The 72,089-nt window shown below is 36.7% G+C and overlaps 2 long non-coding RNA genes across 2 annotated transcripts; both read right to left on the bottom strand.

Annotated features, from left to right (window-relative positions):
- Positions 1-28,157: 28,157 nt before the first annotated feature.
- Positions 28,158-39,003, bottom strand: LOC308194410. The gene is made up of 3 exons (XR_013950514.1): positions 37,068-39,003; positions 35,060-35,109; positions 28,158-30,477 (listed from the first exon to the last, which is right to left on the bottom strand). It is a non-coding gene; the product is annotated as an uncharacterized lncRNA (long non-coding RNA).
- Positions 39,004-43,140: 4,137 nt separating this feature from the next.
- On the bottom strand, positions 43,141-65,756 carry LOC308194411. Its single transcript, XR_013950515.1, has 3 exons — positions 65,119-65,756; positions 44,079-44,149; positions 43,141-43,617 (listed from the first exon to the last, which is right to left on the bottom strand). It is a non-coding gene; the product is annotated as an uncharacterized lncRNA (long non-coding RNA).
- Positions 65,757-72,089: the final 6,333 nt, after the last annotated feature.

The following is a 72,089-nucleotide window of genomic DNA, read 5'->3' as shown; positions in this document are numbered from 1 at the left end:
ATCAGCATAATTTAACTTCTCATTTTTATGTAAAATAATCCTTTTTGGTAGTATTACAGTGCCAGCACATTGCATGCTGAAGTTAAAAATGTCTGTCACCTAAGAACTCACTGTACACAAAGGAAGCCTTAAACTTGTTTTAGACATTTAGAAACATGTTGTGTTTAGCTGTGAGTGTCTAACAAAATATTTGCATTTTAGTAAGAAAGTAGAAAATGTGTTAAGGCAGTTACATCCTTAAAAGTCTAAATGTCTAGATAAATAAATAAACAAAAACTTTCTGGATCTAGCTTTCAAATACATAGAAAAATAATGCTGAATGTTTATAATGATGCTACAATATTTACTGAGTTAGAAAACCCTCATTTTACTAAGTGACCATGAGTGTAGCATTAAGTTTGGCATTTAAGAAGTTTCAGTGTTTACTCTGAGCAGTTAGACATCACTAAAATGCAGAGTAAGGATATCAGGTAGACTGGACTATCCCAATTCCTTCTTGGGATCATTAATAGAAATATGTGATATTACTTGCTACAAAATGAAGATTGTATGCAGTTTATCATGCTAGCACAATATATAAATGTCAGTTGGATGCAGATTATTGTCAGTCATGTACACTATTTAGGATCATCCCAGTGCAATGACAGGAGGTCAAAGGAGGTTCCTTGTCAGGATATGGCAAAGATGACCCCATTTCAAGAAGCTTGGCTGGGCAACAATTAGCAGTTATACTGTGCATTAGCCAGCATGCCTATAGGCTTCAGCGCATCCTGATAGAGCAGAACAAGGTCAGAGCAAAGACTATAAAGCTAGAGAACCGAAATACTAAGGGAAACATCAATGTGAGGACCCAAACAGGAAGATTCGTATGCAAAAGCATGGAGTCAGGGGCAACTGGAGTGAAATGGCCATGGATCAATTGAAGGTCACTGCTGGAATTACTGCAGTAGAATACTGAAACAGATTTCCAGTCATCAGTTTCATGGGTACTTAAGGTTTGTTTCCAGAAATATGTAAATCATACATAACTCTTACTTTCAAACAAAAAATACTATTTAATATTGCCATTAACCATTCTGCATTTTCCAAAAGGATTGTTGTTCTCAGAGAACTTTTCTATATGATTGCTTTGTAAATTTAAATGAATTGTATATATTCAATCATCTGGCCAATTTTCATTAAAGTAGCATATGGGAATTAAAAATGTCCAGGTTTAATTCCATATTTTGAATCTGAAAATGACAAGATCAGAAGAATAAATGTATCTAGTTGAGGGTGGATTGATAAAAGATGTGGAAACATCTGACCTGCAGATACCCAGTGTTTGTCCTTTCTAGTCCTTAAGAGCAAACGGTTAGTGCATTCACATGATCCATCTTCATATTATATGCAAATACATTTTTTCCATGACATCAAGGGCTACATACCAAACAGAGACCAGGGTAAAATTATTTTTGTTTATTTATTTGTTTGTTTGTTTGTTTGTTTATTTATAAGAAAGTAATTGACTGAGGTTCCTAAGCATAAAATTGTTCATAAACTTGGCATTTAGGTAAAATCCACCTACACGTCCCTTGGGTGGAGGGCAGAGAATCACTGGTCAGACAAGCAGTTATTAATGCCAGAGATCCATGGAAGTTAAGACTTTTTGATCCATAGACCCCAGTGAAATACAGCACAATTTAGGTGATATTATTTTCAGTGAAAAAGTGTTAAATTGTCTCACACTGACATTCTTATACTTGCCTTTCATTAAGGAAGACCCCTAGAGCAATTTTATTCCTGATGTAAATATATGTGTTTATATGTTGAGCTTTCTTCTCTAAAGTTAACAAATAACAAAGCCAAGAGGCTACGTGACATAAGATGTTTTGATTCCAAGGCTATAAATGTGAATAAAAGTTTTGTTTTAGTTTTTGGATGGTTTTGGACTTGTATTATTATTGTTGTTGTTATTATTATTATTATTACTTTATTATAATTTTTTAACAGAGAATAATTCTGCTGGAAGAATGAGACATAAAATCAAAATGTTGGTCACTTTTAGTCTTTAAAAGTCTTATGTCAGTCTCAAAGAAGAATGATTTCTGCTTTTTGTCTATTAAAAAAATTCAGCATGATTAATTATACCCTAACCACATTGTCAGCTAAGTATAGCATTTCTGCTTGATGCCTGTTCCTAACAATTATTCAGCCTCAATGTATATTTTTAAAGAGCAGCTGAATCGTACTTCAGGGTGGCCTCTAAGAAAAACAAGAAATAATAATAAAAAGTGAACTTTAATGGTGTTGATATGCAACTTACCTAATCAATGAACATTTTCTGTAGATTAATGAATTCATGTTTGCAATGTCCCATCAGATATCTAACTATTGATCAATTTAGTATGAGAAGTGAAGAGGAAAAATGTATTTAGTAATGTTAAAAGAATTCAAAATATCTCTAGACAGAAACATAAATGTCTTATCCAGAGCTATCACAAGGAACTCAATAACAATAAATAGGGTCTTGTGTAGGAAAAAAAATTGCTAAATTTGAAACTTATTCCTTCCACTTTCTTCATTTTAGATTTTGTCCTGTAGTTTAATTTCTTAAAAATAAAAATGAAAATGTGTGAATGCTCTGCTGAAAAACAAACAAATAAACAAACAAAAAACAACCACAAAACAAAACAAAATTAGGATTCAGGTAGACACACATTCACCGCATTAAGAAGCTTCTAGCCTTCCCATGAAAGAAACATGTAAGTATAGTCAATCCTGTCTACAAGATAAGGGCCAAAGGAATCCAGAGGTCATTCATCCATCTGATTTACATTTTTGGAAGAGAGAACAGTTTAACAGCTCTGGTTGTTCAATGCATGTTCTCTTCTTTTGTAGTAAATAGGAAAAATAAAATAAAGCTGTGATTTGGTTGAATGCAAGCCTCTTTAGGAAATCAAAATGTCTCCTCCTTGTAATAGAATAGTTTTGCATTTATATCATTTCCTTGTCTACACCAGCAACTCTGAGGATGTCCTTTTCCTGGCATGTCTCATCCTCCATCTACTTTTTATTTTCAGATTAGCTTCACCAGCCATATTTCAAATTTAGGGGTGTATGTTCTGGAAAAATAGTAGGCAAATTGCAGGAGCAACTTACAGAAGTATTCAGAAATTACATTATTTATTTATTTATTTATTTATTTCCTCTCAAAGACTCATAAGATCATAGATTAATTACATGAGGTCTCTAGTTCAACTTTCTGCTCCAAGTGGGGTCAACTCTAAGATCAGACCAGATAGCTCAAGGCTTTGTCCAGTTCGAAAACCTCCAAGGGTGGAGATTGCATAACTTCCCAGGGCAACGTGACCTTCCCTGGACCACCTGCCCTTCTATGTGATGCAGTGAATTTTTTTCTTTCTTATACCCATCCCAAGACTCTCTTGTTTCAGCTTATGCCTTTGTCTCTCATGCTCCCGCGAAGCACCCCTCTGAAGGGCCTGCCTCTGTCTTCTTGTTGACTCATCTGCTGGCAGATCCAACCAAACCCATCTTTCTTCCAGGCTGAACAAACACAGTTTCCTCAGTTTCCTTTCACAGAACTTGTGCTTCACGCCCCAGTAATCCTCATGGCCTTCTGGTGAGGTCTAATAAGGACTTAAAACATCCTTTTTAATTCAACACTTCTGAAGCAGAAATGTCTTTAGGGATCACTCTTACTGTTAAATTTTCAGAGTAAAAGGATATATAGTTCTACCCATAGATGATATTGCTGTGAATAATTCAAAGATGATAACCACCTGTTATGGCCACAACCTATCAGAGTTACCCGACCCACAGATATGTACAAATTGCCAATAGGCTTTTGTGGCATTCCATACTACACAAGGACATAGAAACTTTGTTTTCATGAATTTCTTTATTAATACAATTTACTGTGAGATGCTACTAGTAAAACAAAACTACTACAGAATTACCATTAACAAAGCAAATATATATTACAAGAATTAAGCAAGTATATGCTACAAGTTACTATAGAATTCCCACTGGAATTCCTACTTATCGTTTACTTATGTGCACATCTATATATATGTATCATATCATAAATAAGTGGGTGTTGGACATCAGTTCCCAGAGAAGTAGTTGCTGACTCCTATTTTCCTGGAAGGTCAGTTTGTTATCATGGTTTCTTTGTTCTGTGCCCATCAAGGTTTCTTTGTCCTGCCAAGTACACCTCATTAATGAGGTTTTGTCTCAGCTTAGCAGGGAGGTCTTGGAGCTCCCAGCTAAGCAGATACCTTTCTTTGCCAGTAAATTTAGCAGGTCACCTTTGGCTCCATCACTATCTCCTCTTGTATATGTCAGAATGTCCTCTTTCATGGACTCCAAGCTGGGTGAATCAAGTCTTACAACACATCCCTCTCTAATATACCTGGAGATTCATTCTTTGAGATTATAAATTCAGTGCACAAGCAGTAAATTTACTAATATTGCTTTTATTGGGAAAAATGTTCTCATATTCACAGCAAGGATAGTAATTATGCTCACATTAGCCTCAGTTATGTTAAAAAACCCTCAATTATATTCCTTGACCTTGCTGTCCTCTATACTGATTAGCCCCTCCCAAATCAATATGTCTACATTCTGAAGGGAACCACAAACAAGTAATAGGTTCCTTAAGCAGATCCCCACACCCTTCACTGAGCTGAGCATTCTGACATCCACGGCAAAGAAATGCTAGGGATAGCTCTGATTGTTCATCTGCTCAGTTTTGTGTTGTTGTTGTGTTCTTTTTGTTTGTTTTTGTAAAATATTAGCTGTAAACATTGCTGTCTGTGTGCACCCTGAACACACAAGAAATACATGGAAAAACACACCCACCGATGCAATGAATTGAATCTCTCATCCTGAGAGTCAATATAATTGCATCGACTGCTACGGTTAGCTGTTTTCAATTATTGCCTCAGAATTTATTGGCTTGTCTTCCTGCTAGGGAACTTTGAGATTTAGACAGGAATTCTCTCATTCTATCCCTTCAAGGAAACTGTTGCAGCATGTAACCTTAGTTATGTTTCAGTAGTTAACATAATTATAGTTAAGAGAATACCTTAGTCTATTGCCATTCCTGAGAAACAGATGAAGCAACAGTTGGGTGGGATACTCCACAAAACCTAAAATTACTACGTTTAAGCTACTTGTTTTCTTTACTGAATAATAAAGTCCATTAGGTCTAGAAAGCTATCCTGCCAGCCTTGAGATTAAATACCTCATGCTTCTTGCTTCTAGAGGTAATAAAGTATTACCACTGGATAGTGGGAGTGCAAGGGAGGAAAAAAAGAGAGAGAGAGAAAGAGAGAAAAGATGTGGCAGGGCAATTTCAGGGAATCTGTGGCAAGTATACATAATACAGAGCCAGGTTTTGCATGCTGAATGGGTCTGATTTTGGTACATCCATGGGAATCCAGCTATATACCCCAACTAGCCTATGAGGACAAATTTTGGTACTGACAGCTGTGGAAATAACTGGAGCTCAGCACAAGTCATCCTTGAATGCTAATTAAGGGTTGAAAGAGGGTTTTATAACTTCAGTTTTACAGTCCACAATGTACAATATCTGGGGGATTTAAGCCAGCTAATTTAAAGCTAGCCTGGGCATTCTGCAAACCCTAGTCCCCTACATGAGTACTGGACAGACAGGCTTTGCACTGAAACCACCTGTTCTGAATTTCTTTTGTTGTTGATTGTGAGATTAGAGGAGAAATCCATTCTGCACATCCAGAGTAGGCTGTGACCTTCACTGAGAAGAGAAGTTGTGAGGGAAGCAGGGTGTGAAATTGGAGTTACCTGCTGTAATTTTGCAAAATTAAAATGAGATGAGCAGACAGTATTCCTAGCCAGCTCCTTGCAGATCAAAGATGGGCTTCTCTGTTCCAGCAGCTAACAGGCGTGTTGGTAATGAAACAAATTCACAAGCTGACATTGCTTTACCTGTGAAAAGCCATCCTCTTGCAAAGATGTTGCCCTTGATAAAAAGGGATCAGAGGGTCATACTCTTCTCCCTGCTGAAAGTTTATTACACAGGCAGATGCTCAAGCAAAACTTATTAGGGGGATTGCTTCCTCTAACTTCTATCTCCTGCCAAATGTCTGTTTTGGTGTACCACCTGAGTTGGCACATATTGAAGCCAAGACTTTTTTTTTTTTTTTTTTTTTGGGCTCTTGACTACTTAGTGACCTCTCTTTTAACTACTGATTTTTAATCTCCATGACTCTTTTGACTTCTACTAGACCACTTGTCACTAACACCCTGACATTCAGAGCTTGTGTGGTGTGCAGTGACCTGAAAGCAAAGCCCTGTGCTTGTCACATCACTACTTGGAGTACTTGAAATGTGCATAAAGTACTATGTTCCCACTTAAACCCTAGGTGGACTAAAAGATGCAAGAGAAGCTACAGCACTGACCACCACATTTTCAATGAAATTGTCCCTGGGAGTATGATTACATTTTGCCATAATGCTTAAGTAGGTGACAGGCAGGTCCAGGGTGGTTTATATTGAATTTACTAAGTCATTCTTTTCACTCTTCAATGACCTGCTGTAATCTGATTTTGGCCCTGTGTGCTGCCATGGGGAAAGTGAATAATATTTGGAAGTACTCAACAGTATTGATGAATTATAAACAATGATTTTGTAACATGTGATGGTACTAATCCTTGTGGTATTAAATATTTGTGTAGCTAATGGCGTAAATTTATCTGAGATAGCTGTCTGAGAATCCCATTGTTCTGGTAGCAGTATGCAGTTAATTATGTACTAACAGGTTATCTGACTTAATACATTAAGATATATTCCTAATTGAGATATTATATAGATTTTAATTCTCTGTTTTAGACAAACACACAAGTTTTTATCATTGTAGCTAAAAATGCTATTTCAATGTATCATATGAATGTGATCTATAATTTATATGAAAATGTTAGCAAAATTCACATTAGTTTTTTTGTTGTTGCTGCTGTTGTTGTTTGCTTTGTTGTGTATAGTTTTATTATTATTATTATTTTCTGAGAGCAAGTAATAACTTCTCATTTCCAGTTTGCTTCTGGTGCAAAACCAGTCCAAATCAGTGACGACCAAGAATCATTAGCAGTCTATGTATAATTAGAAATTAGTATCTGTATAGTTATTATTTGATTGCCAGAACAGTCCAGTGGGAGCCTGTCTTGGAGAAACATATGTGGTCTTACAGCTGGTGGAGCCTTCTGTAGCCCAATTAATTAGGAATGTGCATTCACAAAAGAGTAAAGGCATTTAACTTGGTTGAATTCCAGCTACAGATAGGCACTGCAGACAAAGTCATCAAAGCTGTTTTTCCATGACTGTGATTCAATATTTTTTTTTTTTCTGTGCAGACTGTTTATTTCTTTCTGGGAAAGCTTGAAAATGCCTCACCTTCACAGTGGTGGTGACTCCTGCTTAAGCCCTGCTTACACTCCCAGCTGGCCACCCCTCCTCTTACTTCACCTACAGAACCTGATCTAAGGGGCAGCCTTGGAGGATGCCCAACACACAGGAGCTTGGCCAAAACTAATCTGCTTCAGCAGCAGCAGTTACATGAGCAAAACATTGCTGAACACTCAAGAAATTCAGATCCATTTTCCTCCTCACCTGTAGGGACAAACTACACATCACAGATGAATACTGCAACCAATCAGATATGAAAAAGTATATGGTGAGAGCAATTCTCATCACGTATGTTCTGAGCACTGATGCTTCTCATGTAATTGTAATTCATCCTTCCTCAACCAGGCATGTACCCTAATCACTAGTCAGTCATGACTCTTTTTGCTCTTACTTTGTGGCCTGATGAATCTTTAATTCTTTCATTAAAACCAGATCAGCTTCAGCAAGAAGTCTTGTCACAGCTTCCCATTTTAGTGTCTAAATTTATTGCCATTAATTTATTGCTAGTAGTTTTTTACTGTTTTTAGGTTGCTTCCTTAAGGAAGTTTTTCTGACATGATTGTGTTGGCCGTTCATTTGCAAGTTATTAGCTTAGCTAATAACTTCTGGATCTGTTGACCAGCTTCACCAAGCTTGAAAGAAGGATAGAAATTTTGAAGATAATTGAGTACTGACAAGCATTATGAAGATGAGCAAGTGGATAGAAGGAATCAAATTAATTAATTTGTTCAAAGGCAGAGCAGGCAGAACTCAAGTGTCAGCCTTCCTGCTCAGCAGTAGTGGGATTGCCTCATGTTTCAGCCTGGCTTCAGCTATCTCTGTGCTTCCTTTTCTGCAGGGATACAAGACTTAGTGGTGAGGAGGGTGACACTGAATTTCAAGTTCCAATGGTTCAGGAAAAGAGTCTCTGTTTCTTTTGATGAAAAAAAAAATGCATACCAGAGGAACATAAAAGAGATGTCCTTGTGTGTCAGCTGCCTGGGTCCTGATCTTACATTGTTTATAATGTCATGCCAATTTACCTTTTTAACATAATCGATAACAACTGTAATTCAGTAAATGTTGTTGCCATTGTGACCTGTTAATGGAAAGAAAAAACAAAATGGAGAAAAAACAAAGAAACGAATAAAAAACAAACAAACAAACAAACACCAACAGCTGGATTCTCAGTTCTTGTTCAAATATTCAAAGTTCACACTTGATCCCCTGGAGTAGAATGTGCGAGGAAAGCAGGAAGGCAAGAAGGAACAAAGGTAAACATTGATGTTATAGAAATATAAAATGCTATATTGGGGGCAACATAAAACTTCCTTCACTTGAACTGAGGTACCGCACTGAGATTTTTTTCTCTTGTCAGCATTGTCATTTATTATCAGCATGAGAACCTTAGGACATCTTTCCAAGATGGGAAAAAGGTGCTCCTTGTTCTTGGGAGGGAAGGTTGGTTATAGCCATTCGAATTGTGGTCATGTTTTCCCAAATTTATTGAAATGTACAATGATTTCATTTTCTCTTCATTTTCTTTGCATCTTACCTAAGGAGCTGGGATTTGACATCTAATTTTCTTCCTTACAGATGATCAACCCATTAGGCCCTTCATTTCAGTTATTTTAATTTCCCTTTACTCTTCCAGTACGCTATATGGTGGATTTTACTCTGTCTCATTTATCACATGCCATAGCTATCTTGCCTTTCTGAGGCTTGAATTATCCTAAATACATCTAGACCCTGCTCCAAAAATAGTTTATTTTATCTGTTAATCAAATTTGGAGAGAATCAATCAGTCATTTCAAATGTGAGTTTATTTATAACTCATTGGAAGGTGGATAAAGCCTGGTCTGGATATCTCCTGGTATTCATATTAGGTGATGTTGTGCTGGTTGTTAATGCACAGACTATAATAGGTATGTAATATAATTGATCTGGTTTAAAATGTGATAACATAATTCATGAAAGCAAATTACTCCATTGTTTCAAATCAAAAATTCACTTTTAATGAATGCAAAAGGCTGTTTGAGATGCTTGTTAGTTGAAACAAAGAATAAATACTACTGAGGACAATCAAAATTCTCCTCTCAGAGTACATTTCTACAACTGTGACAAGGTTATGAAAAGGTTACCCACCTAGTCGACCAAGGGAAGACAGCCGATGTAATCTTTTTGGATTTCAGCAAAGCTTTTGATATTGTTTCTCACAGTATCCTTCTGGACAAAATGTCCAGCATACAGCTAGACAAATACATAATACTATGTGTGTACAACTGGCTGAAGGGCCAGGCTAAAAGGGTTGTAGTCAATGGGGTTACATCAGGCTGTCAGTCAGTCACTACTGGGGTTCCCCTGGACTTGATTTTAAGGCCAGTTCATTTAATGTTTTCATAAATGACTTGGATGCAGGACTAGAATGTATACTAAGTACATTTGCAGGTGACACTAAATTGGGAGGAGAGGCCTTGCAGAGAGATCTTGACAAATTAGAGAGCTGGGCAATCACCAACTGCATGAATTTTAATAAGAGCAAGTGCTAGATTCTGCACCTGGAGCAGGGCAACCCTGGCTGTACATCCAGACTGGGAGAAAAGAGGCTAGAGAGCAGCCCCACAGAAAGGGGTCTGGGGGTTCTGGTTGATGGTAGGCTGAATATGAGTCAGCAGTGTGCCCTGGCAGACAAAAGGGCCAAATGTATCCTGGGATTCATCAAGCGTGGCATTGCTAAAAGGTCAAGGGAGGTGATTGTCCTGCCCTCCTCTGTGCTGGTGCAGCCTCACCTCAAGCACTGCATCCAAGATCCCTGGGTTTGTTCAGCCCCGAGCAGAGCAGGCCGAGGGGAGGCCTCATGGCGGCCTGCAGCTCCCTCACGAGGGGAGCGGAGGGGCAGGCGCTGAGCTCTGCTCTCTGGGGACAGCGACAGGACCCGAGGGAACGGCATGGAGCTGGGACAGGGGAGGGTCAGGTTGGGTGTGAGGGAAAGGTTCTGCACCCAGAGGGTGATCGGGCACTGGGACAGGCTGCCAAGGCAGCAGTCATGGCACCAAGCCTGCTGGAATTCAAAAAGTGTTTGGGCAATGCTCTCAGACATATGGGCTGATTTTGAGGTGGTCCTGTGTGGAGCCAGGAAGTAGACTTGATAATCCTTCTGGGTCCCTTCCAACTCGGGATATTCTATGATTCTATGAACTCTCCGTTTTATTCATTGATTTTTATCAAATACAGGATCCACACTTCCTATAACCCTCTTATTTAGTAACATGAAAATGACTCTTGCCTCTTCTGGGGAAAGCAAACACCCCTTTATAAATATTTCATCCCAATAGGAGTCCTAATTTTCGAAAGGAAGTAACAGTTTTTGACATTTGTCATAACTTTGTCTCTTACATTTCCATAGTAATGATGTCCACAGTGAGCCAAATCTCAGCAAATGATTTCATCTGTATTATCTCAACCCAGAGAATTTAACAGAAAACGAAGCTAAACCTCAAAAACCAGGAAGTAATCTTGAAATTATCTTGTTTCCGAGATAAGGCATATTTAACACTATACATGCTGGAATTTCCACCTGCTGAAGAACAATTTGATTCCTATGTAAACTGGGATGATTTGCTATTCTGTCCAACTCTATAGATTCTGATTCCTTCTCATGCTGGAATGACTGTTCAGAACATTGTGTGGATCTACCTTCTTCCTTAGCAGGAGAAAATATTATTCAGCAAGAGGATATTGTACTAAAAATCCAAAATCTGCCGATGGACATTAAATAAAAGAAAGCAATACACTGCAGTAAATGAAAGAACAGGTGACTACATTTTTGAAATGAATAAAATTGAGTCTGTGTAATCAGACAGAACATATTCATACCAAAAAAATGTAGGTGTTACTTAGAATGACTCTTCTGTGTAGGGAAAGAGGTGAGCATAGTGGTTTCTCTAGCTTACTATTTGAGGACTGAGTGTTTTTTATATTTTGGAAACACTGGTTCAAAATTTATTAACTGGTCAAGTAATTATTATATCATCAATTAGTTTTTTGTACTGACTTTTCCAGGACTTCCAACAGCTGGGAACAATGATCTCAAGAAGAGTTTTAAAGTGTAAGTATGCATGTAAAAGAAGAAGTAGGGAAGGGTGAATACCCTACTAGAAAGGAAATCCATCAATCTACACCAGGATATAACACATACAAGAATATTAAAAAAAAAAAAAAAAAAAAAAAAAAGCTTATTAGGAAAGAAATTGGCCAATGCCCTGTTATGAATGAAAATATTTGAAAGGTTCTTGGATACAAGAGGTGGAAAGTTGCAGTGAGTTGAGAGATGCACTAGCGGTAAAATGGCAAAGATGAGAGGAAACTGAAAATAAATAAATCAAAGCGAAATCATTTCCCAATTCTTTATGTTGTTGAAGTAAGCTTAGTACGTTACACATACAAAATAGCTACCTAAAAGCATGATGTATTAAATTTTTAATCTGCATGAGAGAGACAAGTAGAAGGGGCAGACTAGGAAGTCTCAAAACCTTTTCTGGGAGTACCAAGGGCAGATGCTGAACAGCCAACAACAGCTGTTGTAGAAGTAGCACCTCCTGCTTCACCTCCTGGTTCCCTTGGATTCCCTGGAGACTTCACCATCAGCAACTGTTCCTGCCACTCACCAGCATATGTGCATGCAGTGAGCACTGTTCCCACAGCACCTACTGAGCCCATCATTATTAGCTTATCTCTTCAGAGGAGGAAGAAATTCTATCACACATTTATTTTTCAGAGCCAGTGATTGCAGATGTAACACCAGAGTGGGAGCCAGCAAGGGGGCGATTATACCAGGTGGAGGCGGGATGCTGAGCCATGGAATGAAATGGTGATTGTAATTTCAGAAAGCAAACAGGTTATCAGAGGGTAAATATCGAAAGAAACAAAATAAGTTGCATCATGAAATCCTGGGGAGTAGAAAGAATACATAGATACATATACACATACATACAGACATTGTGCCTATACAACCAGATAGATTATGCCATAAAGGTTATTCTTGCATTAGGTATTTGAATATTAAGAACAGATCAAAAAGACCATCACAGAAAGAAGTATTGGAAAAAGTAACACAGAAGCATATTAGCAAGACTATGAATTTGTAGATGCTACTTCTATTTTAGACTATTAGCTTAAATTACCAATTGGTAAATTGGTTAAATTGCATCTTAAAAACTAGAATCAATAAGAATGTGCTTAACTATGACACAGTGGTAAAGAGTTTTAAAAAAATGTGTAGAAATTCAGTTATTTCTCACACCTCTATTAGTATTCAACACACACATATACATATACATATATATGTGTATATATATATAAAGTCCATATCATAGAATCATAGAATGTTTTGATTGGAAAGGACCTTAAAGACCATCTAATTCCACCCCTCTGCAATAGGAGGGATGCCTTCACTAGACCAAGGTGCCCACAGCCCCATCCTACCTGGCCTTGAGCACTTCCAGGAACGGGGCATCCACTGTTTCTCTGGGCAGCCTGTGCCAGTGCCTCACCACTATCATAGTAAAGAATATGTTTACTTAAAGCTCTTAAAAGAAATAATAATAGCAATTATATATATATATATATTAGTAATAAGAGAGAAAGAGTCAATTGTCACCAAAGTAATATGTTTATCTGTGCAAGGCTTGTGCTGTTTGAAATATTCGTAAGGGATATCTAGTGGGTGGCATCCCTGCCTATGGCAAGGAGGTTGGAGTTACATGATCTTTAAGGTCCCTTCCAACTCAAGCCACTCTGTGATTCTATGAAAAAGGAACAAGTAGTGAAGTCACAAAATTTGCAGACAACACAGAATGATTCAGGACACTGCAGACTGAAATACATTGTGAAAAGTTGCAAAAGGTTCTCAGAACGCTGAGTGACAAGGAGATACAATGGCAGCTGGAAGGCAATTCTTGTTAAATGCAAAGCAGTACACATGGGAAAGAAATTTCAACTGCACATAAATAGATGCAACCTCTAAATTAGCTTTTGCCACTGTGCTAAGTGATCTAAGAGCCACTGTTCCTGATGTTTTCAGAATTTCCACTCAGACCTGAAGAGCTGTCATAAAGGCAAATAGAACATTGCAGTTAAAAACAGCAGAGAATAAAACATAAAAAAAGCATTATGCCAAAGTAAAAAAAAAAAAAAAAAAAAGTAGTGTGACTAGTGTGACTGTGTTTTGTGCTTGTACAGAATTCCTTTACTATATCTGAAAAAGGAGATACTAGAAAGAAATAAAGACAGATAAGAGCAAAATCATGAGGAATCTTCTCTATAAAGAGCCAGAAAGTAGTTTAGGACTTTTCAGATGAGAAATGCTGAGGAGAGTAAGATAGAGGGATGCAAAATCATGAGCTGCATGGAAAAGGAGAATGAGGAATGGTCAGAGGAAAGTTCAATATTCACTACTAGCAGAAGAAAAAAAAAAAAGAAGAAAAAACTGGTCTGAAGCTAGTAAAATTAAGCATGTTTTCATTCAGTATATCAGTGGAATTCAATGCCACAAGATTTTTAGAAGGTCAACTGTACAAATGGGTTTAAAACCAGTCACTTTTGTGGAAGAAAGCTCCCTCAGCAGCTGTAAAACACAATGCTATAAATGCAACCTGCAGCACAGATTACAGCTAATGAGAGACAGTGGACAGGTTTGAGGGACATACCACTCCAAACACCACTTCGGTTTTTCAAGCAAGCATTTTATTTATCAGTGTAGGGCCACAAGCATAACCACATAACCATTAGTAAACTTTTTGGCTCTTTCACCACCTGTAAAATTGACTTAGGTGTTGGTATCATAGAATTTCTGAAATACTGTCCTGTGTCTTTAAAGTAATTGCCCTCTGCACAATTATTCACAGTTCGTTCATTAACTTATTTAAGGTGTGTGAAGACAGCCTTTAATTGGCAAAGGGACACAGCAGATGCTTTTCAAATCTATTAAACTCCATGCACCAAATTCTGCTTCTCAAGATGGTGCCAATGGCCTGGAACTGAAAGTAAACAATTTTAGTGTGAGTTATATTCTTTCTATTTCAAGTGACTGATTAGATGTGCTAAACACTGAAATGCTCTCCTGGCAAAGGGTATATTCTGATTTTGCTGTCTGCTGCTATCTAACTTACTTATCTGAGTACATACTCAAAGCTTGTATTTCATGTATGTCTGGAAAGCTTTAAAAATTGTAGTACTGAATATTGCTGCTTTTTCTGGTCTACCTTTTCTGACTGTTCATGTAGATGTTAAGCCTACATTTCATCACAGTCAGAACGTAAGCTGACCAAAGAAACTCCCCATATATTCTGCAACATAAAAATGCAATGTCTAGTGCCCTGTGTCTCTCAAAAGTACTTGTAAACTGTCATTTAAACCCTCTTAGCTGCCTTTTCATTGGTCTAAATATGTTCAGCTCTTGAATCCCTTCCTTGTAAGAGTTTTCCTATACAGAGGAAACTGGGACACTGTTTAGATAAGCAGTCAGATGTTCACAATGTTGTCTCAGCAAACTTTCTATTAGTCTTTGGAAAGTTGCCAGATTCCAATTTAAACTAAAGGGCACCAGAATGAACTGAGGAGGGGCAGAGAAGGGAATTAAAAAGACTAATTCAGCTGCAACCACAAATGTAGGTCTGATCCAGGATTCAGCTTTGGCAGGGCCCTTCAAATAGACTTTCTCAAACAAGGCCAAGGAGAAACATTTTATTTTAACACATCCAAGTGATGAAATATCTAAACACTTGGGTTACTTATTATATTTACTAAGTGCAGAGGAACACTGATTTAGTAGACGCACCATATAATGTCTTGTATGTGGTACACTATAGGCACACACGTTAGTACTTCCTATACTGCAGTCAATTTTGCATGCAACAAATGTTCCCTATCAGCTTTCTTTTCTGTTCTTTCCCCCTCATCCCCAACCCTGTCATTCCAGGAATAAATGTTCTGTTACTTCTTAGGAAGCTAAAGCAGATTTCTTTTTCGTGTATTTTTTTTTATTATTATTATTTTATTTTGGCTGAAGCAAGCAGGAATGTTTCAAAATATTATATTCATCCTAAATCTGCTCTCTTAGTATTTAGATTTGCAGCAAATCAACCCTTGGTGTCAGACTACCTCCTAAAGGCTTAAAGACATACACAGCTGGCTATATACAACCATAAACTCCGTGTTTTCTAACAGCAAAGACCTTGGCTAACCTCTTGTTCAGCTTCATTTCAAAGTGCCTATTAATTTAGATGACTCAGATCTGTAGCTTTCCATTCTCCTTGTAAATAATATAACTGTTTTCTAAATTGTAGCCAAACTGCTTTCATCATTACCTATGGTTCTTTTCACCAACACTAGGAATTGGTGTTCCAAGAAAACATTCCCCAAAATCACTGAAAATGAACGTCTGATACTGTTCTCAGTAAAGACAAGGAGAATTTGCAAAGTGGTTCCAATGCAGCAAATTAGAGGTGCTCAGAAGATCAGAAACCCTCAGTTTTGACCTCTAATTTGATGTGTCCTCTCACTTCGTGCAGCTGTTCCATAAATTGAATTTTAGCTAGTAATTATGGAATAGCTCAGTCTTTTTCTTTTTCTCTCCTGTTTCACAAGTGGAATTAAGTGCTGCCAAATGCTGCAGAGCTGTTTGGATTAAGAGTCCTGGCATTAACAATCCTGGCAGTCCTGTTAGATGTGCTTAGTTTCCTTTCTAACCTCTCTACTCAATCCCAACTCCAAAATTTGCCAGTCCAGAAGTTTGTTTTTTTTTTTTTTAGAAAAAAAAAAAAGGCAAAACACCAACACTGAAATTGTTTGATTTCCTAAATTTGCTACAAAACTTGTCATTCTGACTTGTCCACTAATTTTACTTCTCCCCCAAATGTTAAACTATCTGTTTTGCCTGTGCTTTACCTTCTCCATGTGTTTTACATTAATCACTGAACACATGCTGTATTTCACACAGGAGGTCATGTGAAACTAATATGTCCAGGTTAGAGTTTAGCTGCTCTGACATTTTACTCAAAAAAGACCTGTTGTTGAGATTAAAGCAGTGGAAGCCACCAGTGTCTGATGTTCTCCAGTGGAAATGCTGCAGGCAAAAACAGCAAGGACTGGATGGACAAAATATAATTCCTGCAAACTTCACTATGCAAGCTAGATAGCACTTGAAACTTTTTGTTTTTAGAGTGGTGCTATATGTTTTCTGACTTTAATCCATGTTTTGCTGTGATGAGACTAAGAGAGTGATATTGGGCCGAACTTCATATAAGTGTTTGCTGAAATGAGTCCTCAGTTCTTTGATGACTTCTATTCTTTGACTTATATCACCAGCTGAGGAAGCTAATAAATATGTAAAGGGGATTTGATTAAAAATGGCATGAGAAGCAGTAAAACCTGGAGTTATATGAATAATTTCACACCCAATACAAGATCATCAAATTTTATCAGCTGGTCTTGTGTAAAATGAAAATAACACCTTTTGCAGGTCAAGTGGCAATCACAGGCTAAAAGGGTAATTTGTCTATTTTGTTGTGTAAATACCCTTGGGAAGCAAAATGATGGGAAAAAATATTGTAAAAAATTTAAATCCGGAGTTGGAATTATCTACTCAATTATTATTGCTTACAAGTTAGAAGCCTGAGCCCAAGCTAGGAATCAGGTTCTTCCAATGGATGGTCTGTCTTACCCTAACATAGGTTATTATTATTTTTTTTAACATATACTGGAATATGTGGCATACCTATGCAGTGGCATACACAGTTTGACTCTTATTAAAGGTTAATGTTTCATTAACTTTTAATGTTTATATTGAAATACACAGGAATTAAAGCATTAGTGTATATTAATTCAATGTATTTTTTAATTATTATTTTTCTATTTCAAACATAGATGGAAGGAAGAAATTGTAGAGATTGAGAACAATTAGAAACATGGAGAAACATTTTTCTCTTGAGCACACTAAGCAAGAGTAAAGTAGAGGCTTTGCTTTACTTTCTATGAAGTTTTATTTATTTTTTAATATTTTTAAAGGCTTTTTAACAAAAAGGAGATGTAGAAATGCAGAGAGAGTAAAAATCCCCGTTCAAAAAGACTTGTTGAAGTATGAAAAGGCAATTTGTTGAAAGAATTATGCTTATGAATGAAGCAGTGCATGCCAAATTTCAGTCCCAAGCAAAATGTCTGTAGCTGAGTTCTTAACTTCTGGAACAAGGGAATTGTGTGCTACATAATGCTTGTAAAACAAGCTAGTAATCCCTGCACATGCTGACATTAGAAATGAACTGAACATTCCTATTTTATAAATGAGTAATAGCGAGTCCTGAACATTTTTAATTGTTTTGTTCAGTTCTAGTACTAGGAGACCAGAAAAGGAACAAGAATGGTATTGTAATGGGATTTTCTAAAGTAATAGAAAAATCCAAATTCTGTCTACTTTCTGTGGCAAAGAAAGCCTGAGATTGTTATTCCTAGACCTGCCTCCTGTATAGGTATGGATCCTTCCCACATGCACTTGAGTGCAACCCAATTACCTTTTTCAGAGCACGAGGGAACCAGACCCAATCACACTTGCCAACAGTGTCCTGCCAAATACAGGATGCTGAGGTGGACATGAGGTAAAGACATTTTGCAACCTCTTTTAGCCTAGTATGTTAGAGGTGGATAGGCATTGTTAATGGCATGCTGTAGAAGACTTCAGTTCTGCAGTCTGGGCAACAACCAACATATGTAAGCACATAATGTCATGTATGTAGCAGAATATAATAAAGAAACTAGTGTGAATGCATCATAACTAGTTATTATAGTAGTTTGAGTAGTCATGTAGTCTCACTTCTTCCATAAGGTCATTGAAATATTTACAGCATCAGATAGCTTCAGAGCAAATCCCAGCTGTTTAATCAAGATAGCGATGGAATATAGTGTATTGCCTAGGAATTGTACTCACTGCTTAGTATTCTTGCTCCAGGCAGAAACAGGGGTATGTGTTTAGCGCCACGTTTACATTGCTATTAATAGTACTATATTTATGAATTGTCCTTATACTGATATTATACTAAGAAAGGGGGAAGAGGTCCCAGCCTCTTGAGGGCTTTACATATCCTCTGTGGTGGCAATCTGTACCACCTGTGTCTCCTTTCAGTCCAGTGGTTATACTCATGTTGTTATTCTGACATCTTCACATGTGCTTTCAAGTGAACTCTGCTAAGCATTGTCAATTAAGTTGAACAGGAGGGTGCCCACTCCTGTCCAGTAATTCCCAGACACTGAGAAGTGGATAGAACAGACTTCTACTCACGGGTGACCTACCAATTTGGTAAAACAAGTCTCCCTTAGTTAGCACAGTGGATGTTAATTACAAAATCAGTGTTCGTTTATCTACTTTAGCTGTGGTGTTGGGGTCTGTTTTCTTCCTCTGGCCTGCCATGTTGTCAGAAGAGTATCTTATAGAATTATAGAATATCTTGGAAGGGACCCATAATGATCAAGTCCAACTCCTGGCTCCACGCAGGAACAAAAACAAAAATCAGCTAAGTTAAGTCCTGACATGCTGCTGTGTTCATTTTGAATCCCAAGAACACACCTGAAGGACCTCTAAATCAACATTAGAGATGCTCTGAAATCTGCTGAGGGTGTGTGGGCACAAACCTTGCAGTTGATGTGATTATTCCAGCAACCGAAAATGCTCATCTTTTTACCAGTTTTGAAAGAACATTTTCTTTTCCAAATGTGGTGATTTCACTTTTTTTTTTTCTGCTGTGGAGAATTTAATGGCCGTTTATTTGTTTGCATGGGTGTTTTTGTTTTGTTTCAGAAAACAGCTTGGAGTTAACTGCCAATTCAATCCTTCAGTGTATTCCTTTTGCCAGCAGCAGTTCAATAAAGAGTCTTAGCTTATCTTCTCTTCACCTCCACAAAGTTGTCCACAGATAAACTCAGCTTTGTCATGGAAGTCAAGAGACTGCACATGAAATGTGGGTAAAGGGAACAGAAAACTCTGTTTGGGAGCTGTATGTGATTAATCACTGGCTGATATTCCCTCCACTTCTTTTTAGGTTTATTGCATAAGACTCCTGACTAATTCCCCTGAAGGGCTGTAATTTGTAAGAAAGTTGAAGTGAACAATATTATTTTAAAGCAAAACAATGTAGCATAAAGAAACACAAGCCAGTAAATACACACAGGGCAGATTCTGTAGAAGTAAATAGATAAAAATTCAATTTGATGAGGTTAATTGTACTCTGAAGGGCTTTTCTTGCCTTAAAGAAAATCTGTTTCAGTTCCCTGTAGATATTGAAAATGCTTAATGGAGACCTGTGGTTAACAGAATAGTTTCTTAATGGCTATCCTTCTCAGTGGCCTAGTCATAGATGTGAAAAAATTAAGTCCTAAACTAGAACAAAAATAAAATTTCACTACTTCTGGGATATAAGTACTTTCCAGTACTTACCTCTCACTTTCAATAATGGGGAAAAAAAAAAGCTAATCTATCAATCACGTGGCTTTGCATTCATAGCATGTATAGCTGCTGCACTACAAGGCAACTGTATAATGCATGATAAATCAGAGGAAAGCTTTCCACCATATATTGTAGTGGAAGAATACATTTGTTACTAAAAAATTCTTGTAAAGGGAAAAAAAAATCTTGATCACCTGCTTGCTGGAGATCCATACATCTGTGAAGTTATAACTATCCAAACTTTTAGCTCTCTAAAAGTAGTCATGTTCTAGGGATGTCCCTAAGATGAAAGACGCCTTGCTATAACCAACATGCAGCAAGTAAGTATTCACAGTCCCTTGTGCTTGATTTAGGCATGGAAAGAAAAATACTTTGAGAAAATAGTTCAGCCACCTTTGTGAGCTCAGATAGACTAAAGGTTTCCCATACACAATTGCTATACCTCTGTGGACATTCATAATAAACTTTGTAAACTCAAATTGTGATCTCTGTCTTTATAAAAGGATCAGTTTCTTTGGGGATAAGGTAAATCAAACCTATAAAGAAAACTACATGCAATATCACCTAACAAATGGCTTTTACCTCATTGTAGCACAGCTTTATAATCATTTGATGCTGAACAAGAAATGAAACATCACTGATGTGGGGACCTCTATTTTATTATTATTGTTTTTCACAGAAGTCTGAATAAACCAGAATCCCTTTCGCTCCCCATTCCCAGTCTGTGTAACGTCTGCTTTCAAATAAGACATCGCACCACTGTATTGGCATTTCTGAAAGGTGAAATTAGATTTCCTGGCACGATTATTTCCTTTTCAGCCATTACAGCTATTGGCTACATCCTTTCCAAAACTAACAGGAAAATTAAGGGAAGTAAAGGGAAAATATTACCAGTCTATCACAGGACATGGATATAGACATGCACATGTGGTTAATGCATGAGTCCATTCACTGTTTCTGCCTTTATTAGACTTTGAAACAGAAATAACATAAAACACAAGCTGAACAACTTCTGTTTTTGTGTGTGTGTGTGTTTGTTTGTTTATCCTGCTTCACATGCTTAACTTTCTTGTAGAACACTTTACCCCGTAACTTGCATTCAGAAGATTGGATCAGTGGTTCAAGCTTGTTGACACAGACAAAAGCCATTCATAGATTTAAAACTACACAGACTTTGTTTTTGTTTATGAGACCTCACCATCTTGGCTGGAAGGGTGTTGGGTTTAGAACCTCTTACAATCCCACCTGTTCCTTGTTTTAAATCTTTTCACAGACAGTGTTTTCAAGTACACGCTACAGTTCTGCTTTAATAACTCACTTCAAATTTTACTAGCAACAACTATATTCCTTTGCAACCTTTATTTTAAAAGTGATGTCTTTATGTTCTGTGATTACCCAGGTTACCCATTTACCTGTTCCCATTTATATTTAACCTTATTGAATGTAGGTAACTAGAACTGCATACAGTATTCTTAACAACACTTTACAAATGCCTAATACAAACAATATTAGTGTTTTCCTATTACTGTTGAAGGTATCTCACCTAATAGGTCTTCAAATTTTGTCACATTGGAGACTTATAGACATCCTGTGATCACCTTGTATCTAGAGTATCTGTATTTATTATTTCCAACCAAGTTGATATCTTATAGTAGGGGCATTATCAAATTTATTTTTTGTGTGTGTACTATTAAATTTCATCTCATTTATTCTCTGTCTGAACCAATAATTTCCCATGAGGGACTGTCTTCAAAGTCATATGGGAACCAGACCTACATCTTTTACATCCTGATGTTATTCATGAGTTGTGTTTTCTTAAATAAAGCAGCAGATAGTAGTATCTCTATTGGTTCTAGTTCCCGTTAACAAGATCAGTAAATAGAAGTTGTTTTATCTCCTTGTTAGTTGAACTGGATGATAAATTAGGTCCTGCAGGATGGAAGGAATGACGAAATGTTCCAAAAGACTGATTCTCATAACAAGGATAGGATGTATTTGTTTGTAATATATGTATTCTTCAGAGACATATATTTTTCAGTTAAGGGAATAGAGACAAGGGATTTGACAGACTTTCTATCTGCTGTAATTCCCTTTAAATGCACTTATTTGGAACATAGAAGGGTGGATTTTACTATAATTCCTATATATGCTAGACCCCCTTCCCCTAAATTGTTTTAAAAAATAAATACCATGTATCCCAAATTTCAAAATTATTTGCATTTCTACATCACAGAAAGAGTGACATAGTGTTTTTGAGTCCATTTAATACCTTTGACAGAGGCCTGTGGCAAAGTAGAAACAGGAGGTCTGTATTCTGTCTATGACAAGTATCAGAACACATCCATGGGGAAATCAAATATCTTAGACAAACCTATAAGAAGCAGAGCTGAGAAAATGGGAAGGATAAGAGAAAAAAGTTTTAGAAACAAATATGAATTGAAGATCTTCCAAACTATTAAAAGTAGACCTATAAGGTAAGAACCTGATAATAACTATAAGGCCTATAATATCATACGACCAGATCTCTATGCTCTGAACTTCATTTTCTAGCTTAGGAAGAACAAGTAATACCAATCCAAGAGCAAATCTGAACTCTTGTCTTTGTGATTAGCCTTGCTTCTTTCCAATTCAAGTTAAATTGAAAAAGAAAACCAGGAGGTTATCTCCCACATATCCATTGTAGTTTGTTGCACAAATTCTATAGCAATTATAAACCAGAATGTTCCTATACCAAAGGGATTCTGTCTTGTGTAAATCAAACTGAAACAAGTACAACACAGATCAAAAGAGTTGGAAATAGCACTGAGACCATTCATATGCAGAGGACAGCTGTGTGTATAAACAAAACAGCTTTCAGATAAGATCAGTAGCAGAGTGTATTTGTTTGCTTAGCTGCTATCAATGCAAGCAACTGAGATCTTGAGGAACAAGAATGACACAGGAAAGTCAAAACTAATTACTTTTATCTGCCTTTATGCAGAAATTTAAAACTGGAAGAATTCTTGAATTCAAAATTTCTGAATTTTGAAATATTCACTAGTTTATGAACTCAGTAGACTAATGTCTAAAATAAAAAAATAATAATTATAATAATAATAATAAATATTTTTTTAAAAAAAAAAAACTGCACTCCAGGTTCCCAGTATGCTCATTGGAGAAAGAAATATCTCTAGAAGTCACCAGTTCTGTTTCTTGTAGGTGCCCTGTCTAGGGTAGAATGGGTAGAACAAATCTGCCTGTTGAGATATCTATTCAGTGACTATCTATGGATAATAAATTGGTGATGTCACATAGAATAATTAAGGTTGGAAAAGACCTCCAAGATCATCTGGTCCAACCATCACCCTACCACCAATATCGCCCACTAAGCCATGTCCCTAGGCACTATGTCCAACCTTTTTTTAAACACCCCCAGGGATGGTGACTCTACCACCTCCCCCGGCAACCTGTTCCAATGCCTGAATACTCTTTCTGAAAAGAAATTTCTCCTGCTTTCCAACCTAAACCTCCCCTGGTGCAACTTGAGGCAGTTCCCTCTTGTCCTATTGCTAGTTATCTGCGAGAAGAGGACAACCCCCAGCTCCCCACAACTTCACCTAGACTTCAAACTTTGAGGGAGCTAATCTTAGATGAAGTGAGTACCCTAAAGGGCTTGAGAAATACTTTCATTGGATTCAAAGAGTTTTAGCTCAGAATACTGAGAAGAGGATAAAATGATTGCAAATAAATGTAGGGTGATGAACAGAGGCCTACCCCAAGGAGGAAGAAAGGAAAAAATAATTATGGCCTTGAATAATGGAAAGTAAAAAGCTTTGTAACTTATTCCAACTTGTATTATTCCTCAGCAGCTTCTCTTAAAACAGGCGAGGATGTTGGGTGTTTATTTTTTTATTGCATTTTTTATGGCATTATTCCTTCTACTTATTCGTATATGGGATCCAATATCCCAAATTGCTCAAGTACAGGAGGGAAAAACAAACAAACAAACAAAAAAGACAGCTTTAGCCTTAAAATACTGCACAAAGCTTATGGCCCTAAATTTTGACATTCTAGTTTCTTACTAAATTCAATTAAGATGCCTGACTAGCCAAATAAATTAGAGATAAAATATTCAAGCTTTTCTCAGAGACCTGAGCTGAAGACTTTCCAGATGACCCAAAGGGATCTTGCACTTGCAGGTGGCACAGCTCAAAATGGTCATTCCTCACAGACTGCATTTCTGTCATCACAAGTTGCTTTCTGCATGTTCTACATCTCTTTCTTCTATATTTCCCTGCACACTTTCTGTATTCTCTTCCTTTTCGTTTATCAAAGCACATGTGCTTTATTTCCACAAAGAAGTACCTCAACGATTTTGCTGATTTGAAAGTTTTAACACTGGCTTTAAAGTTAAATTTATTTTTTAAAGCACATTAGAACTAAATACAAAATCAACATGCAGGATGTCAGTTTTGCTAGACTTTGTGGTTTTTGTTTTTTATTTTAATTTTATTTTTTTGAGTGTGTTAGCATAAATTTCTTCCTGATATGTCTCCTTGCACTAGCAAACTTTTGTCAGAAATAGACTTGATCTTGTGCACAGAAAGAAGAATTTTATTCCATATGTTTGTATAAAGTAGCTTGTTCTTTCATGACCTTATTGCAGTTAAGTTTATAACACATTTGAAAACAGGAAAGATCATTGTATTTCAGGTGGTTTTTGTTTGCTTGTTTGTTTTGTTTTGTTTTATGTATAAAGAGGCCTTCATAGAGAGTAGGATCTTATCTGACTGTAGTCTTCTCAAATATAAGAATCATGGTCTAACCAGTAATCTAGGCTCCCCTATAATCCACGAAGAAAGAGACAACTACAGGAAGATTTTCATCCCCCTTTAAAAAAAATCACCTTTTTGGCTGGGATAAGTCATTCACAGAAATGGCAGTCTCTTTTTCGTGTTGTTGATTTTCAGTTGTGCATCTTAATCTTAACCACTGAGCTTTTCTGAAGGTGAAGGTGAGGTGACACACACCTTTGCTGAGCCTATGCATGTGCAGGAGGTTCAGCTAGAGCTTTATTCCAAGTCCAAGCACACAGGAGACAGTGCAGTATGTGGGTCTGCTTAAGATAGGAACCAGGGGGAGGTGACCACGGGTGTCCAAAGACAGATGTACCTGTCTTTGCTCCGTGAGGCTTCAGGTAATCCAACATCCACTAGGATTGCTGCCACTGTGGTCATCACTCATACCTAGGCATAAGTAGGAAAGGGAACAAGCTGGGATGTTCGTTATGCTTCATGCTTTTCCCTGGCAGTCATTGAACTTTCCCCCTTTATGCATTTTCTGTTATACATAGCTTGTTTCTATTGCGTTTGTCTATCTTGTGCTGATTGTTCATTAAAGGAATGCATTTATCATACCACCAATTAAAATCACTGTTTAAAAGTACTGCTATGAACCATAATTCTTACAAGTCTATATAAATTGCATTTGCAGTTGCTAGGGAATGGTGCCTTATAAATCATCTGCAGCTTTGGATATTTTTAGTGCTTCCTGTCAATACCTGGTCATAAATCTCATACTATTGTCATTAGCATCCCAGTTCAACTCTTTAAGGGATTTATTTCATGGCACAAAGACAAGCTTAACATAGTGATTCATGGTTAGAAAAGAGACTATTTCCCACGGCAATTTCCCCTTTTCATTTTCATTTCTATATGTTCACATGGAGAAAATAAAAAAAAAAACTGTTTGCTGTTTATTTGATATTGCTCTAAATTTTGCATATTGCTCGCATCTATAAATTTAAGGGAAGAAGAAAATGAATGCCTCAAAACAGTTCCTATGTGTTTGTGAACCTTTGTTCTCACATAGGTTACAAAAAGAGCTTGGTTTCTTTACCTAATCTACTGAGTAATCAGAAATAAGGCTATAAAAGCAACGTAGGAACACTTAGATGTAATAGTGGCTGTCCAGGAACAGTTTTCCTTCTGTTTCATGCAATGTCCTCTAGAGGTTGCTGCCGGGTGTTCTGGGCTACTTTTTTTCTCTTTATATTGCTCTTTTTATTAGTCATATCAGCACTGAGAAAGGAAACATGAACTAAATTATGTGCTAGAGATTTATTCTAATTCTCCTGACTGAAGTATTTGTTTATCCCCTACACACCCCCAGTAGATACACTAATTCAGAGCTCAGGGCTGTAAAATGTTCATAATTGTGACTTTAATCCACAGGAAAACAAACATGCAAACAACAACAAAGGCTCCCCTGGGACTATTCATGTGCTTAAAGTTAAGTGTATGCTTAGCATTCAGAGTGCTTCATGGTAGCAAACAGTAGGATCAGCTGCCTTGGTATTAGCAAAAGCTTTGAAAGAGTCTCCTATTTTTATTTCTAAATATAACAATAATAAAATATGCTTTATTCTGTTCTGTACTGAGGGAATTAATCTCCTGTATAAGAAAATTATTGCTCATTTTTGCTTCCTCCACCCACTCTGGCCATCTTTTTCATAAGATGTATGGACAAAGAAAAGTCAAGTTAGATAGCTGAGTACCCAGAATTTAAGGATTTTGAGCAATTTTGATATTGGAGTTAAACAAAGTTATAACAACCCCAAATATCCTAACATTATAGTACCTAAGTTATTATCTTCTATTTTAATTTACGGTCTGACAACATGCCATCATTTCAAGTTAGGTTTTCCAAGGGAAAAATGCTGACACTCTGTCCACATGTAAACTTTAAATCTATTCCCCAAATTCCAATAAATCTTTTTTATTATTATTCAGTTAGTTAGTTAGTTACATATGTGTGTGAGTTGCTGGTTGTTTTGAGAAAGGTTATGTGAAAACTGAGTTAACTCCTCTGTTGAGGAAAAAGCAAGTAGATAACAAGTCGCACCTATTATACTTGGCTAGCTACTTTGTGAGTTCATAATTTTAGCTGGTCCTTACACATATGGTTTCCTTCACAGCTTTTTCTCTACAAGTTGGCCAAAGGAACCCTGCAGTGCAGAGGGCAGATCAGGGAAGAGCTGAGGACAAATGTAGAGGTCCCGGGAATGTGGAGAGTTTGATAAGGAGATGAAATTGAGCTAGGGGCTCTGTGGATGTAGAAATAAAAGGAAAATCAAGCTTCATCCGTTCTATGGTTCATGGAGCAACTGCTTCTAAAAAAGGAAATTGAAGTCTTCTCACATGCTGACCCTCAAGTCTCACCACCAAAACTTCTGGGCTTCACTATGTAATTTTAACCACTTTCTGCTTTGCTTCATCAGATTGCTGGCAGCTTTATCCCCTCTCATCAGCTAATTTTCCCTACACCCATACATCTTAAAAGTCAAATCAAATTTCATCCTCATCCTCCCTTTTCCAGTACACTAACTGGGAATGCAAACAAAAATCTACTTCATCTAAACTGTAGGACCTATATTAAATCAGGTGAAAGCTTCTAATATCTTCTTGGGAGGGTAACTTTGAAGCCAAGAAGAACTGAAGCATGCTCAGGGTAGACACAGTCTCTGTTAGGCACTGGAAGTCTTTATTAAAGATATGTGATTTTTTATTTTATTTCTTATTTTTCCCCAAAGATCTGTAACTTGGTCAAATTGTCGTGAATTTGTCAAGAGGCACAATGTCACATTCAAAATTATGCCATTGACAGAGTTTTTCAAGGGATAGTTATAAAGTGTAGAAAAAATGATGTCTCTCTTTCTGTGATCCAGTGATTCTGGTCTCCAATATTATCATGCCATGTTTGCAGATGCTTTCCATACAAAGCCTGAGATAGAAAATTTCAGCTTCAGTGGCTAAAGTTGAATAGTTTTGTAAATATTTGAAAGCATAATTTTATAATAGAAAGTTCCAGGTAACCTTATGAATACATGATATTAAATAGAAAAGGAGAATACTGTGATAAAATGAAAAGCTGTCTCATGATGCTTGTGTAATAGAAGCAATTCAGGTACCTAGAAATAGGAGTCTATCAGCATCTCAGATGTCCTGGGTTTTCTGGGATGTGTCTCAGACAGAAGTCTTACAGACTGAAGGCTTACAGGAAGTCTCTAGGCTTGTCAAATGGCAAGTGGATGCCAGGCTGACCATCTGAACACATCTTAATTCACTTTAGACATCTTTTGCTTAGGTAAGTGAATCGATCTTAATATTTGCAGTGCAGGTTGCGTGAATTAAGATTCATGGTTTCTCATTTTTAAGTGAGTTCAACTATTTAATACAAAACAGACAACAAGAGCAGAATTTATTGATCTTCATATGGGTACTTGGAAATTATGGGTGTTTCTGAAGCTTGTCAATGAAGAGGAATATGGTCATTTCGAACAGGATAAATTCCACCACACATATAATATCATGTTTTGTTGTTGTTGTTTTATTTTGTTTTGTTTTGTGTGTGTGTATGTCTTAGCACATATAGTTCACTTTATAAGGATGAAGCTTGGAGTGGAGGAAACACTCCACTGTATGTTCCTGGTCCTCAAGGTATATCCTTGGGACAGTTGTTGACAGGCATCTCATTTCCATGTACTGCTCAACCAGTGAAGGAGAATAGGAACCTGTCAAATAGATTTTCACTTTCAAATAAAATCTAACACATCAAAGACTATTTTCTCTCCACACCAGTACTAAGGACATTATGAGTTCCAGAATGGTCTTAAAAGTTCCCCACTCATTTACGTGAAACATCTCTTTTTGTAGAATTACAAATATTTCTAGTTCAGTATGTGAATGCTCTAGTCATTTCAATATTCCAATCAATAAACAATTCCAGTAACAGTAAAAGCTAACTGCAGCAGCAACAGTGCTACTGAATCATTAAACTACTCAGTAAATATATTTATCTCTTTCTATTCTTTCCTTTGTGTTTTTTTTTTTTTTTTAAATATTTGCCCTCAAAGTTTCCTGGAATTAATTTTTATTTTATTTTATTTTAATTTGTGCTATATGTTTCCATTGTTATATATGAGCTCTCAGCCATTAAACAGACTTTATAGTTAGCACGGTAACACATTCCAGAATTTACTGCCAACTTGATAACATTTTTAATTTAGTGAAACAACACTGTAATGCAATAGTGTCCCTAAAGAAAAATCTGTGGCATTATTGTTCTGGTGTTAAATTCCTCTAATGAAATCAATTTCAATTTATGCTGCTTTTGTTATAATATATAACTTGCTTTAAAGTGTAAATGTCCTAGCTGTCTGCTATAATGATGTTCTAAGTTTCTGCTCACAAACATGATCATCACTAGCAGAATTCATAACTGATTGGAGCCTATCAGCAGAAGGCTCTGGTGCGAAAATATTTGGGAGGGGGTGATAATTATTATTTTGAGGGGGTAATAATTATTATTTTGAGAGTAACTAGAGCACTAATACTTTTGATAATTAAAAAAAATAGAAAAATATTATGAGTCTAGGTATGATTATGAATTAAAGACACACTGATGCCAGAGGAATTACAGAGAGGGTTGCTGAGCCTCTTGTGTTTTGTTTACATGCAGATGCCATTCACCTTACATGAACTGCTTCATCTGTTTTTGGTTGGGAGGCAAGATTTAATCCAATAAGGAGCACTTGCTGAAATATATTCTGGGAGACAGCACAGCATAAATGGAATAGCACTTTAAATTATGTTATAAATTACTTAATTTATATCATGTTGGATTATGATGAGCTGGAACAAAACAATAGTCTGGTTATCCATATGGAAGATGGAGTTTGCTTTTCTGTTACTTGTTTAGGTAAGGGGTTATTTATTTATTTATTTTTATTCCAATAAGTTTTCCTTGCCAGCCAGCATCCTGACTTTGCTAACACAATGATGGCCTCTACACAAAAGCCAATTCAGGCCAGATAGGAGCAGATTTCTCTTTTCCTACTCAGTAAATCTGTAGCCAACAAAAGGGGAAAGCATCCTCAACTAAATTGTTATCAGAGTTCAAACACGAGCTCAACACATAAATGTGCATATGCTTATTTAGAAACCTTTTTTTCGGGGGGGCGGAGGGGAAGATCAAATCAATCTCAAACTATCTGCAAATTACTGGAATATTATTTTTTATTGTTTCTGTACAGTAATGAAGGTTTGCTTCCAGATGGACTCAAGTCTGAATTCTTTTTGCTCCCTTAAAGTAATCAGATACATGTGTCTCGTGAGGGTTCCCACACCAGGACATCTTACTCTGTTGTGTGATGAATTTCTCAAGGAATAGAGAGCTGCTTACTTTCCTCTCCTGGCCTTAGCTTCTGATGTCAGTTTTAGCCAATTCAACTGCAGGAAAATCATTACTTGATGCAACAAAAAACAAAATACAAAACAAACAAACAAACAAAACAAGCATATTTCACTTGTGCAAATTCCCTTAATTTTAGGTCTTCCTCCACATCTTTTATTGAATCTTTTCTCCTGGACTGACCAATTTGGGATCCTGGGAGCTTGTGCTCATCCATACGTCTTCCACACACATTATTCACGGTGTTTTGGGAACTGGAAAACACTCTACCCACTTTATATCTTCCCAAGTCAGTGCAGAGGCGCACTGAAGGGACAGAGAACAGACTGCAGTTCCTGTAAGACAACAAGAGGAAACAGAGTTGTCTGAGCTTCTGGGTCTTAATAGGTGCTCCTTTCTTCTGATGAAAATGATGTTAGTAGCATAACATTTGAGAGAATATTCTCTGCCTCTCCTCTTGATTGCTTTTCTCACCACGGCGGTGAAGCGGCTATAGTAGCTGATCAGGCAGGGCTTTCCCCACATGCTACTGAAATTTTTGATAAGACTGGAGTAGTAAATGCCTAGATCAGATTCATCCCTGACTGAATACACAGAGGTAAAAGACTGCACTGGGCAGATTTAAAGGCACCTTGAGATCCAACCAGAAGGAATCCCACCAAATACAGCCAGAAGAGAACCCAAAGGAATCAATAAGGAAAGGCTATGTTAAACAAACCAGTCTTATAAAGTGGAGATATTTTAATTTCTGATTTAATATATGATTTAATTTTGAGTTTGTAGTAAAAATTCCATACATAATTCTTTTGCCTGGCCAAAATGGAAGCTGCAGAATAATTCCTTTATGAAAATGAGAACTATAAAAATCAGTGCAGCTTAGAACATCTTATTACTAATGCCTGAAAATGTTTATTATTCATAATATTTAACTGTTTTTTTTTTCTTCTGGATTATTACATATCCAATTATAAAAATATTATTAATTGCTGATTAATACAACAACACTTAAAATAATGTTTTTTCATGTAATGTCCATTTAATTTTAATTTGCTATTTCAAATTCTGTGTATATTTTTACTAGTGCTTTTGACTCACATATATATACAGTCTTGAAATATAAAAAGAGAATGTTTCTGGAAGGGGATAGATGGGCATTTAGGAGTAGATAATTTAGTCTTTTGGCATAGTACTGCTCTTCAGAGGATGCATCTTTCTGTGGATACTGACCAAAACATGTTTCATGATTAGACATTAATTTTGTTTTCTCAGTCACTAGGTGCTGGGAAAAAGAACTCTGAGATTTGTTTTCTTTGATTTAATGGGTCTTTAGTTCACTGAAAATGTGTTTTAGAAACCCAAATAACAAAACAATTAAATCAGAATACAGGCCGAGGAGAACTTAGCAATCATCAAGAACAGTATGTAGTTCTCACTGGAGTAAATCTTATTTTTTGGGTTAACACTCATGTATTTTTAAAGAAAAAAATAATGCATGAAGTAAGCTGTCCCAAATGTTTATTACTGTAAGAATTAATAAGTGTTCCCTAACGTTGGCTGTTTAATTTGTTGCTTTCTTAACCCACATTTAGCCTTTGGCTTGAAGGTCCAGGACACAGTGACCTTTAGTAAACATCCTCAGGAAAGACCCAGTGATACTAATGTTGGTTTACAAGCTGAGCTAATCTAACTCAGATGCTTTCGTGTATCTTCTAATTTTGATTATGGTAGTTGGTAAAAAGGCCTCATAATTCACTTTATTCTCTAGAATCAACCAGTGCTTTGCTTATGTCTCCTTTTAGAGGGAGTTACTGTTAGTGGCAGTTTTACAGAGCTTGATTAAAGTAGACCACTGCACATGATGTTTGTTTAATATTACTTCTGAAAAGTCTTGTTCAATATTTGTGTTTTACTGATGGTTGTTGTGGTTTCATCCTGATAGACAGCTAAGCTTCACCATGCTGCTCCCTTACTCTCCCTTCTCAAAAGAACTAGGGGAGAAAATAGGATAAAAAAAAAGTTTATGGGTTGAGATAAGGGCAAGATAACTCAACAATTATCATCATGGGCAAAGCGGACTCAAAATAGAGAGATTAATATAATTTATTGGCTATCACTAGCAGATTAGAGCAGTGCGAAACTAAAAGCAAATTAAAAACACCTTCCCCCTATCCAATCTCTTCTCCCTCCTCCCCCTGAGCGGTGCAGGAGAAGGTGGGGAGGAGGGCAGCGGTCAGTCCCTGACGCTTTGTCTCTGCTGCTCCTTCACGGTCTCTCCCTGCCCCTGCTCCACGCGGGGTCCCTCCCACGGGATGCCGTCCTTCCCGAACCGAGCCTCTGGGGGCTGCCCACAGGCAGCAGCTCTTCAAGAACTGCTCCCACACGGCTCCGTACCACGGGGTCCATCCCCCAGGAGCAAACTGCTCCAGCACGGGTCCCCCACGGGCGGCAGCTCCCCCCAGACCCCCTGCTCCTGCGTGGGCTCCTCTCCACGGGCTGCAGCTCCGGCCCGGGGCCTGCTCCTGCGGGGGCTCTCCATGGGCCGCAGCCTCCTCCAGGCCACATCCACCTGCTCCACCGGGGGCTCCTCCACGGGCTGCAGCGTGGAGATCTGCTCCGTGTGGGACCCGTGGGCTGCAGGGGGACAGCCTGCTCCACCAGGGGCCTCTCCACAGGCCGCAGGGGAACTGCTGCTGCGTGCCTGGAGCCCCTCCTGCCCTCCTGCTGCACTGACCCTGGGGGCTGCAGGGCTGCTTCTCTCACATTTTCTCACCTCTCTCCTATCTTCTGCTCTGCAGTTGTTCTTCACCTTTCTTAAATATGCTCACAGAGGTGCTCATTGGATCAAGCCTTGGCTGTTGTTGGGTCCCTTTTGGAGCTGGCTGGAGCTGGCTCTGATCTGACATGGGGCAGCTTCTGGGCACCTCTCACAGAAGTTGACCCTACAGCCCCCCGGCTATCAAAACCTTGCCATATAAAGCGCAATATAATGGTGAAATTAAGAGAATGTTTAACATTAAGGACATGCTTGCTCTTTCTGTTTCAAGTATTATTTTGCTTTTCATGTTATCCTATTTTATTTTCCGAATGCACTTTTTAGGTTTATAGTTTAAAATTTGGAATATATGTTATACTAAACATGATAGAATATTAAATTATGTTACTAAGATCTTTTTAGCTTTGTAGAAGTAGAAAAGCATGCCTGAGGAAACGGGTCTACTTTTCTATACCCACATACAACTTGAAAAGGCAAAAGTATGATTTTCAAAAACATAACAAGTCACTGCATCTAGACAGGCTGAAACATTCAACTGAAGATGCTATTAATGAGACCCTCAAGAAAATACATCTCAAATTATGATGGATGGCCACTCAATGCAGTCCAAGTATATATATTTTGACATTGACATGAAGTATGAAATCTCTTAAATTGCTAATTGCATAATTTTTGAAATGTTTCACTCTACAATGTTGACTTAGCTACTTCGTCTTCCAGTTCAAAATACTATTCCTTCTATTACAAAGCTATGGCAATCTTGTCAAAAAAAAAAAAAGCCTATTTTTACTAAATAATTTTTCATCCTCTGATAGCACACAGATTTCTAACAACATTATGGTGTCAAAAATATCATTTTTTCTTGCTCTTTTTTCCTGCTTTTAATCACTGATCTCACTTCTTTTCATACCCCATTCCAGTACAAACTGGCACATTAAGTTGTCACCTCAGTAAGCAAACCTACGAAAATCATAGGCTTCTATGGATTTCAGCTGTCTAATCCCATGTCTCTCAAGACTTCATCTCTGGTACTAGTGTGTAACAAGCATTGAATTAGTCTAGAATGGGAAGACATAATCCCCTGAGTGATCTGATAGTATGTGAGGTAATATATTTAGTCCAGAAATGCACTAAATAGGGAGTTTCTTAATAGATTTTCTCAGTTTATATTGCCATTGCTTTCCCAGATATGCTCAATAAAATCTATACCTTCCAACTAATTCAGGTCAAAACCTGACCTGAATATTCTGATTTATGGATACATTCCTAATCCTAGAAATCCACTGCAAGAGCAACAGTCTCAAAGGTACCTCCTGCCCCAGTTCTCTCTCTCTCTCCTTGTAGTCCTTAGGGACAGTCTAAGTGACGTGAGCTTATCCCACATCACATGTGTGTGCTTTTATCAAATCAAAAAAAGATGCAATAAGATGTGTGGTGGAAAAAAACACTTGGTTTTGTTATCATTGGTACTGCCTTCTTAGCCATTATACATTGGGTCTGAATAACCCTATTGGGTATCTCTTACCAAAACTGATTCTTACCCAGCACCACTGTCAACTGAGCAGTGAAGCCAGTCAACAGGGTCAGAAACAACAGTGAAAATACAATGTGATACTGAGAGAGCTAAAATGGAGTCTCCCTGCTTATTGTACTCAGGAAATTCCATAAAGAAGCATAATTTCTCATTTGAAGCCCGGTTAGTAAGTGCAAGAACATCAGAGTAATTCCTACTGTATAAATCCAGAGTGAATCCATGAGGGTTCCTGACTGAGAGACCTTGGAGTGGAAGATTTATTTTCTGCTAGTGTCTTCTGGCATATTTATGAGTGGAAAAAGTTCTAGGATCGATTACCTGGAAAAGAAAACCTCAAAACCAAGGAATATTGTAGTGATGTGGTGAGATGTAAAGCTTTCAGGGCTGGTATTGAAACTGTTGGAGATTACATTATGTCAAGGGCACTAGCTCACCTCTGGAACTCATTCTTTCGTTAGTGGTGTCTTAGAGAATAATGATTTCATATTTTTGCAATGATTATGCTTAAAATATGCTAATATTATGAATTATATATCAACTCACATTTCATTGCTCTGTTGCATTCCCCCATACACCTGAGCTCAAGCTGAATGTACATACTTATACTTACATTGTAGGTCTTTTCAGCAGATACCATATATTATCCAATGTTTCAGAGTCCTGCGCAGCTCAAAAAAAAAAAAAAAAAAAAAGCATTGGAGAATTAGGAGTAAAACACATACGGTGCAGAAAAGGATGAGTCCCATATAAATTCTGATACACGAGGTAAACATACACAACAGAATGAATACAGGCACTTTTGTAAGAAGGTTTAAAAAATTTCAACAGGCCATTCAGAGACATTGCTGAGAACAGTACAACTGCAGAATGCCATTCATTCTACAGAATCTAGACTTGGCATGTTTAGAAATAAAAAATAATTGTCAAACACAAAAACATAACCACAGCTTGCTTTTTTTTTTTTTTTTCCCTTCCTGCTAGGCATCAAAAGTAAAATTTATTTTAAATGTTAAATGCTTCAGATATATTATGACAAATACAGAACAACCTTCAAAATAAATGAATTATTCTAAAGGTCAGATATGTCTTGAAATATCCAAAGAATAAAAAAGCTGAAAGTATATCAAGAAAAAAAAAAAAAAAAAAAAGAGAAGGAAGACAGATCAGATGTGAGAGAGTAAAGCTACAAATAAATCATTATAGAAAATTCATATTTTAAATGCACTTGCTACAAGGACATCCCTCACCTGGCTGTGTTTTTTATGATTTCAGAAATAGCCATTTGTGTTGTTTATATTATGCATTTCTCCTGAATGTGCATATTAAATTAGACATATTTTTATCTAAGTCTTTCACCAGGACTGAAATTGTTTAATTTTACAGTTTCAATTTGCTTGTTTTCCTTTCATGATGTCTTCTTCCTTAATTTAAACAACAAGGGTTTTCAAACAGCTATCAGACACAATTTTGTAATTTTAATCTTCTGGTATTTATTGTTCCTGCCCCCCCCCCCAAAAAAAAAAAATTACTAAAAATTTCTCCTAGTAGCACAATGTAGATCACATTTAATAATCAGGATAATTATTTATGATGTAAATCAATGCAGCCAGGAGTAGAATTTGATAGAAAAGCCAAGCAGAATATTCAGGATTCATGAGGTGGTTGACTCAATTTCCAGGAAACAATGTTAAGAGCAATACAGAATATAGAAGAAAGATGGTAATATATTTTGATTTATTACTAGATCATTGTTATTCTCCATGGGGGGAAAATAATAATAATAATAATAATAATAATAATAATAAATAATAATAATAATAATAATAATAATAATAAAGCTGACATATCATGGCCTTGTCCTCACTAGGTAGAAAGAAGTCTAAAACCATTGACATCATGGTATTCCTCAGTTTTGCTTGAATTTTTCCTATTTACACAAGATTAAGATCTGACCCTCTGTTCCACAAAATGCAAGGAATAGTCAGAAGTAAGTGGATTAGAATCAATTTACTGAATGAAAAGTGGTCGTTAATTGGATAATGGAAAGAGATGGCAAAAACAAGCAGGCCTGGCATTTCAAAAGGTTGGAGATGGTAGCTCAGGACCAATGAATTTATTAAGTATATGACAATTTAGCTGAATTCCAAACAATGTGAGATAAGCTTAGTGATTACATAAAAATCAGCTGGTGGGTGGCTCATAAGACATCAGTTAACTGTGACACTAAATGAAAAAGAATTTCAAATAAACTATTAACCATTACATATTTTGTACCTATATTTATTTCATTTTATTTGCTGTTTCATTTTTAATTTTTAAGAAAAAGCCTGTGTGTTAACATAAATAGCATAAGGAATTTTGACAGTAGATAAAAGTTTGCAAAGTGCTTTTCCCTGATTATGCCTTGGGGACAACTAAAACCTCCAGGATTATTATTCACTATAATTAGATGTACATCAGTAGATCAGCATTTCCCAGACTTTTCCCACTACTTCTAGGTGGTTTTTTGTTTCCTTTTGATATCTGCTGCTAAAGTATATGACTAAGGGATAATTCACCATAGACATGAGGTTTTGACAAGGAGCAACAACAGCTATAAGGTTTCCTGGTTTCCTTACTGAGGCAAAAGGAACAACTTGGCTTTTCCCACGGCTGTGTAAGGAGAAGGCTTGGAGGTGGGGAAAACAGAGGAAACAAGGTGGATTGGATTGGAAAGGTGTAAACGTGAAAATTGGATAAAAGGAGCCAGCTGGATATAGAACTATTGCTGGTGACTACACCTGCCTAATGAAGCCTTGCACCCAATTATGACATATTATTAATATCCATTTCAAACTATTGTCCTAGCAGAGGGACTTGTGTGTGTGTATATATATATATATGTATGTATGTATGAGGAAGTCTAAATGGCAGCAGCTGGAGAAAGGACCTTGGTCACAGTTGACCACAGATCTAAGAGTCCACCAACAGGAGACAACTGGCGTGCATATGTTTCCCTATGTAACTTCAATCCTATGTGTTTATACGTGTGTAATTCTTTAGTAAACACATCTGGAGAAGCTGTCCTGTAGGCTAAGGGGTCTGGGAGCCAGCTACTGGGGAGACCAGAAATTCAAGAGCTGGCTACTGCAAAGACCATAGATCTGGACCAGCTCCCAAAGACCCGTGTATGTATGTGTCTGCATGTGTGTAAGTCTGAGTACCTGTAACTGAAGTGGGGTTGTGGGTTACAGGATGCCAGAATCAGGGAAAGCTGGGACACAGGAGTCAGCTACAGGCTAGGCTGGGTGTCTGAGGCAGTTACTAGAGGGACCCACACTGTGTGCGGATTTATATACGTATATCTATACCTATGTGTATATACACACATGTATGTTCCACCAATGGATTTCCATCCTGGTCAGCCATTGAGAAGGGACAACATCAAGCCATTGGTTCCATTCACGTTCGCATGAACACTGTGTTTTCTGTCTGTACTACTCTGTGTGGTCAGCAGTATATATGTATATTTCACAGAATCACAGAATCGAAGGGGTTGGAAGGGACCTCGAAAGATAATCGGGTCCAACCCCCCTGCCAAAGCAGGTTCCCTAGAGCAGGCTGCCCAGGTAGGCGTCCATACGGGCCTTGAATATCTCCAGAGAGGGAAACTCCACAACCTCCCTGGGCAGCCTGTCCCAGTGCTCCGTTACCCTCACCGGGAAGAAGTTCTTTCGCATGCTGGTGCGGAAGTTCCTGTGCTCTATCTTGTGGCCATTGCCCCTTGTCCTATCCCCACAAGCCACTGAGAAGAGGTTGGTCAAATCCCTCTGTCTCCCACACCTCAGGTATTTATACACATTGATAAGATCCCCTCTCAGTCTTCTCCTCTCAAGGCTGAACAGACCCAGGTCTCGCAGCCTTTCCTCATAGGGAAGATGCTTCAGGCCCTATATCATCTTTGTGGCCCTCCGCTGGACTCTTTCCAGCAGTTCCCTGTCTTTTTTGTATCAGGGAGCCCAGAACTGGACACATATTTTGGGCAGGCTTGTGTGTGCCTATGGGAAATCCATGTGCAGCTGTCCTGTGGGCTGGGCATGGGGACACAGAGCTGCAGCAGCTTCACTTCTACTGGACTAGTAGGTAGATCTGGCAGCCTCTAACATCTATCACAATGTTTCATCAGATTTCCTTAACTGATGGTAAAATCTTGTAGATGTTTTAGCCAGCAAGCTCATGTTCACTTAGAGCCGGTTTTATCTTCACTAGAGGTCATTAACCAAATATATAGCACAGTACTACCGTATAATGAAGATTCATCAAAATCTGAATGTTTCACAGCAGCCAGTCAATGAGATATCTCTGACGGGGAAAAAAAAAAAAAAGTTAAAACATTCTGTTTTAACATTGTCAAAACATTTGGCAGTTCTGTTGTGAGTCCTATCGAGTTGGCTTCTATATCTTGTTCAAAAGTTAGCTTAATATGACATTTCAACATAATAACGTGTTTCAGCATATGCTATCTAACACTGTATTACTAAAAGCACTGAAGCACAATTTAATGTCTCAAATAGAGTGAAGTATTCTGTATAGGAGAAAAGTTTGTAATGGTTCCCAATTACCCTGTTCAAACTTATGTCTTGGAGGAAAAAATGGCTTCTTCTTACATACCATGAGATTTAGAGAATGCCCATCCTAGACTGAATGAAACATCATTCGAGCTTAATATTCTCTGAGGGACACTGGCCATAAACAAATATTTTTAAAAGATTGAGATGACTACCGAGGAGTATCTAATTTCTCTGCTTATTTAGTAACTCTTCATTAACAATTCCTCCATTGTGTAGTGTTCCCAATCCTAGAACAAATAGGAAAAGCTGAACTTCCAGGGAACAGATAATGATTAGTTTCATAATACTTTGAGAATCACATTGTCTCTGATGCTTATCAACTCTTTTTAGCAACCTGAACTGTGAGGGACAGATCTCTGACATCAGTTCCACATTTCTTTCCTTTCCCTGAACTTGTTCCATTGCCTAGGATAAGTCCTTAATCCCTGGGACATTTCAAGGGCTTGCCTATGATAATGTGTCAGTACCTTTTATTTTTTATACATTAAATTGAACTGTGAGATATGCATTCCGGATATTAGTAGGAGATGCAAAGTATTTAGGGGCCTCTTTATGTCATGAGAAAATTCAGCGGCAAATAAGGGAACCCAGCCTTGCATTTTCAAATCCAAGAATTCTGACAAAATATACCAAAACTTATCTACACAAGGCAGTCTCAACTCCATATCATTGCAGGAAGATGGACTGTGGCAGTCATCAGGGTGGCTTTTAACCCAAATGACTCTTTATCTCTTAAAGCCAATCAATGCTTTCTTCAATTAGCCAAAAGGCAAAGAAACTGAACCCACAGAGAAACAAAATGGAAAAGTCTTTTTTTTTTATTATTATTTTTTTTTTCCCTCTGGGGAATATAATAGGATCTGGAATGGATTCTCTACTATCTTATTCAGAAATGCTTTGAAATATTTAAAACCTATTTGGCTCATTCTGCTACGGAGTCAGGAAATTCATCAGGCTATAAAGGTATTTGTGGTCTGCAGGGAATTGTACAAAATGGATAGCCACTGTTACCTATGAATAACTTATTTGTCACATTTGAGTCATAACATTTCACAGCCTAATAAGGATAAATGTACAGTTTTATATGTTTAATTTACATACGTAAAACTGAACAGAGTGCTTCTGTGTGTATCATAGCAGCGTAAATAGCAGTAGATTCATGATAACAGCATTAGCTACAATAGATTCATGAATTACTATGTAATACATCCCTTTACAATTTCCACACAGCCCATATTTCTTCTCCCTCTGCTGTATGCTATATCTGGGAAGCTGGAGACTAAATATAGTATTCACTATGCCTTGAACTGGAATGGATGGATAGACTGAAGATTGCTTTCAAAATTATGTGTCTATCATGACATGAATATTCATCTTTGTCTCAAAGAAAATGTGTCCTTGGTTATTCCAACTTTTGTTAATCTTGGGTCACTGTGTTGGAAGGAAAGGAACACTTGTAGTATCAGAAAGAAAGCAAGGAGAAGCTTAACACTCTCTTCTTTTCTGTTCATAAGTACTTTCCATGTTTTTTCTATTCTATTTCTAATCACCCTCTACCATCCAGTGGGTGTAGACGTAGGACTGGTATGACCTTCCTCCTACAGCCAGGTTATCAAGGAGCTCAGGCAAGAGATGGATGCTATGTTGTCTGCTCCAAGGTTCATTCCTTTTTTTAGTCCAGTATAAAATTTGCAAGAGGTCGAGGAATGAAACTTGAAATTGCTTTTCCCAGATGAGTTCTCTAACCACTAGGCTAAGAAGGTGGAAGCTTTATTCATTCTTAGTTCTTTTAAAATATATGTATTAAAGTCTAAAATAAAGAATGCATACTAGACTCAGGAACCAGATAGTGAATAAGTTGCTATGTATGCTTTTCTTCAGTATTTTTCACTGGTTATATGCAAGACATTCTTCATGTTTCTGGTCTTATTTATTTATTTATTTATTTATTTATTTATTTATTTATTTATTTATTTATTTTCTGCCTGCATTTTTTTCTTCTTCTTCTTCTTCTACTGTGGTACTTTGTTCTCTGTCTGTATTATAGTGGTGACTTGTGCTATCAGATTTTGGATCATACTCTGATTGCTTCCTGCTTAAGCTTGAAAGTCTGACTCTCCCTGTTACATATCTTTTATATATAATGAATATGAAAATACATATGTATTTAACTTCAATTGTCAAGCACCCACATTGCAGACAGCCTCATGGCAAAGGGTGAACATTTTTTCAAGGCTCATAGCATTGCCTAGGAAAAATAGGAGGGAGCATGGAAAAGCTGGGAAATCAGTGGAAACTTGGGTATGTTTATTCAACATACCCTGTGAGGTATATCTGTATACCTTCCTCAGAATCATACCCTGAATTTAACATATTCAGGGAATAAAATTAGTTGAGAATTTTCAGTTAAAACATGTCTGTGTTTCATAAAAAAATTGCTTAGATCTATGTCAGATTTTGATTAACTGCTGTTGAGAACCAGGAAGGTTTTCAATCTGTCTGAAAAGCTATTTAGGAAACAAGAAACACAGAGGCCATTGTTTTGAGGAAGCTTTTGCATGTGTACTGCTTAGGACTTCCAGTCATGCAGGTCAGCTGTCTCCTCATATGGCCAGAAATCAGGAGAATGGAAAACCAATGGGAATTGGTTTTGGAATGGAAATAAGTAAATTCATGCTGCCCTGACAGACAGGTAGCCTAGCATTGAGAAATCTGTGATATCCCTAGGACAGAGCTGCCCAAATAGATGGTCCTGTCAACTCCTAATGAAAACTGTCATGTATCATGTCAATTTTATCCATTTGCTGCTGATTCTTGGGAAGCATATGTGATTTCTCTAGCACAAAGACTTGGTGTTTCTTATTTTTTTCAGGCTATCCTTTTTTTTTTTTTTTAATTTTGAGTTGTTTTGTTTTTCAGGAATTCTGTGGAATAGTAATTTTCATCTAAATGAATTTTCAGATCTGAACTTTTTTCTGTAAGTTTCTACTTAGTTACTTTCAGTCTAGTGTCTCTGCTCCTAATAGAAAGTATACATCAAATCTGGAGTTAAGTCCTGCATTTGTATTTTCAGACATAATTTTCTCTGGACTTTTTGCAAACATTTGACTTTTACCACCCTATAGTGCACTTTACCATAATAAGTAGACTTCACTAAAGAAATAACTAGAATTGGAGAAACTCTAACAGATACTGTGCACTTATGGAGAATAAATATTCAGGCATACAGTAGTTAAAACTATCAGAATAAAGTAAAATGAAATGTTCTGTGTGCTTCATGGTTTAAACCAAATCCCTTGAGATGAGAATAAGATTTAATGTGGACAGATTATTACACATCTGTTGACTGGGTTTGTGTGGATTTATGCATTCTTGGGAAACATCTGGTACTTAAAACTATCAGTGAGGATGACAGTCTATAAGTCTGATCCAGTATAGCAATTTCATTGCTACATAAGATCTGGAAAATCAAATGAATCCCTTTTTTCCAACAATTCTGAATTTAAATTTCTAAACATGAAATAATAGTGATTGCAACATTGTTTTAATGCAAACTGATAACAAGAACACCTACTACATAGTAATATGAAGATCCATATCTTTCTCTGCCAATTATGAAGAAAACATCACATAAGCAATTGTTTTACTTATTTCCATTTTAATATTTTAAGCAGAATCTACTTAAGAGACATTTATGCTTTAACTGAACTATTTCAAAGCAACTAGAAGTTACCAACTAAACCACTTCCAAAGTGTCAATTAGTACAGTTTAGCTCTCTTTTTATTGATATCCAAATGGCTTTTGAAATGCCAGCAAAATACTTTAACATAACTAGATGCTTGATAAGTTAATGAAATCCTAACCTGCTGTTTTCTAATGTCTAATGTTGAATTAGTGACATTATATCTTTTTTTCAGACAGTAATAATCTGACTTTTAATTACATTACAAAAGAAAACTTGTCATATTGTCTATAATTAATAGCTTAACTGAGGCAGCAAGTTATAACAATTAAAAGATTGTTGAAAAGAGCATTTATCTTTATCTTATTTTTTGTTTCCTTATGTTCTTTAAAATATAAATAGTATGCATATTATTCATGAAATTCTAAGCCCTTTTTTTTTTTTTTTCTGGAATTAATAGGACTCTTTACATTAAATTAAATTAAAGTAGGATCAGGCTGTAAGTATCTGCTTCTGTTTACTAAACAAACATGCAGTACCTTCATGGCACATTTGCCTGGACATAAGAAAATTTAATGATCACATGATATTAGCACACAATATCACCATCTGGTTTTGCATATCCTGATTTTTAGGTTTGTGGATACAGCTAGGGATTCCTTTTGTGATGCATGGGGAGAATTTGGTGACATGGTCCATGCTCCAGCTGTTGGCAAGGTAGTGAAGAATATCTTCATAATTTTCCTTCTTCGTTATATTCCCTCTTCTGCTGTGAGCGAACTCCAACCCATTATCTAGCTCTGCATCTGGTGTCACAAGCAGAGCTTGTGACTTTCCTTGTTATGTTTGTTGGGCCCACTTTGAAGAACAAAGACCTTTGGAGACAGACACAATGAATTTGACAAAACCAGACAAAAGCATCTTGCTAGCAGGCTTGCTAATGTGGTGAGGAGGACTCTAAACTAGATTGTTCTGGGAGTGGATACCAAAGCCCAAAGAGAAGTTTAGATACAGGGAAGAAAGGGAGGAAGCATTTGGAGGATAGCATGACAGTCTGAAGATACTCATACTTTCCTTGAGAGGAGAACATTGGTACCAAGCAGGAGGAGGAATTAGAGATATGTTCAGAGGTGCAGATCCGGTGGCTGTTTAGGAAAGCCAGTCAAAAAAAAGGGGGGGTGTTGTCCTTTCAAAGAAGGGGGGTTGTCCTTTCAAAAAAGAAAAAGCAGAGGCTCGACTGCACAAGACTTTGCCATAGGTGTTTTGGACCATACGACAGCCTATGGTCAAGTCTCACAAGTACCCCAGTGCCAGAATGAAATTTAGATAACCATACCTTACATTTCCCATTTGGTTCTTTCTTCTGAACTGAACAAGGACAAGGAAATATCCTTTGATACAAGTAATCTGAAGAATGAAACATAAAATCATACTCTGGAGAAGATAGTAAGAAAATTATATGTCATTACAATTTGATTGCTTGATTTAGATTCTTTTGGACTTGATAAGTCCAAAGAGTTTTACTTTAGCTTAAAACCATCTTCAAAGGAATGCCATAGGAGGATAGGAGTAATGACACTTTTTTTTCTCCACAAAAGTTCTTGCTGTATCTGATCTAGATATAAGATATCTATATCTGGTATAAGATCATCCTAATCATGACATAAATAAGATCTCTGAAACACAATGCTGATGAACTCCACTGACACTTCTTGGAATTATTCAACCTTCCTTTGACCATTATGTATCTTACCTAAACAAAATGTGGCTTTAGGATAGAAAGGAATACCAGACACACAAAATTAAAAGCCTCTGTCTTGTCTCAACTTCTGCAGAATGCAAATATGGTTTTAACATTGGTGATTGCACTGATATTACGAAAACATCTTGAAACTTTAAGATCTACTTGTGTAAACTCCTTGTGTATTATTCCTCTGTTACTGGAGCATTCACATTTGAAAGACTGGAAAGTGTAGAATATAGAGATTTTTTTCCTAATATCTTAGCATTTTATTCTCTTTGTGTTTGAATGACTTGTTAGAGTTTATATTACCGCCTTATTTTTTCTTCCTTCTCCTTCTCTTTTCCCTCTGATTCTAGTTCATGTATCTAATTTCAAAAAGAGAAATATTCACTCAACTGAGTGACCTGAGTACTGGGTAATTAAATTAAGCAATATCACATAATAGCTTGTGTATACAAATCTGTGCAATTACAGATCATCAGGCTTTTGCAAATCAAGGAACATAGCATAGTGATTTGCTGTAATCATACCAGGATGCACTTCCTGTTGTGTATGACAGCTTTGAACTCCGGACACTATAGAGATTAATTCTGACTGCCTCCTAATGAGGGAATAACTTTTTCACTGTTCCTCTGGGGAAAGAAATGATTCATAATTACTTTGAAATAGTTTCACATTTATGGGATTTTATTTTTGTAATTTTGGGTGTTTTGGAAGGTGTAGCATTGCATATCTGGCTCTTTTTTTTTTTTTTTTTTAAGTTGAATGAGCCTATGGTGTAGTACAAAAGCAGGGACACTATGAATAGTAAATCTGTCAAAGAATTATTAGGTTCTTCATATACAGACTGTGCTTTCAATTCCCCTTTAACACCTTATTACAAACATTTACACAACCCTCCAAACTTTAAGTAATATTTGACTCATTTTGAGAATAGTAAGTGAACATATGCTAGATTCTTCCCTGCTTCTGTTTCAGGCTCCATTGCAAGACTGGAGCATATTTACCTTATTTACCTCTCTATATTGTCAACCTCTTCTGAAACCTCTCTGAGGTAAAGAGGTTACTTTTTATTCATAGGGTATTGATGCAACCAGAGAAAGGATCTGTAACTAATTCAAACAGCCTGAAATGCAAATTATTGATTAATCAGATTATTTCTTCTTCCCTGAAGACTTTAATTCCCACTGCAATTTCTCCACCTGTGAAAGGTAATATGTGTTTATATCAAATACCATGGGCAAAGACTCTGGGAAATATCACCTTCCCAAAAGTAAAAGAATTTTTAAAATAATGTATCTAGTGTAATGGGATTGTTTATAATACTTCAGAATGTAGAGGGAGGGAAATCTGAATTTATTACAGATCAATACTAGATTCAGCTCTTAACTTCCATTATAACACATTTTGCTGGCAGTTCAGCATTTGAGCTCTGAATAGCTTTGGCTCAACCTTCAGTTATAATCCAAAGCCTGGTGTGTCTTATGGTCCATAAGACCATAAAGGCAAGTAGGTCAGCTCTTCTAAAAAGTAAAGGTACTTGTAATACTCTGTAATTCTAAAATCAGCAATCAGAGGTCAACAGAAATCTATTTGCATTGGAAAAATTTTTCTGAAAAATAAGTCTTTCTGACACACTCAACCTTGATTCTAGCAGTTTCTCTATGGCCATTCATTATGACACTGTGTCAGGAATAAAATATTTTTGTCTTACTACAATTGGTTATTTATTTAATTATTACATTGAAAAAAGTGAACAAATCATTAATTTTCTCCCATGGTTATTGAAGTTTTAAGACTGTGACAAAATAAAACATTTCCCTTTATACGCTGACAAAGTATAAAAGTGTTCTGTCAGTAACATTAGTTGAGCTAACTGAAGTTTTCTACTTACATTTTAAAATATCGGATAAGTACCTGTAATTTACTGTCATATGCCTCCCATATGTTGTGATTAAGAATAAGTTTATTCAAAATTGAAAAAGGAAAAAAATCCAACACACACACACACCAAAATATTTAATTATCTGTTTCCCTCAATAAATAAATAAATAAATAAATAAATAAATACAATGTTGTTTGATATATAGTTAAAGAGAGAAAAATATTGAATAAACCTAGTTAAAAATGTCATACTGGTGAAGGATCACATCAGACAGTACTTTTAAGTATACAGGTTCTGCAGAGAAATTTCTGTCTTTATTTAATGGATAAGGGAAGGGCTCAGTTGGAAGGGACCTACAAAGATCAACAAGTCCAGCTCCCTAAAAGCATATTCTCCCTAGAAGTTTATTCTCCAAAGGCCTGTTGAACATTGATAGGCATGGGGTAGCAACCACCTTGCCAGGAAGCCTGGTCCTGGGTGCTTGACCACCCTCACCTCAGAAAGATATTTTTCCTAATATTTAGTCTGAACCTCCTACAGCACAGCTTTATGCCACTGCCATTCTTCCTGTCATTGGTTACCAGGAAGAAGAGACTGGCACAGTCTGAGACTGAAACTTTCAGATGTCTCAGTCTGAAAACTGAATACGTTCATAACAAAAAAAGGAAAATTTTGCAATAAAATCGAAAATGACTCAATAATGGATAAGACATCATTCAGGCTATTCAAAATAGCTGGTTTTTTGTTTGTTTGTTTGTTTGTTTGTTTGTTTTGTTTTTTGTTTGTTCGTTTTTTTCACTCTAACCTTCTCCAGTAAGATCAGCAGAGGTAAGGTTACGAACACAATCGGTAATGATGTCAGGCAGAAATAAAAGGGTGGAACAAGGAAAGAACAAGATAGATACTACTAAAATAACTGCTTTCTTTAAATTGGCTGGATACGATAAATTTCAGCCTATATTCCTTGGAAAAATGGTTGAATTCATCTTAAAGCAATTATTGATCATTTTGAAGAGTCACCAAACCCCACCGAAGTTCCACACACAAGGAGCACAGCAAGGGAGAAAGTCAATTCTAGGAAGGAAAAAAAAAAAAAAAGAAAAAAAAAAGTCATGCTGGGATACAGAAATCAGCATTGATTGTGAGAATCATGAAATAAATCTTGTACAACTAAAGAAATATGTGCAGTAATTGCATGATTAAAGATGATCAGAAGACCACAAAACATGAGAAAAAGACTGCAGAAACTTGAACGGCATGCTCTCAAAGAACATGGAAGAGAGAGACAACAATCCTCTGCACCTGTGTCATTATAGTGAACTTATTCCTATGTCCTCTCTGTAGAAAGTGAGAAGGAATGGGGTTTAAGCAGCAACAAAAACAATCCAGATTACACAGCAAGAAGAGCGTTTCATCTGCAGAAGAAAACCCACTAGAATAGAACATATTTGGGAATTTCTGAAATCAGCAACTCTGCAAGTTTCTAAGAAAAAACTTAGAAAAATGTTTGTCATTAACATTTACATTTAATTAATCCTATCTCTAGGCCATAGATTGGAGACAGCACAAATGACTTCTTGAAATTCCATCCTGCCCCATTTTCTGTGATGAATCATTTTTAAACATTTACTCTTAATCAATTTGCAAGATACTGATATGAAAAAGTTAGGTAGTAAGACCTTGGGGGAAAAAAGTAATGAAAAATTTTTCTTTCAGTAGCCTATGCCCCAAACAAAGAAGTTTCAAATACAGAAGAAAACCAAATAACACAGAAGGGAATTCTTTTCTTGTAACAGTGCCACAATCAGGAAAGTCTAGCCAAAAAGGGGGTCAAATTGGCTGGTCAGCTTGAGTCAGCTTTCACTTCCCTGTTGGACTATAAAAGGCAACTCTAGGAAGATTTGAGATTGAAATAAATATATGCTAAGAAAGCATGATTATGACAGATCTGAATCATAAGAGTGACGAACATGAATGAATTATGATTAGGTCAGTAGAGATACATTTTTCTTTCATGGACAGCAGTTAAAATAGGAAAAAAGTATTTGATAATTCACAGTTGTGTTGATTTTACCGTCTCAGTGAACGGTATATTTTTGCTTTCATTTTTGGAATTAAGAGTTCTGAAGTTCTGTTCATACACCGTAAGCAAAACGAATCCTGGCTTTGTTCAAATTTGCACTGTGGTTGTCTAGTGACTTTGAGAAGCTAATTTACTGAATATGTTAATGATTGAAAAACATGAAGTTGAGTATTAGCTGCATGCAAAGATACATAGTAAATATTTGAGGATGAAACAAAATATATTGATTACATTTGTAAACTGAAATTTGGAGAATAAATAAACAAGAGTATTCAAAGCAAACTAAAACAATCAAAAACTGCAATTCATATATAAATATTTGGGGGTAGGTCCATTAAGTGATGTCAGCTGCAGTACCCTGTGAGCTACTTTCACTGGGATTCTGCCGGTTCATGTTATCTAAAGATTTAGCTTTTGATATTAATTGATAATATAGTTGTTGAAATAGGTTTTTAGTAGGCAAACTTTTTTTTTTTTTTAATAAGTTTTGACTTACATACTTCCTTAAATTGCTTCTAAAGCTTCCTCTGAAGATATTATCGAGTTTGGTCTTATTATATACATCTAATCTTAGTGTTGCCTTTTTTTTTCATGATTCCCAGTGGAAAACAAGTATCTGTGCAGTAGAGTGCATCTTTCAAGCCTTCCTTTCCTAAACTTCTCAGACAAATTACATATATACTACAGATAGGTCAAATGTTCAGACAAACAAATACTCCAGAGAGCAGCCCAAATAGCTGAATGCCAATAGCCTAATTGGGGGTGGGGGGGGGGGGTGGGGGGTGGATAAATAAATAAATTGAGAGAAAAAACTTAGTAATATCAAGAAATTCTGGAAGAGTAGTCAGGGGGCATAGAAGGACACTATTAAAGCAGTTATGGATGGTTCAACTTCCATTCCTGTGTCACAGTATGTAGAGCATCTACATATTCTGCTTATGCTGGACATCTCTTCCTACTTTCACCTCATGAAGCAAGGATGCTTTCAACACCAGGTATAGGCTATCTATCTTCAAATGGAAACTGGTACTTCAGGACCTCTATAAGAAAATAATATTTCACAAATACAGGAGTGGTACCTGTGGTACAGGAGAAGTGGTACAGGAGAAGTACCAGCTCCTTCTACATTCCTTCCCTCTGCCTCTCCCTCCTTCTCTCTCTCCTTCCTCCACGCTCCCCCTTTTTATTTCTTTTTCTTTATTTCTTTTTCTTTCTCTCTTTCTGTCTCTCTTTCTCTCTTCCTTTCTATCTATCACAAATAGATGAGTAGGCACAGTTAAGAGGCTGCTCTTATGCAGCTGCAGAAGACAAGGAATAAACTATTGAAGATGAGAGAAGGCAGATGTCAAAACACAATACTGCACCCTATGTACACCACGGATCCTCATAAGTGACTTCCATAAGAACCTAGGATATATCCTTCTGAACTTTCATTTCTAATGAAAATTTCTCTCTTGCCTTTCTAACAGACAGAGGAGATATATCAGGTTGGTGTACTGAGAACAGATGCTTGGCATCCAGAACATCGGGGTTCATTTCTGGACTGTGTCTCTACTGATAAAACAGCAAATTCATGCCTTCAGCTTCCTATTTTTCTACATAGCAAAAACAAAGCAGTAATAATAAAAAAAAAAATCCATAATTTCTTCATCATTAGATAAAGAAAATTTAGCTTTTTAATTCTATCTTAAAGTAGTAACAATTCATATTCTCAGTCAGAACATCAGGATCTGACCATCATGAGTAAGAAAAAGGCACAACTTAGACAAATCTGTTTAGACTTTGAGTTATATTTTGCAGCTGTTTGACAATCAGAAATCTTGGTGGTTTTTGGCATTCAATCTCATGACAGAAAAGAACAATTCTCTCTGCGCCTCACATTACATTTATTTAATCCTTTAAAATTTAACTACTGGTTTTGGTTTTAGTATCAGACACTATTGGCATAACATCTTAATATCTTCTGCCACTTGTGTAGTTATTTTAACTAAAATATAATTTTTTTTTTATAATCTTGTTTTCATATTACAAGTGAAAAAAAAATCAAAATCTAGTTTTCTGGCATATTTAAAATGTAATATTCTTCTGCTTTTGAAATCTGAAAATATTTATTTGATTTCTGTTTACTTTTTGAACCCTCAAACCACCCATGTATTCTTTTTTCTTTCATTTTACCATTGGTAGAAATGGATATTTAATGTTGATTTCTAGATTTTGATCAACTTTTAATTCATTCCAGGAAAACATTTTTGATTAAAATTTTTTCATCATGCTTGCATGTTTGTGCTATCTTCTAAATGGGAAGATTAATTAAAATTTGAAATGACAAGCCTATAATTTACTGTTGACTAGGTTCAGCCCAAAATATGATATTGTGAATAAGATATATATCCTGTCTTATAGTCAAATATCATCTCAGCTGAAGTATGTTGTACTGTTCTTACTGGCTTCATCGATACCTCTGGAACAATGTATACTGACAATGATGACAACCCAAATTTTACACTTGGAAGCTAGTTGCCTTAATCCATATTGAAGTGCTAATTATATGATTTCTGAAGTTGGCAATTATCTGCAGCTCCAAGGATTTCCGTGTCAGCTGCAGGTAAACATACTTTGAAGGCTTACCACAGCTCATCAGAAAAAATCTCCTTGGTAATATTGAATGCTATGTTACAGAATAGATGTCCCTCAATAATATAAATCTGCATAAAATGTGAAATTACACATTGTGTTCATCTTTGAAGAGAATGCATTTTATAAGCTGACAAAAGAAATTCTGTGAAGGTGTAATATAAAACACAAACAACAGCAACAACAAATCCACAGGGAGAAAAAAAAATGTTTTTGAAACATTTCTTTAATCAGTAGAAATCCCTGTATCTTCTAATGTCAATTAACATTTATAGCTTTTAGGCAATATGTATAATTGATATTTCTGTGTGGCAATTAATCTGTCCATTCCCAACATTCCACAACAATAGCAAAGTATTGGTGATCAGAAGGTTAAGGAGGAAAAAAAAAAAAAGGAGCTACAGCTGATTTACCAGGAAAACACAGTGATTTCTTGGAAGAATTTTAGTGACTATGAAGTATTATTACCAACAGAAAAGACGTAAGAAAAATAAGCTGACTTTATGATCTCTATCAACATAAGTAAATTCTATATTGAATAAACCTATTTTGAAACTAGGATGCAAGGTTATTCTCTTATGCAAAAGTACAAATTGCAGCCATGTATTAAAACTGTCTGGAAGAGGGTGCTAGCATGATTTCATGTCAGCAGTGTGTATTCATCTAGTTATTAATCTTTTGATTTCCATAAAATCATAGGCAAAAGATGTCAAATATACTTTAAGAAATTATCTAGTCTCTTGCCCTGTTCCAAGGATGACACCTAAATGATTCCTGTCTGAAGGCTTGTGTTTAATGCTGTTGTACATTAATATACTTTACCACAGTATATCAGTTATCAACCTTTCTCTTCTCCCATATAGTAATATTTTCCTCATGAACATCCTGTTACAGATCTTAAGAAAAATTGTGTTCCACGTCCTCCACAAGGCATACAAAATCATGTGATACAAAATAAAATATTATAATAATGTTGTTCTCCCAGAAGGATTTTTTTTATTTTTATTTTTTTAACTGTCTTCCCTTATGAAAAAAGCTTCTTCAAAGGTATTTTTTCTACTTTAAAAATATGCTGGCCTTTTACAGACATGACTAAATAACTGAAATTTATCATTATATTCCAATATGTAAGAATTTCTACCCAAAGTAATGTAAGCATTTGGGTTTACACAATCATTAAAGACAATTAAAAATTTTCCTTGAGGTGAGAAACACTATTTGTTTTATATCTTGAGAAAACAACTTTTTATTGTTTAATAGAATGGAAAACTATGGAGAAGTTTTATTTTATTTTATTTATTGGAAACTCATGGCGAAATTTAACTGCAGGGTCAGTTTAAATGGATGAATCATGACAGTAAGAACCAGGTCTGCTGCATTTTGTGAGGGAACAAGCCTGCAAAAATGCCTCTTGTAGGTCCAGTGTCCTGTCTCCTGACATTTGCTGTTCACCAGCTGATGTCTACTGACCCTCACAAGCCATGCCAGTGTTAGAGCATATGCTTTAAGGCTACTCTTCAGTTGGCTTTATTAAGGGGCCCACACCAAATGATGGTGTGGGCCATAGGCAGTAGTGATGGACAAAATGTGGTAGCACTACATCACTGTCCATATATGTCTTTTGTGGTTCCTTCCACCTGGGATGGGGTTTACCTGAGACATAAAGATATGAGCGGGATTACAGGCAGCTTTGAGAACTTGAATCATTTCCATCTAAGTTCAGTATGGACATGAGGCTGATGTCCAGTCTTGAGGAGGTGGATGTCATCATGGTGTGTCATATCTGGATACTTTCATTGCATGGCACATTTCAGAGAAAAATAAAAAAATAAAAAAATTCTACAACCTGGATTCCAGGTGGAGGAATTTGGGTAAGGAAAGTTACCAGCCTGCTCTTGAGTGGAAGAAGCCACATGGCCATGGTCAATTAACCAGATTAACTAGAAGAATACTACAGAAGTCTCTGCTGGCAGGAATGAAGCAGAGTAGAGTGGTTATGAACAGTTGATGCTGGAAGCTGTTAAACATAACTGCTGCTGCCACCTTCTGGGGTTGGCAGTCTGGTATCTCTCTCAATTTAAATCAAAATGTTTGAAAACAAGCTATTTAAAAGTATCTTAGAGTTAAGAGGTCAAATACTGCTTAAAGGTACATAGAGACACCAAAAGAAAAAGTCTGAATCTTCTGTGATTAATAAATAATTATACATTGTTAGAGTTATAGTCTTACAGCTCTGAGATATTTATAAATGGTCTGAGAGGCATTTATTACAGAGGTCTAAATGAATACATCTTTACAGGCTTTTTTGTTGTTGTTGTTGTTTATATCTTGTTGTTTTTTGGTAGACCTTGTAAATGTGCCTCCATTTGGAGTGCATGAAATCTGAAAGCAGGCTTCCCAGGATAGAAACATCCAGCTGGAAAGCTTTCCTGGAAGTTGCTGAGTGTTATTGTAGTAACACTGTCTTCCAGAAAGCAATGTTAGCTTCTACCATCTGAAATATCCATTCCAATTTGCTCATTATAAAACCTTGGGGCCAAGTGTGGCCCTATAATTCTGTGCCGTGTTGTATGGAAGTGGAAGAGGTATTTTCCATGAGCTGAACAGGGCTGATGGTAGGTTGGTCCCAGGGTATGAGGCTGTGGTGATGAGTGAGGTTATGGTTTGAGGTGGGAAGAAGCAGATGTGTAAGGCTGCACAGTTGTTTATAAGAAATTCCAAGATTAACATAGCATGAATCAGGCATTCATTCATTTAGATGAGTTGAAATGAGACAGAAAAAGTCCATGAGATTATCTGGGATGAATGTATTAACAGAGATAGAGGTGAAGTCATGAGGCTGAAACTAAAGTTGGGTATGTAATTCTGATCATATTAGAGGTTCTCAATAGCTCTAGGAAATGAGAAAGAGTATGCATTTCAACACAGTGTGTGTGATGTGTAGTCTTGAATTCAGGTTGTTGGATGAAGATAAACATCTTTAATTGTATTTAGCAACCAAAATATGGAGTATAAATCCACCAACATAAAAATTTCTTTTGAAATCTGAGCATCCAGCTTTTTTCTCTCTCATACAAAAGTTTGATTTCGAGTGCTTTGATTCATATGTAATATTTTCAAAAACAGAAAAGAAAAAAAATTAACTGCACTCCTCAAAGCACTCTCACTTGTTAATTGCACAACAAAGCCATCCAACATGAGTGATCAAGTTCACTGGTTATCTCGTCAAAACCCACAATCAGGGGACTATTCCAGCCCTTAATTAGAGCATCAGTAAAGAAGTTAAGCCAATAAAATATTTAGCTCATTCCACTTAATCAGTTCCTCAGAATTAGACAGAAATAATCTCTTCCTAACTGGCAGTTAAGGATGCATAAAGGGATTATCAAAGAAAGAGACCTGAATATGTGCATTTTATTTAGCAGTCAAAAAAAAAGATGGTCATTTTAGAAATCTACGTTTATACTTCATCTCCTTTCTCTTGATCATGAGATTCTTGTGGCTGGCAGAGTCAGGTTTTTAAAGCATCACATGCACTTCATTCTGCACATTCTTCCGTTTCCAGTGTCTGCTCTTGGAGGAGGTTTGTTGTCAGAACAAAACTCCCCTCTGTGACCCACCCATTCCCATTTGTTCTATGAGAGCTGAGGTGCCTCACTCGGCAGTATAGACTGCATATAGACTGTGTAGGCAGATGTGTTGGCCACAGCAGATGTGAATCAGCCTCTATTTGGACACATTTGGTAAGGCATTCAGCTGTCACTCTCTTAGATCAACAGCTGTATAATGGGGATAATATTCAAGGTTTTGCTCTAGAGTAAGCAGGAGTAAGACTTAAGAGCAGGTCTCACACCAACTTTCTATATAAAAGCCTTCCAAAACATGAATACTTTCCAATAAAACCAGAGGGCAACCCAACAGAGCTGTGGAACATAAGTAATAATATCAACGCACATCAGTGGAAGTCATGTAATGTCATGTAATGTATTGTCATGTACATGTACATGACAATGTAATGTACATTACAATGTAATGTACATGTCATGTAATTTTTCTGTCAATGTATACAGGCTTAGGAAGCAGCTGGATGTGACTGAGGTGACTAAATCTCTTTTTAGATTAAAACCACGGGCTGGGTAAATTTCGTTTCCATGCTTTTAATGATGTCTTATTGAATTATCCATATCAATCAGGAGTTTCTTAGGATTTAAGGAGGTAAAGGGTGGCATAGGCACTACTACATCATGTTGCATGGACACAGGCACTATCTTACCTGATGATAAAGGGCAGTAAATTCTCTTCTCTGCATATTCTCCCTCCTCTATCTTCCACATTTTTATTAGGAAAATTTATGGTATATTTCAAAACTGAATCTGAATCTCCAGCCAGTCCCTCGAACTAACAGACCATAAATTGTTTGTTAACCTTGAGACTCTTGACAGCAGGGTCTCTATGAGGGCAAATTCTCACCATTGTATATTTTGTTTCTAACCTGATGTGCTCTGCCAGACTCTCTGATAGTATAATGGATCAAGCTCCCTGGATCCATGAAGCTGCACAAATTTAGACACCTATGGTAAATTTGGACTGGTATGAAAAAAGCTACTTTCAATACAGGGATGAGATTGTTGCTAGTGCTACATTAAGTGAAACTGAATTGGATCGGGTAAAAAGTAGAATGTGAATAGAAGAAAAACTCAGTCTTTTCTGTAGTTGTTGGACAAAAAGGAGAACAATGAGAACAATGTCTAACCGGGCTGCTTGCACTGGAATGGGAAGAAGCATCTTTCTGTGAAAGAGACGGAAAACAAAATAAAAGAAAACAAAATCACTCAGTGTAGCTTTAGAAGAGAAAGTTAAGAAGGGAGGAAGTAGGACAGCTACTGTCTGCTTTGGCTGGAATGTGGCCTATGATGACTCCAGTGACACTTGATCAATTTATGAACTTTGTTGTATTACATTCAGCAGACAATGCATATGTCAGCTTTTCCATTTCCCATGACAATGGGCAAGTGTTATATTACATTCACTCAAGAGTATGAATACCAGCAAAGTTTGGCCACCCTAAATCATAATGAATTCACTTTTGCATAGTCCTACCTAGATATATTGTCTATCCATTGTGAGTAGTGTCACTCTCTGACTTTTTTTTTCTTTTTTTTTTTCAGTCTTTTGAGAAGACTGATGGAATGCTGATGTGTTAGGAACTGCAAAATCAGATTTTGTAGCTCTTCAAGGTCAATTTCTCCTGATCAACATCCCCTGCCTATCCTAGCTTTCTCCCAAAAATTCCTAATAGTCTTAGAAAACGCATATTAGAGGACCCTGTATTCACTGCTTTCTCACAGCTAAGTTTAAGCTATATGCTTGCCCTGCTAATACCTCTGCTGACTTCAGTAAAACAACAGAATACACCATAATGGGCGACCAGGCCTCTTCTTCTTTGTCTAAGAAAACGCTGGGCATACATAAGTAATAAAATAACTTTTATGCCTTTGGTGAAAAATTTTCAGAATTAATGAAAACCTGTATTTTTCAAAGACTCCTGCAAACCATAATATATATATATATATTTTTTTTTTTTCATCAGCCAAGAAGGTAAAATTACCAGTTTCACAGATAACAGATTATAAGGGTCTAAATTCCTGAGCAATACCCTGTTGTCAGTCATCTTTGCTCACCATCTGTTGCGTGTTGTTAACCTTCTCTTCTCTTGACAGAATCTGTAGTAAGGGATTAGGATTTACAGAGTATTAAAGACTATATAAACCTTTGTCTGGCATAGCAGAGGGTAAATTGTAGCTGAATGACACTGTTGATTTCTGAAACAGCAGAAGTAATCTTCAGGATTTTCATATGTGTACATGGTTGGGTTGGGTTGAACTTTGCTGCATTTGGGAGGTACATAATAATGATTAGTCCAGTTTAATCTTTTTTTTCTTCTTTCCTGAGTTAATCTAAAAATTAATAGTCCAATAAGGAATATTCCACCTAGAAAATGGGTGGAATATTACTACAGATGTAGTAATTCATAAGCATATTGGTAGCCAGTTCCCTGAGCTGAACAGAGTTTCTATTTCCTTGTCTGCTGAAATACTGGGCATTATCTTACATACCAGGTAACAGTAGTTGGGTGTAAGGTAATGATTGTCTGCTGACCAGCTAACAGTTCTATTTTACAAACCTTTTAACATCTTGTCTCTATTTTCTTTGATAAAAATTTACAATAAAAAAAAAAAAAAGAAGAAAAAAAAGAAAAAAGAGAGAGAGAGAGAAAAAAAACAAAACTGGCTGCATTTTTTTGGGAAATTTTTACCTAACTTTTAAGTGTAATGGCAGCCAAATATGTAAGAAGAAAATCACCTGTGTGAAACTGGTATTTGATGGTTTTATTTCAGTTAAAAAATGGTGTAACACATAAAATATTTCACCATGTTGTGACCTGAAGCTTCTGAGCTTCACAGAATATGAAACTGCAGACATAGTGACTTGATTTGAAACATCTCAAAAAAATAAGCATTGCTTGAGTTCATGTTTCATAATTTGAATTTTAAAGAATGGAGATCACATTTGCCTCTGGATTATTTACCACTTATAATAAGAAATTTGTATGTAATGCAGTGCTTGATAAGACTGGAACTCAGTCTGAGATACTTTTATTTGGAAGTAAAATCTCTACTGGGGACTGAAGACACAATGTGAGAGGGAAGCAGGAAAATAAGAACAGGAAAATTGCAGTCAGAAAGAATTATGACAAAGATTATGACAAGAAGAGAATTATGACAAAGATTATATATTATACTTATTACATAAAATCCTTATTTTACAAAAACATATATATATAATGGTATATGTTGTAATATATATAATAGCATCGTATTTGAATGCAACCGCTATGACAATGTGCTATAAAATGGAATGGGGAAAAATTACATGTTCTTCAAAAGCAGAGGTATTTGGATGACTTGGGGATGGATATTTGTCCGTATATTACTTGGGAAAGCAAAGGTAATGATTGCCCTCAAATGATATGGAATTCTAATGAATGCAAACAGTCTAATTGTGAGCAATTAATATTCAGTTAGGCAAATGGGGTAATTCATGCTTCCCAGATAAACAATTGCCAACTTCTCTGTGGCAGAGGGTGAGGACCTTGAGGAAAGATTTATGACTTTAAGGTTTACTGTCATATGCAAGTTACTATGCACCTGCAGAAGACAACAAACTCTGGAACACTCAAGCATTTTAAACACATTGCCTTTCCACTCATGCCAAAAATATGATTAATTTAGATACTCTTCAAAGTGGTGGAAAATTTCATAGGTTTGATTCCTGTTTCTATTTAAGAAATTGAGTTCCATGTATAGTTTTTAAAAACTCAAATTTGAAAATAGGTATATTCTAAAAATGCAGGAATACAAGAAAAACAATGGTATTCCACTTATTGAGGAGGTGGAAACCAAAATTAATCTGGATATTTATTTTAACTTGTATTTTTTTCAAATTTAAAAGTAATTTACAGCGTTACAAAGTCAGTATCTGGTTAAAATCACAGCTTATTGCCTCAAGCAATGATAAATAAAAGAGAACAAAAAAAAAAAGGGAGAGAGAGAAGACAATTTGACTAACGTGGTTTGTGCCATGGGACATTATCTGTCAGAGTTCTGGATAAAGTGACCATCCGAAGGTACACAGAAGGTCCAAGATTTGATGAACCACATAACTGACTTTACGAAGATGAATATAGGCATAACCTCAGTATAAGTGATAGTTCTTATAAGAATTCAGCTAGCAGTTAGATACTGCTTTCAAGTGCTGTTATGCAAGCAGTAATGTTAATGGCATTTATTTGTGTACAAATCAAAAGCTGACATTATCGTGGTAGGTTAAACTAGATAGACGTTTGACTTTCTGCACTTCTAAAAGACCCAGAATAAAGCACCTCTAGCATCTCTTGGAAGACAGTTTCTCTGGCCACCATGATACACGATCCACATGTGAGAGCAGGATCCACTTTTCTTCAGAAGAATCTCATTGAACTCTGACTTGGCAAAGTCAAGAGGTGGAACTCAACCTCTTCGTTTTGAAAAATTGGCCCCATGGGTTTTTATTCATATTTTAAGATTCACACAACTGTTTGAAGAAAGAAGAGGTGAGAAGGGCAGAAAACCTTTTTCTAAATGGTTCTTGTAGTTCTATCCAAGACTTCAACAATAGAAAAGATGATAGATAAGATGCCCCTGACCGATAAGGCTCTTCCTTTCCTTTAGATACCTTCCAAGTCATGTAACGATGAAACCTGCAGATTCTTAATTCTTTGGAACACCTTTTGAACTCATGACTTTTAGATATTGAACTTTTAAATGAGATATGTAACAACCATGCTGGAGATTGTATTTCAGTGATATTTCAGTATCCTTCTTTAACCATGCCTCAGAATATGAATGTATTATTATCTTCCTTTTCCTGAAGTCTTCCTAAAGTACTTTTAGTTTATTTTTATTTTTATTGTTAATTTAATTCTATTTAGTTATTTTTCTTTTTATTTGTTATTTATTTTTATTTTTATATTTTTTTAATTTTCATTTTAATTTCTTCTTTGCTCCTTTCAGATGTTCTGTTTTCTGGAGTTGTTTATACATTTTTACATGGTGAATAGTCAATACTAAAGGGCTTGCTTACAATTTTGTCCCAGGGTCCTCCAATAAAATTTAAAACTACCTTCCAGTTTCACCAGTTTATCTCCCTTTTATGCCTTCTGAAATGAAAATTTGCTAGCACAGAATATTGAAGATCCCATCATACCAACCTGCGGATCAGGCTTGTTAGTCACATGTAATTTAACATTCCATTCTGAAGTATCAGCTTTTTGAGACAGACTTCTTTCCAGCTGGCAAGCATTTTTGGGAGGGATGGGGATTGTGCGGAGTTGTTGTTATTGTTGTTATTGTGTTGAATAGTTAAAGGGTTGGAATACATAGGACTGTCTTGCCTCAATTAGCAAGACCGCTTTACCCCCCACCTAACCCATGGGAATAGAACCCCCACTGGAGAGCATGACCTTCAGTCACCCTAAAATGGTTCCTCTAAACCTGTCCTCTGTGAGAGTACCTTTCTGAAAGGCATTCACTTATTTAACAGGGCTAGAAAAAAAAAAAATAAAATAAAAAAACATGCATAGAACAGATGGAAATCAGTCTTCCAACCCTTTGTCTTACCTTTTTGCTTGTTTTTATTAGAATCAACCTAACTGGTCTTGTGGGTCTCAAGCAGTCTCATAGGGCTTGGTGCAAGATATGTTAGCTAAAGTCTTTTTATTGAAGACTATGTAATCCAGAGCAGTGGCTATACGCGTCTACAGGGAAAAAGCAACTATTGCTTCAGACCTCTGAGAAGTGTTTTTTACCCTACTGTATTTTTGGAGGGACTTAAGTTTCTTCAATTTTGAAGTAATAGTTTTCTGCTGTAGTGAATAGACTTTAGTACCCATAGTTGAAGCCCAGATGCCCAAATTCCTTAGTCTAGAAGACAAAACGATAAATTATATTTCATGTGCACATATATGTGTATAAACCTCTTAGCTAGAGACAAAACGTAAGTATATGCTTTCTGGGAGAAGAAAGAAAAGAAGGGGTGTGGAAGGAGAAGAGAATGGCATGATCCATAGAAATGGAGAGTGAAATGAGTTTCTATTAAAGCTTAACAAGTTAAAATATCAAGCTGTACGTGTTTTTCCATAATGCTAAAATAAAACGAGAATTGAGTTTATCAGGTTCCCAGTTTGCTTTACAGGCTGGCTTCCCTCCATGGATTGATCTCCCTGGATACATCATGTATAGGGTGGTGTACTGTGAAAATACCAATTACAAGCTGGTGTTGGATTTCTCAGCTAGCAACATGAAGTTTTTAGTGGAAAACACTTACTTTATGATAGTTGAATGAAACACCAGATTTCCCAAACATGAGCATACTCTGTCCAGACTGATGCTTAATAGTGTCATTTCTCAGAAGTAGCCTCATCCTGCAGACTCTTATGAAAAATGACATTTCAGTTCAGCCTGAATTTAGGGAAAGCGAGTTTATCCAGGCTGCAACCAACAGAGTATGTTATCTATTCTATATTTTTACAGTGCATTATCTTCCTTATGCATCTAACGGTTGTTGTTGTTGTTACTGACTTGGAATTTTATATGATAAATCTGTGAATCTTACAGGGTCCTTAGGAGTTCTTAGAAACAGACTTACAGACTTAGGGGTCTGACTTGTTTTTCACCTTTATCCACCGATGAAAGAATCAGTATACATCCCATACAATTCACAAAACATCTGAACAATAGTATGTTGCAGTCATAATAGCGGGAGATTAGATTAGTTAGCATATCTGAAAAGATGTATGCTTTGAAGTAGATACAATACATGGTTTTACATGAAAATTTATAAAAGCTTCTGGATATTGAGAAGCCTAAAAGGGTAAAATCCAGAACTATCTTGCAGTCTTTCTGTGTGCTCACCTGGTTTCAGAATTTCTGCTAGTTCTGAATAAAGATAGTTTTAAATTAGCTACAAAAAAATACAGAGTTTTGGTCTCTCTGGCATAAGAGTATCAATCAGATTTAAGTTGTTATTCCATTTTCCTTGTTAGAAGCATTCACTTTTCTGTATACTCCACTAATTAAATGCTTGTCAGACTATCTATCCATGTCAATTTTACAAATGAAACAACATTATGCTGCTTTCTTCCAAGAAATGTCGAAACTAAGAACAATGTTCATATCACCTTGCTAGTCTCAAAATCAGGATATTTAATGATTATAATGTATCATTCTCATGGTGAAATTGCTGCACATTTATCAACTAAATCAGAAGAAGACCCCCAAATTCCTCAACTGTTCACTCAAAATGTGTTTTAAAATTCTCTCCTTGCATTTTTACAGAACTCCAGTCAAGCCTCTTCTTGTTTTGGTTTATATTTTGAATGAAAAATAATGTAATTTTAGATAAGAAAATGTGGCTTCGGTGTATTCTAAATGAAAAGTTATATTTGAAGTAGGAGTTCATTATACAGCAAACAAGTCCTAGGGCTGGGAAGCTCTCTAAGTGGTGTTCTTGAATTTGCATTTTTGCTTAAAGCTTGAATAAGTAATATTTTCCCAGCTTTGTAGAATAGGTACAGTGAAGGTAATGATTTGCACTTGAATGAGGAGTATATACAATAGCTGAAGAACTAGTTTAGTATTAAACTTTTGGTGCAATTAATTACCTAGTCCTGAATCCAGTAAAAGACTTTGGTGCCTAAAAGAAGTGTATTGAAGCATCAAACTGCTAAGTGTCTGGCTCTCACAATGAAACCAAGGATGCCTTACTGTGTATATAGGCTCTTTTTGTGTGTGTGTGTACAGTGTTTGAAAATATTCTGCATGTGTATGCTTTAAAAAATGTCTGAGTACCATCAGCTCATATTTGTACAATTTAATCTTAGATTAGCACCAGAAATTGCACTAATGTGGTACTGAACCTTAAGATAGCAAAGCCATGTCTTTTTGCAAAAGAAAGCAAGCAGTAATATGGCTTTTCTGACCCTGGAATCAGTTCAGCCTCTGTTGGTTTGAGAATTTGTGCAGAGCATTACCTGGCATAGGTTAACATCCCTGCAGATTATTCAAATGGAATCTGAAACAGTCAGCTGGCTGAACTGGGAGGTGTGGAAATGCAACCCAACATAGCTTCACAAAGAGCTGGATGACAGGAGATACTCAGAACAAGGTATGAAAATAACTTTCCTGTTCTGTGGCTGAGGCCTCTCTGCACATCATAAACAGTTGTAAGACTTGAAAGCAGATGATTATTTTCTGTCTTTCAACAAACTCTCCTCACTCCCCTAATTAAAACAAAACAAAACAAAAAACAGTGTTTTTAGTGCAGCCTGCCTTATACTAGCAGTTTTGGGACGAACAACTCACAGCTGCAGACTCCTTTCAAGTATTATTATTTCTGCAGGTTTCATGACATGAAAGCATAACACAGCTTTCTGGCACAGAGCTTTCTGAACAGGCATTTCTGGCTTAGGTGCCTAATAATTCCTGCAGACCCCACATCATTATGTCCTGAATATCCATGGTTCTGTTCTTTCATCTGCAGATACATTTATTTTTTAAAATTAGTTAATGAAGAATTTCTGATTCAGGTGCATTAGTATTAGAGAGCTGTAAGACACGCGTGGCTTCTTAATTAAAAGAAAAGAACTTATTCTGTCTTTGGGCTACAGATTATAACGTGTTTGTGTGGGCTTTTGGGTAGTGCCCATATTAGAAGATCAGAACCGAGTTGCATCCTATCAGTCTAGAGATTCACAGCTGAGATGTTTTGGGGGAGAGAGAGGGTACTTTAAATCAGAGAGGTAATGTACAAGAAGAAAGTTACTAGCAGAGAAGCAGAAGTAAATCTGTAGGAGGCTGTTAACTGAAGAAAAAATCTCCGTGAATAATTTTTAAATAGCTCATTGCAAGCTGAAGGGTGCCTTAGCTGGAAGTGGCTAGGAAAGTAAGGTTTTGGTCATGGTTGTCATCTGGGATTTAGAAGATTTCAGGTTAGTTCATGTTCCTGTCTCTGCCTCCAAGATGCACATTAAGCCACTGTTTTTTCCACAATTCTTCATTTTTTCTTGTTTATAATAAACTCTTTGTCCCCTGCTTGCTTGCTCTGGTCTTTCTACCATCTATCACTAATTCTTTTTCTAGCAAACGATGCTTTTCTGTTACAATTAGGTAAATGAACCTAAAACACTGGTCTCCCTTTACAAATACTGCCCTTGCAAAAGCTCTGCTAATCGGTACTAGAAAGAAATCCATTCTGGACAGAAATTGAAGTGATGACTGTCATTAGACTTCTTTTTGAAAAGGAATTTTTTTTGGCATTCTTTGTAACATGTTAGTTGATTCAGTTGTAAGTAACCATTTTTGGGTACTACAAGGTCCACAGCAGTCAGCTGTGATACCAAACATAATTCTTTTTAATGGACATCGCTCAATACTGTATTATACACAGGTTTTGTAGCTTCTTAGATGTTTATCATGACTGAGGCATAAAAGATCAATAATTACAAATACTGAAAAAAGATAATTTTAACCTTGTGGTCCTGGAGGAATAAACCTTTCCTAACTAAGCTCTTTAACAGAAGACAAACAAGACATTTTCAAAAAATAAAAATAAAAATCAATTAGCAATAACAATACCTTCATTATTTTTAATAAGTCTCTCAAATAAGATGAACTTTTCTGTTTTGCACAGTGTTGGATGTCTGCGGTAAGAACCTTACTTCCAGTATGACATTAATAATAAGGAATTTATAGTTGAAATATATTTTAACAACATCAATAAACTATATTCTAACTAAATGACTTTACTGCCTCCAGACTCTACTTCTGGATTTTAATTCTGATAGGTGTGGATAAAAACATCAGTAGAATGACTGAGTCTGAAACCATCCCTAACGAATTATCACATTGGGTCAGGCTTAACAACGAAAGTTAATACAATTCTTTCTGAAAACAGCAGCTTATTTTGTATTAATGTTCCCAACCTCGATAAAATTCACCTCTCAAAATGTCCAGCAGATATCAAGTGTTGCTATTCGGACTTATTACTTATGGATTTTTATTTCTCTGTGTGTTGTCTCTTTCTGTGTTGTATTTAAATGGAAATTTTACAACTGAGGGGACACAGTAAGGATGACTTAATTGCATTTCCAAAAGGGCATATTTCTGTTCTATATCACCTTTGCACAGATTTGAAGAAAAAAAGAAAAAAAAAACAACTGTATTCCAAATTTCAGTTCAGTACTGCATAACAGTCCTCTTATTATTATTCTGTAAAATGAGTTGTTCTCTGCTGTTCTCTGCTCTTCTTAGCATATTTAATCTTTACTTGATATGTCACTAAAGTTAACCTTCTACATCCATAGAATGTTATTTCATGTCAAGACCTCACAATAATGCCTTCACCTTCTTACAATTAAAGTCTGCAGTACTTACCTAAATAGTAACTTCTAAAAGGGAAAAGCACCTGTGGTGTGTTGCTTTCCACTGTGGAATCTCCTTTGGGGTATTTTATTTAAATCTGCAGGAGAACAGCTCAGCATGTGCAGGGTCACAACAATGTTGACCTCTTGATTGAGGGCAGGAATAGTAGAGAAAATTCTCTGTAGGTCTGGCAAAAAAAAAAGAGTTCTTCAGCAGAAAGATTAGTCCTTTGTCCTCACTCCTTTAGTTCTTTGGCTAGAAAGCTTATGCTATCTCTCCAGCTGGCTAAAAAAGTGTAACAGTTAGGACTTGATGTACTGTATCAATAATGGCCTTAGAAAGGCATTTTTGTACTGGTAGGCTGAGATAGACTAAACTCAAGTGGGATGAGCACAGCCACCTTTGAGCAGGAAACAAGTTATTCACACTGGTGCACTTCGGCCAAGATAACATGCTGCTTTTCTTTGCCTCCTGTTAACCAGCTGTGCTCCGTAGCAGGATGGTGAGTTCAAGCAAACCAGTTGAACTAGGGAGCTCCCAGTTTGGAGACAGCTTGCAGCTGGACAGGCCAGATGTTTTGACACAGCAGAGATACCTGAATTTTAACATTTGGACTGTACAGTGACAAGTGGGTACTGTGGAAGAGGATCTGATTTTCCCAACATGGTTAATGGGAAAATGCTTAGATTAGTTAATGCTAACTCCAAAGAGAGGAAATGAAAATCTGATGCTTTTGGGATTTAGGTGCTACAGTCCATACTTCAGAACTGCGAGTAACAATTCATGTTTTGTATTTGTTGTGAGAGTCCTCTAAAGATAAATATGCTTTAGATGTAAATGGCACCCTTTCTTTCAGAGGCTTACTTTACCCCAGAGGTAAAGCAGAGCCTTTTCTATGCACAGCATTCTCCAGTCTGGGAGACTTTTTTCATCCCGTATTTCCCTGTGATCAAACTATTAACTGAACCATGGGGAAAGAGTGCGACAGCAGTGTATATTCCTATTTCAGGAATGCTTTCATCATACTCTGGACCACAGACAATAAGACTTGGTGCTTGCTTATCAAAGCATCCAGCTGGTGGGAGGGTGTTAAAAGGATTCAGTCCTTTCTCGCAGGGCAGTTGTATTTTAGCCAGGTATGACTGCTTCAGAGCAAAACTGTAGGAAAGGGAATATTCCAGGATCCAAAGGGTTACCAGCTGCCTACTTTGCATTTCTTTTTAGCTTCACTTTCTACTTTTGAAACTATACCTACATGTCAAAAACTAAGAAGCTTGTTTGCCAAAGTGAAGCTCACACGAGCTCCTGAAAAACCAACAGTGACTTAAGGCACTTATCTTTCCAAGTCAAGGCTTATGAAAAATGGATATTTCATTTGTAAAAGTTGGGATATTAAAATCCCATTTAAAATATGTTCTCTAGAATGCATTCACTAAGTTTTTATATGCAGAGCATGTAATGAGATGGCATGTATTTATCTCTCACTTGAAGTGAACTGCGCAATTCTACTCTATGGAGTTAATTACAAACTTGCATTGACTGAAATGCATACCACTGTGTGTATTCTGCATGTGAGATCTTAAAAGCAATGAGAGCTTTCAGTGCATTTGGCAGGTCATTTGACATAAAGGAAGAGTCTGACTCAATAAGAGGAAAGCTGTTCAGGCATGCGATGTCAAGATAAGCTCCCAGCTGAAGAAGACTTGAAACTACTGCAATAAACCTCATTCATGAGAATACAATGGAGCCAAATCTGTAATTAGATTGTGTTGAAATGTGTTAGAGCACAGTGCTGCTAAACTGAGTGGAAGAGTGAGAAGAGGTGAGGATACACGGAAGAAAATGATTACAATATCCCATGACCTAGCCTATCTTTGGGTTACAGTAGTCAAACAGATAAAGGAAGCGGACAGAAGCTACAGCACCCTTAACCCATTTGAAGCCTTTCTTCTCTGTTTGTTTCAGCGAAGTCATCTGCTAAACTTAGGCAATGACACAAACATCTCAGTCTGGAAGCATATCCTGTACCTTTTCCAAAATCTTGAAAATCTGGTTGATTTACTTAAACATATTTACCCTAAACACGGAGCAGAAGCCTCAGATATCCACATGCATTCAGAATGTTTCATACTCAAATGTACAGAACTTTATCAATACAATATTTGGTCTCATAACCATCCTTTTTGGTTTCAAGACTTCGTTTTGACATTGTCTTCCTGACCGTACTATTTCTGAGTCTGAGCATCAAAAGCTATAGGAGAGCTAGAAGCTTTGATCTTTCAAACGAATTTAAAATAGGAGAAATTTAGATCACAGAATCACAGAATCACAGAATCATCTAGGTTGGAAGAGACCTCCAAGATCACAGAGTCCAACCTCTGACCTAACACTAACAAGTCCTCCACTAAACCATATCACTAAGTTCAACATCTAAACGTCTTTTAAAGACCTCCAGGGCTGGTGACTGAACCACTTCCCTGGGCAGCCCTTTCCAATGCTTAACAACCCTTTCCGTAAAGAAGTTTTTCCTAATATCCAACCTAAACCTCCCCTGGTGCAACTTTAGCCCATTCCCCCTCGTCCTGTCACCAGGCACGTGGGAGAATAGACCAACCCCCACCTCTCTACAGCCTCCTTTAAGGTACCTATAGAGTGCGGTAAGGTCGCCCCTGAGCCTCCTCTTTTCCAGACTGAACAATCCCAGCTCCCTCAGCCGCTCCTCGTAACACTTGTCCCTCTCTGCCCATTTACTTTCAGTTCTTCACTTTATTCAGTTTCTTTTTGTTTTCTGATACATTAAATTGAAACTATGAAAAGCATCAGGAAGAATCCTTGCTCCTGGTACTCTATAATAAACAAAATATTTATAAACTTGCAGACAAAAAGAGCCAGAATTGCATGCAATTTAGCCAATGGTTTTTACAACACTGTGTACAGGCATGTACAGTCTAAGGTGGTTTTTTAACATCTCATTGCTCTAGGCATGCATTTAACTTGACAGTGGAAATTAATGTTCTAGCTTTAGTAACTTCTGATGTATGGCAGAAAAAAAAAAGTGTAATCAATATAGCTTATAAATATTGAAGTGCTACCATATGAAACAACAGAAAGCACTGAAATAATAAGAACAAGAAGAGGAAAAAACTTATCAATATACAAAACCTGATAGCAACCTCATCTACAGTTCCTTGTATTGTGGTTCTGCAGCCAACATGGTTCCAAATGGCTGAATGTCCTGGTTTTGGCTGGGATAGAGTTAATTTTCTTTATAGCGGCTGCTGTGGTGTTGAGTTTTGGATTTAGGATGAGAATAATGCTGATAACACACCGACGTTTTAGTTGTTGCTGAGCAGTGCTTACACTTAGTCAAGGGCTTTTCAGCTTCTCGTGCTGCCTGGCCGGCGAGGAAGCTGGGGGTGCCCAAGGAGCTGGGAAGGGACACAACCAGGACAGCCGACTCAGACTGGCCAAGGTCACTGTCCCATATCAAGTGACATCATGTGGAACAATAAAACTGGAGGAGGTGGCTGGGAGCAGGGAAGGGGGTGCTGCTCATGGGCTGGCTAGGCATCGTTTGGCAGGTGGTGAGCAATTGCACTGTGCATCACTTGTTTTGTTGTTGTTGTTGTTGTTATTATTATTATCATCATTATTATCATCATCCTTTTGTTTTCTGTCCTATCAAACTGTCTTTATCTCAACCCACGAGTTTTACCTTTTTTTTTTTTTACCTTTTTTACCCCATCCCACTTGACTGGCTCAAGTGGGTGTGGTGCTCAGCTGCCTGCCAGTTAAAACCACAACCCTTCAGAAGACACCTGGCCTAACATAGGCACGATCCACTATGCATGCTAGGAAATAATTTTATCACCAACACACAATGATACCAGGATCCTCATGACATCTATCCAAGCACTTTGTTAGCTGGGACCCTCTCCCAGTCCTCATTAAAATTATTTCATAACTTATTATTCCTTTTTTGTGTGTGTTTCTTGGGCTTCCTTTTCTCTGCCCTTGTACTTTTATTTCTCCAGCCATCTCTTCCCAATTAATTAGTCCACCCTCATTACTTTTGTCCTTATTGGTACTGTTCTTACTGCTTCCATCAGAATCTGATATATCTGATATGTTTACCTACACAAATTGAACTTTATAGTATTTATGATATGGTTACCTAAGTATTCTTATAAGGTTTTACTCTTCAAAAGGTCCCCAAAACTGCCTTCATGTTATCTCTGAAGTTTGCCCACTTATTGACAAAACTCCTCTGAAAGCCAGCTCTCTCTCCTGGCCCTGTCTGTAACATCTGTCAGCTTATCATGTTATTTGTCACATCTCACGTCATGTCCAATAGTTTTCTATATCCACCTTTGTTAGTTTAAACTCAAGCCAACGCTGAGCCATTTAGTCACAGGCCTGAAAATATACAGAAATGAAGGGAAAAAGTTGTTCCTGGCATGAGAGAGCTACAGCAGCCTGAGAATCACTCCAAGGGTTGGCTCTGTTACTCTTATCCAAGCACATAAGCACAGTTTATTCTGTCCCTTATAAACCTATGCTGCCATATAACCTTTCACTTGTTTAGGGTTATGGTCAGGTTATCTTGCCCTTCCTGTGAAAAAAAAGTCCCACACAGGCAACATAACACCAAAATTCCAGGCAGCCACTTCCAGGCTTCTCAGTGATCAGTTCTTGATATTCCTAGAATTGAATAGGACAACCTCTACTCTTTGCTTAGAAGCAAAACCTCCTAATTTGACGAGAAATGTCAGTTAGGACAGTAGACAAACTGAATAAAAGATGTAGTTTTATTATTTTTACCATTTCTCTTATAGCACATCTAGCCTGCAGTATTTTGCTTCCTGCACTATTCTGACAGCCTAGCATTTAGCCACAAATTTGAGGAATTCCTGTTTCATGGGACATGCCATCAGATAAATTTATTCTTTGCAACATTATTATTATTATTATTATTATTAAGTACGTAGATGTGAACTCAAGGCTTGCATGCAAAACTCTTGGAAACTTTGAACTATGCAATTATTTTTTCTTTCTTATGTGCCATATGTGGAGCATGAAATATGAAAAAGTCTCCAGGCTTTTTTTTTAAAGCATATGGAAAACTGCAATGACTGATTAATGATTCTACAAAATGATTTCTGCACCACTACTGAGAATTGCCATTTATCCACTTGAAAAACTCTCCCTAAAGAAGCTGGCTTTGACCTGCAGGTTTACAGAGCAGATGGTATACTGCCAAAAGATGTTGAGGTTTCCCTCCAGAAGACATAGGTCTGCTGTAACTCAGGAGAAAAGAGGTGAGCTTGTGCAGAGCACTCTGCCCCAAGACAATTTAACAGAAAAAAATCCACAGCTCATGTGACCTCTGACCAAAACCGACCAACCCCAGTCATAGGCATCAGACTCCTTACAACAGAGGTTTAGCAGCTTTCAAGCATTATATGACAGTTCTGTTCGGTTATCTCACAAAAATTATTCTGTCTTGCACAGTCCTCATCCACTGCTAGAGCAGGTGAACAAATGCAGCAGAGATTTTTCTAGTTTATTTCTCAGATGAGAATATTGCAGCTGTAAACTGGAGAGTACTATTTTCTTCTTTACATACTGCCATTTCTCAGAAATGATTTGTTTACATTTATATTTATATGATATTGAAAAATATCAAATAATATATTTCCTAAAGTTATTCTATGCTTCTCTGTTAGAAATAAGCAGTAATTGCACTACCAGCAAAATTCCAAGGGATTGAAGCCAATAATTTAAACAGCTGTATTTTTACATTTTGTTTAATAAAATTGCTTTTATGTAAAGGTCTGCTATTAAATATTTGATAGCTTCACACAAAAACAAATCTCTGGTATGGAAAGGCAATTATAATTTGAAGAATTATTCCTATAAACTTTAATGTTTTTCAATTTCAATCTATTGTAAGGCAAGAATCTCACTAGAGCAGTCACATTCAATGTTTCATCATAAAAAAGAGTTATGGAATAAAAAATATTGTGTGATGTACAGAATTTAATGACTAAAAGGCAAAAAAAAAAAAAAAAAGGCTCTCTCTCTGCAGTCAACTCTACCTTTAATCTAATTAGTTGCCAAGAAAAATATCTCATAAACTGCCTTTAAGCCCGAATGATTGTGTACCTAGCTGCACAACTTGTTGATAGAAGCAGAATATCTAAACATTTTTTATGCTTTGGCCTTGCAGCTAATTCATCTTGCCACTGCTGTGTCTAGATTTATGAGCCTTATCTAAACTTTCTCTAGACACTGGAAAGAGGCATCTCCAGAAGGTGATTTATCCTGTTCCTCTCTTCTGGCATTAGATAACCAGGTAAAGGCAGCTCTGTTTCACTCCTGGGTTAAGGGAATTCCTTTTCTGAGTAACTAACTACAAAGAGAATTAGGCCTTCAATGATCTTGACATTGTTAGTATTGCTCAGGTCGTATACAGACTAAGGCAAAGGTTAATAAAATCAGTGTGAAAGAGGGTCCAAGTCAGTGCACTTGCTGGTACTCAGATGACTTCAGGAGGCTGCTTTGTTCCACTCCAGAGATACAAACTGCTCATCCTAGAAGTGCTGAGGGACAAGCCTCAACTTAGCATACATGAAATTCCTAACATATTGTGCAAGGTATTAAGGCATTACTGAAAAATGAGTAATATCCCACCGATGCAGAATGAATCCACACTCATCAGCTATACACAGGACACTGTCAGATTTCAAGCTTTGGTGGTAGGTGATGAGCTCAAGATAATCTCCTTCACCCATTTTTCACCTGATGGATAAAAAAGACCATCCACTGAATCCCAGAAAGTACCATCTAGCCTAGAAATTGCTCTCAGGCAGTCAAAGGGAAGATTGTTTGCAAAACCTTATTAGTTTTATTTAAAAGCTAAAGACAAGTGACTGCCTCAAATAGTTACAGGTTCCACATCCTTCCAGTGATGGAATGTGACT

The sequence above is a fragment of the Anser brachyrhynchus genome (genome assembly GCF_964034855.1).
Source record: "Anser brachyrhynchus genome assembly, chromosome: 4".
NCBI lineage: Eukaryota > Metazoa > Chordata > Aves > Anseriformes > Anatidae > Anser > Anser brachyrhynchus.
This window is presented reverse-complemented; position numbering and strand designations above follow the sequence as displayed.